The sequence below is a fragment of the Alligator mississippiensis genome, chromosome 10 (genome assembly GCF_030867095.1).
Source record: "Alligator mississippiensis isolate rAllMis1 chromosome 10, rAllMis1, whole genome shotgun sequence".
Lineage (NCBI taxonomy): Eukaryota > Metazoa > Chordata > Crocodylia > Alligatoridae > Alligator > Alligator mississippiensis.
In genome coordinates this window covers 44,691,350-44,752,297 of record NC_081833.1, presented here as the reverse complement: position 1 = coordinate 44,752,297, position 60,948 = coordinate 44,691,350, and the positions used below count along the sequence as shown (strand labels likewise).

At 42.6% G+C, this 60,948-nt stretch overlaps 1 protein-coding gene and 1 long non-coding RNA gene across 2 annotated transcripts; one reads left to right on the top strand and one right to left on the bottom strand.

Annotated features, from left to right (window-relative positions):
- Positions 1-7,751: 7,751 nt before the first annotated feature.
- LOC109285684 (uncharacterized) lies at positions 7,752-9,035 on the bottom strand. The gene is made up of 2 exons (XR_002093499.2): positions 8,994-9,035; positions 7,752-7,928 (listed from the first exon to the last, which is right to left on the bottom strand). It is a non-coding gene; the product is annotated as an uncharacterized LOC109285684 (long non-coding RNA).
- A 7,396-nt stretch (positions 9,036-16,431) lies between these two features.
- Positions 16,432-53,150, top strand: PLA2G15 (phospholipase A2 group XV). The gene is made up of 6 exons (XM_006269311.4): positions 16,432-16,625; positions 30,262-30,418; positions 36,829-36,947; positions 39,452-39,550; positions 42,101-42,325; positions 48,751-53,150. Exons 1-6 carry the CDS (start codon positions 16,517-16,519, stop codon positions 49,260-49,262), a joined length of 1,221 nt encoding a protein of 406 aa, XP_006269373.1. The 5' UTR covers positions 16,432-16,516; the 3' UTR covers positions 49,263-53,150.
- Positions 53,151-60,948: the final 7,798 nt, after the last annotated feature.

Here is a 60,948-nt window from a genome sequence, read left to right as displayed (position 1 = left end):
AAACACAGGCCTATTACTTCTTGAGTGTACTTGACCCACTGCAAGAACTTGGGGTGCTTCCCTCAGACTGAAGCACAAATAATGGTCTCCCTTAGTCAGTTGAACCAAGGGGACCCCAAGGCATAATCTAGACCTTCCCTCAATAAGTCTCCCATGCTAGGTACAAAGGAGAACTTTATTGGTTACAAGGAGTAGGTTTGGAATAGGGTACAGGGTGGAGCAATAACAGAGAAATACCTTAGAGCAAATAGTGGCATGGTAGCCTTTGATCACGCATCTGACTTAATGTAAGCTTTATATCTAGTTAGATCTCAGGTAGTTTACTCATGAGTATCATCTAGAGGCAGGTGGAGATTCCCTCTGGAGGAAAACAGCTCAGAGAGAGAGAGAGTTTCAGACGGTAAAGCTTCTCTCTGAGTTCTCATCATGGCTACTACCTCTCCTCCTGGGCAGTCCTTCGCTTATAGCCCTTATGACCTCATTTACCTGATCCAGTGAAGGCCAGCAACTGTTGGCTGCCAGCCAACCAATTTGAAATGCATCACTGGTTGCTGGGTAGACTGGCAGGGTCTTTAGTCCCTTTCCAGTTATGTTGGCACTGCTTAGAACAATAGGGAGTTTAAGCCCCCCACCCAGGTATGTGATGCCAGTCACGTAGGCAGAAGGAGCTGGTTTCCCCCCTCCCTCAGGAATGTATCCAGCTTAGGTTACAACTCAGAGTCATCTGAAGAGACGGGGCAGAGGTGTCTGCCCTTTGCAGTGATCATGGTAAACAAATTGTCAGCTAGCAGAGTTTGGGGAGAGACAGAGATGGTATTCTGCCACATTGGCAATTAGCTCTTTTTGACTGATATGGCTGATGTCACTGATAAATGCCCCGTGCATGCGTGCAGCCACAGTGCAGCACACAGGCAGACAGGAGCACAGCCCAGGAGCATGGAGAGCTGATAAGTCTGTCGGGGAGAGTGGGTCCAGCGAGTAAGCCTTTTGGAGGGAAGAGGCATGGGTAGGGGGAGGTAGATCGAGGCTCCTGTGGTAAGGGAGAGAGTGGGGCTGAGGCTGGGGCTGGGGCAGGTGGTGCACAGTCAGGGTAGGGTGTGGGACAGAGCAACAAGCAACTCATCCAGGGAGGCATGGTAGGGGTGTGCCCCTAGATCTGCATGTGGGACAAGGACAGGCTGCCACTACAGCCTGGGGCCATGGTTGTATCAGACTATTTCCAGTGGAAGAGTCTGGGTGGGATCTGCACTTGGGGTGGGAGAGAAGGTTGGGGTGCTATGGTGAATTTCAGGGTGGCTGCAGCCCCCTCTGTAGCCCCCCTCCCAGCACCAGTGCCACCCACCCCAAGCACAGCCCAGCTGAACCCCTGCTGGGAAGAGCCTAGCACTGCCCCTGGCCTCAGCCTGCAGCAGCAGCCCACCCTCACCCTGTGTGAAGATCTGGGGACACATGCCACCATGTCCTAAGGCACGTGCAGTGGCAGGACCCCCCCCCCACCCCGTGCCCTTCAGATAAGCCACTTGTGGCTCCATCCCATGTCCTGCCCTGGCTGTGCAGTGCCTGCCCCTCCCCCCACTCCAGCCCCACTCCCTCCCTCACCACAAGGGCCTCAATCTACCACCCATTTCCCTACCTTCCCTCCTTCCCTCACAGCAGATTTACTAGCCAGATGCTGTTCTCCAAGTTGCCTGACTACATATCTGCAATTAGATCAGAATTGGCCGATATGGCTCATTAAAAATTGGCCATCGGTATCAGCCCAGAAAATCTCTATTGATGCACCCCTAGTTAATAGACAAAAATTGACCATCAGCTCCTTAGACTCAATTTACAGCCTCTGTGTGTGGGCTGATGTGCTTAATACTTGCAGTTGGAAGTAATTGGAAGGCAAAAATAAGTCTGTTTAAGCACTGCTACATAATGGCAAACCTACTGACAGTTATCTAAAATGTTGTTCCAGAAGCTGTAATGGGTACAATTGACCTGAATGTTGATGGCCACCTCAGCCAATTTGTTGGGGGAGAGGGGGAAGGGGGTTTGCCCCCTTCTGTACAGACAAGTAGTCGGTGATCTTGGACAGGGCTGGGGGACTTAGTCATGGTGAGGTGTTGCTGGCACATTTGATTTTGTAAAGGTGTTACTTTGTGCCTGATAGCCTCTATTGTGTTGCAAAAACCCGATTGAGTTTCCTTTGCTGTGACTGATATTTGCAATGTTGATCTGTTGAGTTCATAAAGACTGTTTTTCCTAAAAGCAACACTGTATATATATGTTAATTAATACAGGTTAAATTGCTTAGTTCAGACTGCCCTGGTCTGCATTAATTTTAATCCTCATTCACTGAGAATTAGTTCATTCAGACTGGAGCCAACTTTAATTCAGACTACTAATGTCCACGTGTATACAATGATAGCTGTAGTCTGGATTAAACCTAGAAAATGTAACATCCATAAACAGCCTGTGCACATTAACCTGCATTTCTGTTATAGCTGCATTTTCATTGTTGCTGACAAAATCTTGTGAAGTGCTGAGTTTTTAGTCAGAGATGCGTCTTGTAACAGCAAGTTTCAGCACATTCACATTAGGTTTATTGCTTAATATTGCTATAAGGGTAAACCTGTCTTCTCACCCACATGCAATATGTAGTAACCAATATGACACATCCAGTGATGAAATGCTGTTGTTCTTTCTCATGAGTTGCTCTACTGCTTATTGAGCCCATTCCCAATGATAACATCATTTTTCTTAATTTCTGTATTTCTTCATCCTAGGGCACTGTTCTTCCTTAAGCCTGTGACCAACACCCAAACTGTTTTACCATTCTCAAGGAAAACAGATGGTAGCATGCCTTAAATATGCCCAGAGTTTAGTAAATCAGACACATGTGTAAAGCATAATATTCATGGGAAAGTCAAATCAATCTTATGCTGTTTTTCTAGTTTTGTAGCACACCATCAGCTCAAATTAAAACCTGGAGGTTCCTTTTATGCTGCTTCTAGTCTGCTCCTTTTTATTTCATCTTTAGTAGTAGAGAGACAAAAATTCTTGTAGATGATATCTTTTATTGGATCAACTGTATGGTTGGTGTAGACATAGGCAAGCTTTTGGGAATCACAATACCCTTCCTCAGGCCTGACCAACCTGGACCATCACAGCAACATCACCTTAATAGGTCCTTAGGAGTAGTAATCTTTCTGTATCAGCTCCAGATTTTAATGTTTTTTGCTTGGATTAAAAACATCCTGGACAGATATTGCCGGGTTTTTGGGTGTAGCTAAGTTGTTGGTTGTAGCTATGTTGAACACACACTGAAACTCTAAAGACAAGAATACCCAACTACCTGTGGGGGCACACTTCCCACAAGACAATCACTCCCTCTCCAATCTCTCAATTCTAATCCTCAAAGAGAACTTACAAAACACCTTTCATAGACAAGCCTATGAACTTCACTTAATAAATCTACTGGATACAAAAAATCATGTACTTAATATAGCATTGGATTTATGATACATTACAACCTGCCTGACACATAATTCACCAGGTACCTGCCAGACCTGACCTCTTACATTTTTCTTTTCCCCCTCCCCTCCCCTACTTTTCTGCCCTTCGTCTTCCTAATTTCCAGCCATTTCTTTTTTCACAGACAGCCTCTTTTATAACTTGAATTACTACCACTGTAATGTCTCCCTTACTCACCTTTCGCCCTTTCCCCCACTGCTTCCCCTCCCCCCGCCTTCCCTGCTTTACCTTTTGTTTTTTACTTTCTACGTATTTACATTCTCCCTGCCATCCTGCCACACTTTTAGCTTCTCTCATTCCTTGAAGTCTCAGAATAGCAGAGACTCCCTATGCCTGAAGAAGGGTGATTGTGCCTGAAAGCTTGCTAAGAATTTTTTTCAAACTACTCAGTTGGTCTAATAAAAGATATCACATCTATTCAAAGAAGCGAAGTGGTGCTGGCTCCTACCCTGGGGGTCTTTAAGAGGAGGTTAGACAAACACCTTGCTGGGGTCGTTTGACCCCAGTATTTTTTCCTGCCATGGCAGGGGGTCAGACTTGATGATCTGTTCAGGTCCCTTCTGACCCTACGAACTATGAAACCTTGCTTGCCTGGACAAATATTTGCATTATCACAGATGTATGCATCAGAAAGTGAGATATGTAGTACATATTTGGATAAACATAATTCCACCCACACCTCAGTCAGATATCACAGTTAAAAATATCCTCTTATTTCAATCTACCTTTTTATTTATCCATTCCTAACCACTTAAGATGATCCCAGAAATTATCTTCCACAGGCTGAAATCAAAAGTGTTTCAACAAGATGAATGTTATTAGAGTTGGGTTATTAGTGTCATAGTATCAGTCATTCCTCAGCCTTCTGCACTGGAAAAACAACCTAAAAAAAAGAGGAAATGGAACATTAATGACACCTAATGGAATTAGCTGAACCTCAAAGTTGGATAAAATTTGAAATGACTCATTAATGCCATTGTTTGCTCTTCTAAATGTACTCATATTTCAGAACCTAAATGACTAGTTCTAGCATGTTTTTACAAAGAAGTAGATACTTTTTAGAACAGCTAGATCTTTTATGGTTTATGGGCTCTCTTTCCTCACCCCAAACCAAAAAAACTACTTTGCTGGACATTCTTGGTATTGGTTAGACCTATCTATATGTCACAATGATTTTTCTGATTCCCAGACCAGCTCGGACACAGAATGGGGTGCAACAGAGGAGGATGCTTGTTATTTAGCTACCAGAAAGTAAGCATAATGCTCTACTCCTCTTTTCACTGTACGTAGACTACAAGTCTGAAATGAATTTCCTAATCCTTGTCAAATTCCATGAAGTTAATATGTCCTACTGTTTGCAGGATATATTACTGTGCTCCTGTTACTCTAGTCTGTAACTTAAAACCTTTCAACAAATGATTCCATGTATGTTCAGAGAGCTCTGAACTTCTGCTTTCGCCTTTCTACCAAATTATACCTACCAGTCCTGGAGAAGGAAAATCCATTCCCCCTTTCTAATAAATTCATAGGGATTTCAATTAAAATGGAAAAATTGACTCTGAGAACTCTGTGTCCTATTCTAAAATAGAGAAGAGGAAGTAGCTTCCACTCTACCAACAGAGAAAAATAATGTCATGCTCTAACATGCAGGCATCCTATGATAGGCAGGTGATTATAGTTGTGGGAAGCTGTGCAAGTTATGATCTGTCCCTGAGGGTTTAACCAACTCACTTTACATGAAAGTAGAGCTTGAACTTGCAGCCCTTATTTAATATATTCCCATAGCACATAGGAGCATGGAGAAGTAGAACTATTACTCTTTTTTTCTGCTTACTCCATATTTCTGTCTGATTTAAAAACTAATCTCTGGGGAAACAGTTTAGAAGTTTAAGGTGATGACCTCCAGTCAATCAACCTATAACATTAGGGATACAAAGACTAAAAAGGTTAATGTAACTCGTGACCTTATTTGAAGACTAACTCTAAATATGGCATTGTGTGGTTCCAGAATTGCCACCTCTTAGTAACCACAAAGCCCTAAAAAATCAGCTTGGAGTTTGAGCAGCAAGATAGCTTATTTCTCAGATACCATGACTAGTAGTTAAAGCTGCAATATTCAGTTGGGCCTTTGCTGATCCTTGGGGGTTTGTGGTGATATAAGAGATTAATTTCTTTTGTAACTGATATGTATTAAAGAATTCTGTTGATTATGATGCTAAAGAATAAACACACACCTGCTGATACTATGGCTATGATTAATTTACATGCTAAAATATAGTAATTCATTTTGTCACTGAAGCAAACGTATATTGCACAGCTTTCAATACACATGGGAAACAGGTCTGTTGAGTGAGAAGGTTCTACTTTTACTTAGTCATTATTTAGAATAGAATTCTTGCATATAGCCAGTTGGCTAATTTGGGTCAAATATTAGGATCAGATCAGAAAATTAAATGCAACCAATGCAATTATTGAAGTGGAAGGTTGCCTAATGCTTTCCATATCAAACCCTGTTTATGATGGTTTATAAAACTTTGTCAAACTTTAACTATTTGGGCTGAAATTTCCCATGGTGGGCATTTGCCTAGCCTAACTTGTTGGTTTTTATTTTTCTTTTGATCCAGCCAAAATGGTTCAGCTGTTCCTGAGACTTAGAAAAAATAATTGGCCATTATAAAAAAAAAAAAAAAAAATCTTATGACCTTTTATATAAAATTCTTCATTTACCACAATGGGTAGGAACAGAGACTTGAGATGAGTCTGGCATGCTATTCTTTGAGTGAAAGGTATAACTTGCTCTGAAAATCTGCCCAAATTTGACCAAACTTTAAAAAAAAGGCAGTTTGTGCATGCTCTGTAGAGACTGGATAGAACCTAACAGCTAAAGCACTGATTCTCAATCACAGTGCCACAGAACCCTGGGGAGCCATGAGATCCTTTCAAGGGTGCTGAAGGAAGTGTTTGAGCGTAGAATGGACACAAGCCAGACCATCATGAAAGAGAAGGTATAAACTGATATAAGGAGTCTGGCAAGACTGAGATTGGGGGTATCCAAGAGAAAAAAGAGAAATTATAGCAATTAAAGTAGAGAAGACTGGGATTGATTAGGCAAGGAGACTAGGAGCTAGTCAAGGAGATTGGGGAAACTGAGGAAATGAACTGAGGGTCAGTGAGGGGAATTAGGGACTGACTAAAATCTTGTGTTGCCATGGGTAGAGGAGGCTAGGAATATGAACAGAGGATGAAACTGAGGGAGAAGAGGAGACACAGAAGAACTTAAGTTGGCTGGGAAAGTGATGGCAACAAAGAGCTGCAAAAATGTTGCAGGGACACTGGATGAGGAGTCAGGGAAGGCAAACAGTGGGTACAGGATAAAGGGGGAGATAGAGTACATGAAGACTAAACTGGGAAAACTGGGATTGACTTGACAGGAAGACAGGGCCAAGGAGTAGGCAGGAAGAGACACTAAGAACTGAAGGGAGACTGGGATATTGGCTTATGAGGGAAAGCTTAGGATCCACTGAGCAAAAAAGAACGGAAGGAGTGTAGCCTGAGGAGTGGAGACTGCACTATGCCAGGTTAGGGAATGGAACTTGGAAAAGAAATGGGAATGGAGAAGAGATGGGTCAGGGAAGAAGGGTTCAGTCTGAGGGAGGTCCAAAAGCATCTGTGATTCCTTGAGCACACTGTGCTCTTGAGACTGGAAGGAGAACCCACGATTTTTAAGTCTGACTGTTCTGTTGCTGCTGTTAGCAAATAACTGTGAAACTCACTGGCAAATTGTCTTATCTTTCTTTAGTTCATAAAGGATGAGAGTTCTCTATTGCTATGAGTTAGTCTGTTAGCTCACATGGCAACGGTCTGTGTGGTGGTTCTAAAGGTTCTGACCCTGTTGATAACCCTGCTGGTGATGACCCATGTGGGTGCTGATATATCACATGATGTAATTTCTGGGGGGGGGGGGGGGGCATGTTTCAGTGCTTTGTTTGTTTTTTTTTTAAAGACATAGTTCTTTGCATGTAAATTCCTACGTTAGAAGAGCATGTTAAGATTGAGAGGGAAAGCTCTTAAAAGTTAAGACATCCATGCACCTTAGTTCAGCTCACATGTTTATATGTATTCTTATAAAATCATTATAACATGATCCATAGTATTTCTTCCATAAAAGCCTTTGCCTTCTGTGTCCAAAATGAGTTTGTGTTTTTTCAATATAGTCTTATCTTCACAGTTCAGTGTATGTTCCTTAGCCTTATTCAAACCCTGCTATGAGGATGGAATTATTGATTTCATTACAGTATGCTCCGTAGCACTCACTTCAATTACATGGGTACTTTACAAATGTTTATTAATTTTTGCAAAACTCCAGTCAGGTATAGGGATGATATGCTCTTCCTTACACAGATGATAACCTGTGGAGAGATTAAGATCAAAAGTATTCACTAATTGTGAATACTTACGATCTCTTAACAGAGTCGCGTGTGTGACAATTGATTCTTTACTAGTTGCAAACAGAATGTTCCTCTCAAGTTTCCGTCAGCACTAGTGAGAAAAATTAGAACAAAAACCTATCTTTCTGTGTGACTCAAAGAAAACAGGCAGTGGCTTGCCCTGAAAATCAGGTGGAGTTACATTTCAATATCTAATAATCCAAAGAAAGAAAAACTCATTTAAAGTACTTAAGATGAACTAGTAAATGACTGTGTGTAACAGGGGGCCTGCTCAGGGCCAATCTAACCATGGCCCACCCACCTGTTCCTGGGCTAACCGTCCATGTTCTCACCCACAATGCCTTGTTGTTATAATTAGTTAACAAGTAGGAGGCTGCCCATTTACTGCCCCGATGCCAGGGGGCGCTATCTGCAGCTCCTTTCCTCCCCTACACTGCAGCCCAAGCCTTGCAGATGGCATCTAGATGTTCTCATCATCACCAGCCCCCACACTGGGCCCCAGAACCCTCCTGATTGAACCCCACCTGGAATCCTTTCATCAGGCAGTCTCATTTGCCTTCATATTAGGCAACATAGCTCCCTGAACCACTTCCCCTTCTGGGTGTGGTCCCCCCGGGACCTGTGGCTCGCTAGCCCTGGCCCACCTCCAGGCCAGCCAGAACCCCAGGCCCTCAGCTCTTGGGCATTCCTTGCAGTGGGCCCCTGGCCCTTCAACCCATCCGGTCCTGGCCCCAGCATGGACCAGTCAGGGGAAGTCAAGACAGGCGTTAAGTCTATGGCCCTTTTTCTCTCTGAGGGTCCACCCTCTGGGCCCTCCAAACAAAGGGGTAACCCACCCAGTCATGGGGGCTAGGGGTTAAGGCACCCTGACGCACCTTTCACCAAGGTGGTAACTGGCCTGGCATTTCCTGGAGGCTCCTGTACCACTGAGAGCCCCACCAGGCCACCCACTCCTAGCAGGGTGCAGTTTTAGGTTGTATCCAGGACCAGGAGCCTCCTTACCATCCCCTACAGCTCCTCCCTTACCTCCAGATAACACCAGCAACTCTGCAGCCAGGCAGTGTTATTGCCTGACCTCTAGCATTAGAGCTGCCCTGTTTATATGAGCAGCCCCAGATCCAAAATGGCTGCCCTCATCAGGCACCTGCTGGCTGCTGCCTTCTGGCCCTTAAAGTGGCAGGCACAAACAGTGCCCTGCCACACTGTGTTAAATATTACTTTTTAATTCAGACTGCATCCTGGGTATTTTCAGTCAAAGCTGGTAACAAAACCAAATGTTTATCAGTTTGTTACTCCTGCTGGCTCAGTTACAACAGGTTTCAATTTTTTCCTGCATTATCAACAGAATTTGTAATTACATTCTAATTACACGCGTACTAAATTACACTTATGCAGACCAGGAAGCCAGTCAGTTGTGTTGATGTCATTGAAGGCTTCATTGGACCTTCAGAACCATTATTGCTGATAGGTTGAAGGTAAGGCAGGGTGATTAAGAACAGTATACGATAGAAAGAACCTGACTCAATTTTCAAGTGCCAAGTTGAATTTTCAGGGTTGGTAATTGGAAAGAAAAATTTGATCTACAGACAATGAGAAACATCAAAGCCTGTATCGAATGCTGCCCTATAAACTACATTTTTTCAAGTGTAGAAATTCATTTGAATCTTTAAATTGTCTGAGTGGGACTTCTAACACAGTATGACCATTGAGGAAGCATAAAAATTTCCATGGTGCCTCTTTTATAAGAGGGGCTGGCTGCAGATGTGAAAAAAAAAGAAAGCTGTGAAGTCTCCTTTAAAGGAAAAATATATTCAGTGGTAATGCCAGCAAACTTTCTCTGAATGTGAGTTGTGACTTCTCATAATATACAAAGAAGTGCTGCAAAAATTGGCAGTCCCACGCGGGATTGCAGTGGCTGCAGTGCGGGGCGCCAGCCATGGGGTGGGTGGGGAGCCGCTCTTCCCCTCCATGTTCAGCACCAGCTTGTAACCCACCCCTGCTGCCAGCCTGGCCCTGCACCGGCTCCAGTGCAGCTGCAGCCCCCCCGCTTGCCGCACCAGTGTTTGCCACCGCCACCCCTATGCTGCCCAGTGCGTGAGCTCAGGGCGGGCAGCAGCAGCAAACACTGCCCAGCGCGGCAAGCGGGGGGGCTGCAGCTGCTGCCACCGTGTGCAGTCCTGACGGGTGAGCCCAGAGCTGGCATGTGGCCCAGGCTAGCAGTGGGGGTGGGTTACAAGCTGGTGATGAGTGTGGGGGGGGAAGCAACCCCTTGCCCTCCCCATGGCTGGTGCCCCATGCTGCAGCCACTCGCTGTCCCCTGGGGCTGCCTGTGCCTGCTCAGGACAGCCCCGCATGGGCTGCGAGTGGCTGCAGCAGGGAGCGCGGGCCATGGGGCAGGTGAGGGGCTGTTTTTCCCTGCGCTCAGCACCAGCTCTTTCCCTGCCAGAGAGCAGGGGGTTGGGGCTGCACGCTGCACCCCACCTTTGCTGCGGGGCTGGGGGGCACTGGGAGCCAGTCATAGCATGGGGCCTGCACCGGTGTGTCCCGGGGCCAGTGGCAGCAGGGCAGCAAGGGTACAGGGTCCCGGCTGGCAGGGGCTCTATGGAGCCGGGCCAACTCCTCCCTCTCTCTGCTGGTGCAACCCAGCCTGGGTCCACAGACCCTTGCCAGCCTGTCCCTCGCTTTGGGCCCCACCGGTGCTGACCCTGGGACATTGGTCCCAAGACATTGGGATGTTGGTCCCAAGATAGTGACCAGAGGGCCCCTGTCAAGGGGCCGGGCTACCCATGTGGCCCTCGACAGTTTGACAAAACTGGGTAAGTGGCCCTCTGCCCAAATCAAATTGCCCGCCCCCGGATTAAAGGGTCCTTTGATTCTATTTGGATTCAGAGATTTGGCCACTGAATCGGGCCACATCTCAGCTGAATCGGATCAGGGACCAAAGCTTCGCACAGCTCTAATGTACATATCTAAAAGGCTTCATTTTGTCTCGCAAGTGTCAGCATGCAATTGAAGAAGTTGCCATCTGTAAGCCAACCAACTTTCAGTATTATTAAGCTTTATTCTAGCATTCATGTTGGCAATATTTATTGAACAGTTTAATATTCAATATTTATTGAATAAGATCGAATAGTTACAGAAAAAGGCTCTCTAAAATTTAAATATAATTGAAATGCAATTTGAGAAAATTGTGCTGTGTTGAGACCAAAATGAAATAGGGCTTCATTTTGGCAGGGTATAGGACTTTTACTAACAGCTTGAATGTATCAACACCAAATCATTAATTTTTTTTTTATTAATTAGCACTTATGATTCATGTTGAACTATACTAAGTTCATTATCTTAAAATCAAACACAACCATGATGGGGAAAAGCCTTCCAATACTCTGAGGCTGCATATACCAGAATTCAGTCTATGGGTGTATTTTAAGTTCTGTAAAAAGCCAGTATACTGACCTTGTACAAATTTCTCCTCAAAACTCATCTCTGCCAGAATGCCTATATAACATTTGACACTGTCTAAATAAGGGACATGATGTGATTGCTGCTTATTATTAAATGTTTCAAGGATTCCTTTTTCTTGTCCTTAGGAAGGTAGAGTAGGCTGGCCCCTTAATGATTATCTGGTTTAGAGACGCATGAGCATTTGTAGGTAACAGCCTACTCTGTCAAATGCTAAGAATGGACTGACAGAAAGAAAAAAAACATTGTTTTTTTGCTAGGTTTTCCTCTCTGTATTTTTTCATTATGAAGTAAGTATATAAATTTTTTACAAGAAAAAATCTTATTTCTAGTATTATGGGGCCTAGCTCATCAAGGGCTATAATTCTCGTGCAATGTTAATACAACTACCACCAATAATGAACTAAGCCAAACAAATTCTAATCAACTAAAATATAAAATCAGGCAAGTGTTAGGTTTGTGAATATGATTTTTTTTGAGTGACCAGTGTGAAAACTCCTATCTACCCTAGATGTACCTTTTGCATTCCTAGCAAGTTGCAAATAAAACCCTTAAGTTCTCTAATATGAATGGACAATTCTGACGCTCTAGTTTCTTATGTTTACTATCACTTATTTAGGGTTGGAGTATTGTCCTGGCTGATAGTCTGGAAAAATTGTGAGGAAAATGTTGCTTCTCACAACGTATTTAGATTGCTAGTTTGTTTGGACATAACTAAGGAATATCTCTGAAAAAAAAGAATGGTTAGATGCACAGATTGTTTTGAGGAGGTCCTTTATAGTGATAATAGTTTGGGCTCCATCCAGAGTGCAGGCTGTTGTTCTTCTTCCTTGCATATAGGAGTGAAGAAGAGTAAGCCACCAGTACTTATTTCTTCAAAGGCTGCTGGGTTTTGATGCAAGATCATCTCTGAAAGAAGCACTCTAGCACGTGACTTAAGCAATGTTAGATTTGTTGCTTTGTGGTTAACTGGCAACCCAGACTTCCTGGATTCAGTTCTGGTATTTTCTAAAGTGTCACATTTGCAGGGTGATTAATTAGTCTGTCACACGACTATACACTGTATTGGTCACTATACTTGCTCTTAGTTAATCTGGTGAAGCTACTCTTTTGTCAGGAGTAAAAGCTAAACAGCTCCCTTTACCTGGTTAGTCATGAAACACCTGACATTCTTCTTTATAAAGAACCATCAGTATGGGAAAGACTGAGGCCAAAGTCAAACAGAGACTGGAACTGGCGCACGTGCTGCCTGTCAATGATGGGGCAGGGGGCGTACATGGCAGTCATGAGGGCAGTGTTGCCACCAGTGCTTCTGTATACCATACTGGTCTTCCTCCCCTTGGAGCAAACCATCCATAGAATTCAAAGAGTCATTCACATCTCCTTTTAGAACTCTAGATAGGAAAAGGTTGCAAGGACCAAGCTGTATAAGACTAAATGGACTGGGGGCTGAGGAATGCCTGATGTTTTTCTGTTCCTCTGAGCCAAGTATCTGCAGATTGGCAACTGGGGCAGAATCCAAAACAGCCTGCTTCATAAGATAATTTGCAGGGCACCTGCTGCGATATTGGGAGGTCTACAAACCCCCCAACTCATGCCCAGACCTTGGAGCTGCCGTGGTTCTACAGAGTCCTGGGGTGCTTCTGGAGCAAATGCAAACTGTGCAATGAGGCCCCAGTGACCCTAATGAAGCACCATACAATCCAGGAGGTGGTAAGGGCATGGAACAGGCTATCGCCCATGGACACAATACTCAGCAACATCTGCCAAACTGTATGGGAATGAATCTTCCACAAGGACCTGCAGAAAGAACAGAGGGACTTGAACTGGCAGGTAGCCCACTGGGCACTCCTTATGCAGGCACTAAGACTAAGAGAGGGGTAGAGAGGCTCTTTAACTTGCCCCAAGCAAACCTGCTGGTGGAAAGAGGAGACAATTGACCATCTCCTCTGGTACTGCCAGGGAGGTGTGGAGGAGAGTAATTATACTCCTCATGATGATGACAGCGGTCAAGATCCTGACCAGAGTGGCAATGCTGTTTGGACACATAACCCAGCAGAAAGGGGCCCCAACAAACCACTTGAACCAGTTCATGTCCTGCTTCAGAAACAACATGTGGAAGGGCAGGAACCTGCTCATGTAGAGGAACACAGACCTCTCAGTTGAGGACTGCATCATAATGGGACTGAGTGAGATGCAAGGCTGCTTACAGGAAGACAGTAAAAGATGACAGGGAGGAGACAGGAGGGATCATATGGAAGAGAAGAAACTGGAACAGACTGTTCAGGAACAAGGCCCGCAGAGAGACAATGACTACAACAAGAAGAAAGAAGATGATAGTGATGAAGTGGGGGAGAGTGGAAAGAGCAACAAAGAAGAGGCAAATAAAGATGATGGAGATTAAAGACTGGGAAAGAAACAGAGGGGTTGTGGTGGTGGGGACTAGGATGGGAAGGGTAAGGAGGAGGGAGCAGTGTGGCATTATTATGATGGCTAAAGAAGACAGTGATGGGCACGTGGGTATGTGGTTGTGGCATAGAAACAGGAAGTTGATGGTTATCCATTTATGTGTGTTATAGACTATCAAGTGAACTGGATCTGTCAGAAGACAGAGCTGTTAAGGTATAGGGGGAGTGTGTGTATGTGCAAAATATCTGGTATTAATTGAGGAGCTTCAGAGAATCTTTCAGATCTCCTTGGTGGACAACTAGTAGACTGGAGATAGCAGCAACAATCTTTGTATTGGTGGCCATTATTTACATAAAGCCCAAAGAGTGCTTTGCACATAAGAGAAAACAAAGTTTGTTGGGTTGCCACTGGTTTGCAGAGTGGACAAGTTGTAAATGAACTATGAGCTGTTTACAGCCCTAATATTAAAAAATAGGGCAGTGATGATTGTTTGGAATTGCAAATGTGTCCCAGCCAGAGGAGGGAGTGACTCTTCCTTGTTGAGGAGGAAAAATTCCTGATGTATCCTGAGGCATTCAGTTTTGGGAAGGATGGGCTGACAGCAGGCCTCCTTAGATAGGCAAACATTTAAATAACAGCATTTGGGCTGCAGATGGATCCGTTAGTTTGAGGAAGAAACACAAGCTGTTTTCTGGGCTGAGAGGACCTATGTCTACAGGGTGTAGGGCTGTATAGCATAGAGAGCAGAAATACTCTATACGTGGTACGTTTTGAACAGAGGACTGTTGTTGTACCATCTCATGGAGAAGAATGAGTGGGGTTGTGAAGTATTGTTGATATACCCTATTCTCAGACTTCCAGTGTCTAGGTGAAGTTTCTGTGTAAAGTGATGATTATGAAACTTGCAAACCGAGTAGGACATGATACTGTCACTTGTCTGTCCACAGGACAGTGGGAGGGAAGCCATATATAACCTGGAAAATTCAGAATGTCAACCTTACCTGCTTGGGGATTTGCCAAGTATCTCCTTCTGGCTCTATGGTCTGTCAATATTTGGTGAACCAGGGTTTACATTGAATCCTGTTCTACTGCTAAAGTAAGGACTGAGAGGGGAGCAAAAATACCCTTTAACTTTCCATGCCAGCCCCAAACTCTCCCCCATTGCTCTTTTCTGACTCCTTAGCCACATCTTTCCTGTATTTATCACCTCACCATTCAGTACTGACTGCTCTGTCTTGTCTCTGTGTGTGAATTCCAAACTGCTGAATCCTGATAATTGATAAATAGCCACAGCAATGAGTCATTTGAGTTTTAGAGTTCACAGTGTAAATGGGCTGTTGAGACTATAATGGCCATTGAGGGGCGGTTCCTCTATCCCTAATCATTCCCCACCCCCTCGCTATTCATGATACAATCTGCCCTAGAGTGTGACCTGCCAGGGGAAGGAATTTGTCTGGGAAAAACCCCATGCTCTATAAATTATGCTGACTGAGGGCCCACAAAAGCTTGTGCTATATATTATTTAGTCTATAGAGGTGCATATGTATCCTGCCTTCTGACTGACTGTGCTGGAAGTTGTATACAGGGATTGCCATGCAGGTTCAACTACCCCATTTGTGACTCTACTCTTGTATCTCGCTTAGAATAATAGTCAGAACCAGATATTTAGGTTAAAGGGGTCGGTGCACACACAAACCACCACCGTACAACTTGGAGTGGTCTGTAGGATAATGTGCCAATAGGCAGGATTTCTCCTACTTAGTTGTTTTATGCATTGAAACCTGATGGGTTCTGCTACTTGCATTTTTTAAAATCCTATGCCATAACTTTGGTGGAGTTCATTGCTTGTATAAAGGCCAAATCATCTCTCTTCCCCACAGCCTCCAACCCTCCCCTTCCAAACATGCCAAACAGTAGGTCTCCATGATACAATATGGCAAACTGCTCACCGACTCATCAGGGCTAGAGTCAAAGTTCAATGTGCTGCCCTCAAAAGTTACTGGCTGGCCTTGTCCCTTTGCAGCTGGGAGGGGAGTTAGCTCCAGCATCCTGTATGTATGCCCCTCTTGTTCCTGCAAACTGACAGCTCCTATTATTCAGTGCACTGAACACCCCCCCAAATGCAACCCCACAGATAACCACAAGGTTATCTGTGCCCCCCACTCCTGCACCCACGCTGACACCCTCCCACACAGACACGCATACCCCCTACAATGACACCCCTCCCACACACACTGACACCCCCACACATACATACACCCACGTTGACACTGATCCGGACACCAACACCCCTCCCCACACCCCTGCACAGTCCCACTGACACCCCCCACACACCACCCCCTACACACACAAACGTGCCCAGTGACACCCCCCGCACGCACGCACAATGATCGCAGCACAACCCGCCCCTCCCCCTCACACACTCTTCCCCCCCCCCGGCGGGGTGTCGGTGTCCCGGCGGGGCGGGGCGGATCGGGCGCTGTGCGCTGGTTGGTCAGGCCTGGCGGAGGCCGGGGCGCCAGTTCCGCGCTGATTGGGTGGGCGGGAGAGGCGGCGCCGCGCATTGGCTGTGGGCCCCGCTCTTCTGCAGGTGCCGGGCGGACGCTGCGCCTGTGGGCTCGGGCCGCCGGAGCCGTCGCTCTGCGCTGTCGGGGCCGCCGCGGTTATGCGCGGCCGAGATGGTGCCGCCGTCCGGCGCTAAGCTCCGCCTCCTCGCCTCGCTGCTGTTGCTCGCCGCCCCCGGCGCCTGCCCGCTGAGCCGCCCCCCGGGGCCGCCCGTCGTGCTGGGTAAGGGCCGAGGCTCCGCAGGCGCGGGACCCTCTCCAGGGGCCTCGGCCTCCAGCTCCCTGGAGCGGGCGGCCGGCACTGGGACGCGCCCGAGGGCTGGGACTCGGGTCGGGGGCTGAGGGGGGAGTTTGCATAGCTCTAGCACAGGGGCCGGAGGCGAGCGAGGAGCTCTGCCTGGTCCCTGCCGGCGGATGGAGGTAGCGTGGGGCTTTTCCACTGGTGCTTTCTAGGCAGGTCACTGACTCTCTAGACATCGGGATTAAGCTATAATTCTCACATGCAAAAATATGAGAAAAGGAATTTTATTGATCTACACCTATAAATGAATTCTCCCATATGTTCCCCTGTGTGTTCCCCCAGTGTCCTTTGCCTTCTTGGATGCTGGGGGCAGTCCCAGGGAAATGCTTGCGCTCTCTCCACCCTCATCTTCACAAGCTGGCTGAAATCCACCCCCTGTGCTGACTGTGTTTTGGTGGCCTGCAGTGTGTAAAGTGCCCCAGGGGCAGCAACATGTTAGCGTAACGGCTCCTTTCTAGGAAAATACCTGCGAGTCCAATGAATACAGTTCAAGGCTTAGGCTTCTGGCTCCAGCAGTTATTCATGTTGATTAAAATAGTTGCTGGTCCTACTCCAAAGCATGTGGAACGCTTGGGGTAAGCTAATGGAGCTGATAAATGTACATGAAACGATGGAGTGTTTTGACTATTCCAGATTTGCTTCTGGAGAACATTTCATGGAGAAAAGAAGTGCTGATCTGGAGGCTGGAACTTCTTGTGCAAATACAAAGTGTTTGCTTATAAAGCTTTCAAAACATAGTAATGCTTTATTTTGTTTTGCCTTTTGTTTAAAAAAAAAAAAATATGCCAGCCTTGCTTGCTTGCTCCCAACCCTTACTTAGGCACATGCCTGTTTACAGACACCTTGGTCTTCAGGGGAATAGTAATGGCAAAATGTACCCCAAGGAGCTTAAGTAGAGATGCATTTGCTCATGGTACCAACGTAAATCTTTGTTAGCGCTACTATGAATGTCTTGGGCGCATCTTGCATTCTTGCTATGCCAACGTGATCTTAGAAGAGAGTGGAGAAGAATCTCCTGGTATATCACAGGGGTCAAGGTCTGTTTGATTTACAGATGATGCTTGACAAGTCTTTACAGAAAATACTATTGAAAAACATAAATGCTTTAAATTGTAACTAGCTGTAATCCAATATACTACTGTGCAGAGACTCTTGCAACCTTCAAGTGGATTCTGGGCCAATTTGCTGGATGACATGATGAATTAAGGCAGGGGGAAGGAAAGGACACCAGTCTGGTGTTAAACTCCAGGACTGAAGAGCAATCTGCTTTCAGTCCTGTTTTTGCTCATTAGAAGCAAGTTTCCTTCCTTATGTTGGCAATAAACTTTGGCATGTATTCTAAAGAAGCTTGCACTGGAATAAAACTGGAAGGGGAATAGTCCTCCCTGATCCAGTATCGGATATCAGCCACATGATGGGTGAATGAAATTTGAAAGCAGTCGTGTGATAAGCAGATGATTGGGAGTGACCAGAGTGGCTGAAGCTCTTCTCTAAATTTCAGCTAAAGCCTTTAGAACTTCTCCACCTTCATATTCTGACTTGTTCCTATGCTGTCATATGCTTCCTTTTCTCCTTTTTCTTCTGACTCCTTGCTTTGATCAGTCCTAACTTGATGGATAATGGGAACAATCCTCAGGAAATAAGCTCTTTCGAACTTAATGTTTAAAAGATAGAATTTAAGCAATCTATTATGACCACGTACAGTTGTTTTGTTTGTCTGTGTTTTTGAAAGGGTGCAAAGTTTTCAGGTCAGGGACCTGTTAATAACAGCTCATTTTTGAGTATCAAAATATGATGTTTTCTTGGCCGGTTTTGTTGGGGTTTATAATTTTTTTTTTTTTTTATTTTATTTATTTTATTTTTTTTGGAAGGCCTTAGTTTAAATTTGCTCTTATGTAGCTGATGAAAGACAAAAGGCCAAAAGCCAAGGGAAATAAGAGGCTAACTGTGGATCATTTGTGTCAGTTCTGCAAGGCTTGCACACCTTTGTGGGTCCCATTCATTGTTCATTTGTTTTTCATCTCCCTTGTTTTGGGTGCAAACAAGGGAGAAGAACATGGGGCAAAAATGAACGTTTAGGGGTCACTCCAGTGAGACAGGCAGTGGCTGGCAGCATGGTTTGGAGAGGGCCTCCCAAATGAGAGGTCAACCTGGAAAAATGCATGGAAATGTTTGATGGTAAATTGGACTGATGCTAGAACTGTGCATGAAAAAGGAAATGTAAGCAGCGGCTGTGTGAAGTAGAGCTATGTAAGCTCTTGACTCTGAAAACCCAGTTTATACAAAGAAACAAGTGATTTGCTTGTTTTCTCAGCCTTCCCTCCACACTCTCATTTTCATCATAAATACCCTCTTAAAAAGAATATGTTACTGTTTTACGCTTGCAGCAGATATGATCACATGAATTCAGTGCTCCTTGGTTCTTGGAGGTCGCCCCTTCCTGTGAGCTTTGCAGGACTTGGGGCAGAAGATCATGGATCATGCGGAGCTGGAGACTGAGGACAAAAACCTTTATAAGAGGTCTTAATTTTTAGCAACAGGAAGGAAAATGAACAGCTAAATTACTTGCCTACATTCTACACAAACCTTCCATCCTCAGCTTTTATTTCTGAAAATTATTAACTTCAGATAAAGAATTGTGAAACTGGCTATAGTTATTTTAAACTAATGTCACATTATTAAGTTTCTTTCTGAATAATTATTTTTTCTTCTGACTGACATGTTACAAAGTATGTCTTCACTGGAGAGAAGACAACACTGTGCTTGCATTTTATAATCCTTTTGTGGTTTATATTTTTAAAGATTGTTAGTTGAGGTTAAACCTGAAGTTTTAAACTAGGGTCTGCACATGATGGTAAGAAGTGTTTTACATGTTAGATGCTTGGTTTTTTAAAAATGCTTTTTTTTTTTTTTTTTTTTTTTTTTTAATCGCTTAGGTAAATCCTAGTTTCATTGTCTGTGCCTAACTCATTAGGCTAGGAGTGTTGGCCCCTAGGTGGGAGGCGTCACAGGTTCTGGAAAACCCATGGGCTGTAGCAGCCCTGCAGCTGTCAGAGTTGCTGTTTCAGTATCCAGGGAGCCCAGGAGTTAATGCTGCTGCCACTCTCTGCCACTCCTGCCCCCTGCCAGGAGCAATCTTAATTGCCAGATGACCCACCTCAGTGGGTTGGATCCATCTTACTGGCTGCATGTTTGACACCTCTGTGTTAGACAATAGGGCTTTCTAGGCAGGTCATTGACTTGGTTTAATCCCAGTGTCTAAAACCATACTTCTCCTATGTAAAAATATGAGAAGATGAAGAATTTTTACTGAGCTACACTTATAAATTGGATGAAAATTAACATTACAAAAAATATTTCAATCTCTGTAAAGAAATCACTTTCTCCATAATGAAACATCAGTTAACTCTGATCAGGTTCCTTAGTCTTCTAGTTCTTAAAACATCTCTTTTGTTTAAATTAAATCGGACAAAGGACCTTTTCTCGGTTTATGCTGCAAACAGAAAATAGAAGGCAGGAAATACATACACAGTGAAGTTAGCTAATCTTGGACTGTTATCTGAAGCAGAATAAAATCCACCAAACTAGAACTGGAACAAAAACTGCCCATGCCAAGAATAGTTAATTCAGGGTTTCTGTTTTCCAGATTAGTGTTTTTAGCAAGGTAGTAATAAATTAGTTTGAGGTAGTGAAAAACAAATCTTAAGTAAATCACATTCTCATAGCCTGTCACCTAAGTCACTTGATAGAGATTCTATCATATTGCATTGCAAAAACAAGTGTAGCACTTGAACAAACATTTTCAAAGCAAAAAGCTGTCTCTTTAAACAGTCTGTTTGCTCCTTGCAGGTTTGACTGTCTATATTTGTGCATAATTTACTTGTGTGCAAAAAGTTAATATTAACTCGTAAGAAACTTGCAAGTTAACTTTAGGTCACTTTGCTAACTTAATCTTTTGTTAGGTTTTAAGTTAAGTGTCAGGTATTGTTGAGTGCTATAGCTGTCAGTCTGTAACTCCAAAATTAACTCTAGTAATAGGTACAAGCCCTGCCCTGCAGTAACTAGGAGAAATAGCTCAAATACTTTGATTCTTGTGCAATGTGAGTTTTTTGTTTGTCCTTTTGTACTTGATGGTCAGAATTAGGCTTTATGCTGTCAGTTGTTGGGCTGTGTGCATCCCCTTTTAGGAAGCCTCAGGCCTTGAGCCTTAATGGGTCTTTGAGTGGAATTAACATGAATCTCTGTCTGACTAAGCCATTTTTTTGCAGCTCCCACATGCTAACCATGATTAGATTAGCCCAGGCTGATGCTTATGTTCAGAATCTCCAGTTTTCTTTCCTCTTATTACCAAAAAGTCTTTGTAAAAGCAAAGACTTGTTTTTGTTTTGGTTTTTTTCTCTTAGATTTAAAGCATTTTAGAGAACAAACACTTTCTATATGTGTTGAGTTCCCCTTACGGCTGACATTCCTTTGGATGTTTTGGCAGGTCTTATTCTTACTCAGATCAGACACAGAAACAGATCTTTGGAAGCAACTCCCATCTTCCCCTCTTCAGAGAGGCCTTTTAACTGTCCAGTGTCGTTTTGATCCATGTCCGCAGCCTCTGGTAACCAGCTCTGTGTGACTTTGGGCCTGGAATTAGACCAGGCGTGGGCAAAACGCAGCCTGCTGGCTGGATGCAGCCCGCCAAGCCATTCTATCCAGCCCGTGGGGCCCCTAAAAAATTTAGAAAATTAATATTAATCTGCCCTGGGCTGCCTGCCATGTGGCCCTTGATGGCTTGCCAAAATTCAGTAAGTGGCCCTCCGCCCAAAATAATTGCCTACCTCTGCATTAGACCTTTGCCTTGGAGTGATTTTAATGATTTCTGGGTCTTGGTTTATCTGTCGGCGGCGTTATTTTTCTGTTGGTGTTCCAACAGCATTTTCTCAAGTTGAATAGATTCTCCTAATGCAGTTAGTTTACTATTACCTCATTTTACCCCACTAAGCAGGTTGCATACAGCATCTGTAAAACTTATTACACAGAAGCTTCACATTACAACATCACTCTTAATGTATGTGTGTGTTTTTTCTTCTTTGTTACACTGCTATTGTGCATCTTATGTTTGAAATTCTCAGATCAATCAGTGAGCAAGTTCATACACTGTTTATCCTTGACAGTATTTTACTGTTTTCGCTTGTATCCCATTTGGAGTCACTTGTTACATACTGGCTTACCAAGTTTGAAACTGATAGCCTGCACTGAACTCTGCCTTTTAAAGCTAACTCAATACAATTACTGTAGCAATGTTCTCGAACCTTCTGCAAACAACTTGTTAGGTTTTGGGCTAAAGATTTCTAGAAAGACTCCTAAATAAGACTTGGTAAGTGATCTACATGTAAAAGAGGCTTGTCTGTGAATTCCTGCTGACTGCTAGCCAAGGTCTGTGTTTGTGCAGTTATCTTACTGTTGACATCTAGCCAGCTAACTCCTTGTGCATCATGTGACTTCAGATATCTTGTGTGTCATGTGAGTTCTTGTGCCTTGCTTTTAATTATAAAGAGAAGCATTTTCTGTGGCACATTCTCTTTAGGCATATAAACGAACTTTTTGAGCCATCCTCCCCCAACAGCTTTGATAAGTGATTCAAATGAGGCTTTTTTGGAAAACGATGTACAGTATGATAAAAGAAACCTTGAGCTCCTATACACATGCAGGGAGGCTGCTTCGATGCACTGTAATTACTTGATTGATCGAGGCTGCTGGAGTGTGATAATTGCCGCACTCCAGCAGACTCCAGTATCATGTGTATTGGTGTTCCCATGCTGAAAAATGATGGTGGGGCGCTTTGAACTAAAGCTCATCGAACAAGCTTGAGTTTTAAGGTGCCCTGCCTCCATTTTTCAATGCAGGGATGCTGACACATGTGATGCTCTGGGTGCTTTCAATTAGCCCTACCCCCAGCTATTTAACTGATTTGGTGCTGAAGTTCCCCCAGTGAGAAGATTTTGAAGAGTTATTTCATTCATCAAGGAATGTGCATTTAAAATGTAGAAATATAACCTAATATGGATTAGCTCCTTTTTGCTGTCTCAGACAGCCGGAGCTGACTTGAGGAGGATCGTAAATTACTCGGCCATCAGGCGGGCTGGTGGATGGAGAGGTGGGACACGGCGTATTGGTTGCAAAATAACTTTTACTTTAACTTTACTTACGCCGCTGGTGGCTGCGACGCAGGTGGTAAGGTTGCTTACGTAGTTACAGGTAACGAGTTGCTTGCATAGTTACAGGTAACTGGCGAGAACCGGCGAGTTTGTAGACAGAAACGAGCATGCAGGATGAAGGATACGTCGGGAACAGACGGTGACGGGGAGATGTTGGAGGGTGATCAGTCCGCCAGCTTTTCTCTGCCATGTGGCAAAGTTCTCCGTACTCTACCACGTGCTCGGAGCTCTCCGACTTGGGCGGAAGCTGCACGGATTTTTATACATTTAGAGTAGCCAATAACAGACTGCCAGGTGGGAATAGCTAATGAGGCAGAACGTACCAAACTTGAAAGTAACTGCGGTTATTCAGGGCAGTTCTGTTGTGACGGGGGCACTCAGCTCATTTGGTTATGACATTTGCAACACCAATCTCTGTTCCAAGCTAGCATTAACATGGATCAACAGGTGTAACAAGTCCTGTAGGTGCTTTAGGGGAAAGTGTATAAGAGCAGCTGATGCTTTCAGTTACTTTGTATCTATTGTGAAATCTCAGTGGTCTCTTCTCCAGACTTACCTGTTACTGTCTTGTCTTGAAAAGTCTTCCTATACTTCTAGTTACAAGCACTGAAAATAAGAATATGGTGAAATTTGATTATTTAATCTGATAAATTAAATAACCTTTGAAAATGATCTTTGAGGTATGGGGAGCTTTGTTCTGTTCACAGAAATCTCAGTGGTTTAAGCACTGACCTAGTCACAAAACTAGCAAAGCCTTTGATACCCAAGCAAAGATTTCAGACTTTAGTAAAGGATACTTAGGTACATTAATTTAATTGCTTGTACCTGCAGACTTGAAAATAGAACTGTGCTTAATATTCTGTAACTTTTCCAGTGAAAAGGACATGTACTGGAAAATGGAATTGGGTAGATGTAAGCAGACAAGGTTCCTTGGGTGAATTTGATATCTTTTATTAGACCAACCCAAATGGTTGGAGAATAGTTATTAAGCAAGCGTTCGGGTTCAAAAACCCTTCGTCAGGCTAAAGAAGCTTCAGCAGTTGGTGTATGCTCTTCCTGGATGGAATGAAAAGTAAAGAAGCCAGGGGCTGGGCTGGGGAGTCAGTTGTCAGGCAGATTGTAACGTATCAAAAATCCAATGTCTATATTTAGTCCCTGATCTCTAGTATCCAGGAGGTTGATGAAATGGAGCTCATAGGCTCGTCTCTGGGAAGTGTTGTGTAAGTTTCCCTTGAGGATCAGGACTGAGAGATTGGAGAGAGAGTGGTTTTCTTGTGAGAAATGTGCCCCCACAGGTAGTTGGGTATTTCTGTCTTTGATGGATTTCCGGTGTGCATTCATTCTGGTGCGCAGTTGTTGTCTGGTCTCTCCTACGTATCTTCCATCAGGGCATTTGGTGCATTGGATGAGGTATATTACATTTCTGGAGGTGCAGCTGTAAGATCCTGGGATGCTGATGGCTCTGTTATAAGCATTTCAACAGAGAATAAATGGGCACAAAATGCACCTTTACTTGGAAGCATTTGTGTTTTCCACAAATGATCCAGAACTTAAAGGGAATGCTTTTCAGATCCCCACGTGAAGGAAAGAAAAGGATGGGGGGCATTGGAAAGCTACTCTGTGCATGCATATGTTTTACATTACTTTCCTTCATGTGTGTTCTGCTGAAGCCTTTTACTTGATAGTTTGCTATTCAAAAACCCACTGATTTGCCCTCCACCCCAAACTGTAATGCTCTTAAATTTTGAGTAAAGTTTGTAAATAATGGGTCTCTTGGATATAGTGGGGAAAAAATCTGAATTTGCATTGCTGACTCTATTATTTCCCCACAAGTTTTTCTTGAATTTTATTTTGCAGCTTGCAACCTACATCTTTATAAAATTTTAGTTGAGTATATAGGGATGAAACCCCATCAGTGGCAATATGTAAATCAGAAAAAAATATCTCCAACTAATCTTTGACTTACCTAATCACTTCTTAGGATGTTTACAAACAAAGCTGGCAGCCTTTCACCGATTCACTGTAGGTGTGAACTCCTTTTTTTGTTTGTTTTTAAATGAAAAATTATTAATTGATATTGCATACAATTTTATCACTTCCACCTTTTTTTTATTCCCTGTTTATCCATTGGTATAGAGGGGGAAAATTAAAAATAAATATACATTAACATATAGCTTTTAATATCTTCTGCTTTGAGTCCAGCACAGTGGAATGTAACTTCTGTCCTCAAGAACATTTCATTTCTAAATGTTATAACCTAGTTTGGCTTGTGGTAAATGTAAATTTGTTCCTGTAATCCCAAGTGAAAATTCTCTAATTACTAGCTTCATTATACTTTATGTTAATTGTAAATGCTTTTTAACATTTATGTTCCCACTTCTGACTTGTGAGCCTTCTAATCTGAGCAAAAGTCCTGAGTTTGTCTTCTCCTCCTGACAATCTATTTGTCTTGTGTTCTTAGCAAATCTGCCACTAAAACTTGACTGGTGTTGACCTAAATATTAACTATGGGCACATACAGGTGTTTGTTTCAACCAGGAGAATTGCTGCTCTCCTGGTAGAAACTGAATGTTAAGTATTTATGCAGTTTCTTCAGGAGAAACCATGCCCCTTCTGGGAGAAAGATCTTCCAGGTTCAAGAGGGGGCTGGAATAGTGGGGTAGAGCCCCCTACTGGTATAAGGTAAACCTGGATGGTTGTAGTATCAAACTCAATTGATTTTTAGGTTAAACTGGTGTATTAAACTTATCCCAGATCCCCTCTGGATTCAAATTTTAAATTGCAATCCCCAGTCTGAGGAGTGGGCTGGTTGTTTGCCATATTGCTTGCTCTGCTTGGCTCCCAGTCACCAGGAGCTGAGCAGAGAGCAGCTGCTTCTGTCTTCCTGCCTACTCCTCAGGCTGGGGTTCCCAGGGGCTGGGGGGGAGTGGAACAGCCACTGCCCCATGCACCTTCTTCCCCTCCCCTTCCCCCCCCCCCCCCCCCCAACTAGGATCACTCCAGTTGCAGACTGGGATCACTGAGGGGTAGCTGAATTGAACACTTGTCCGTGGCCTATGTTTTGTTATGCTTCTAGTTAGGAATTTGGCCTAGAAGCCAAAATGGGCATGGCATTTTGGAAATAACATGTTGGCTTATAGTTATATAAGCAGAGAATTAAGCAGCATGTTATGATATTCTGAGACCTGAACTTGAATAAACTTTTTCAGTGGTATGATGCAATATTACAATGCCCTATTGCTAGAAATATGACAGCTTCTTCATCTGTTAGGGCCTTTACTGTGACCTAAGATGAATTGTAACCTACTAAGTGTACACAGTCGACAGTCAAGGCTGAGTCTATTCAATTTTTACAGGTTAGTCTAAGCTGTGTAGATTGAACAGACATTCACTTCTAACTGGAAATGCAGCCACAGGCCTACAGTGGCCCAGGCCAGAAGCTGGGGAATGCTAGAGCATGCCTTCCTGCTTGGCTGGAGCAGACAGTTTAGGCCAAGGCTAGCCCACCTACCCTGCGGGGGGGGGGGGGGGGTGGTTTGTAGGGGAGATGTAAAGCATTCTGCGAGTGAGTTAATTTGAATCTGGAGGGGATCTGGGATAGAAGTTTAACCAATTTAACCTAAATCAGTTAACCTGGATGTAGCATCAGACTCATCTTAAAATGGTTCCAGCCATTTTGAAAGTGGTTTATGTGCACTGAACTTCTGTTATATTACAGATTTGAACTGGTTTTCAATCACTTATACTGGTTTATGTGTTATTTCTGTATTTTAAGTGAACTTGTTTAAGTACACTAGGGCTAAGGACAGAGATCAAAGTACCAGAGATCTAATGGTGCTGGTACTGTTCCCCCCTTCTACTCCCCAACCTCCACCTCTAAGGCTGTGTGTGATGTGAGCGCAGCTTCCAGGGGCTGGATAGAGGAGGGATGGAGGTGGGGAGAAGTAGGGGCTGTGTGTAAGAAGCTTCCTGCTCCCTGACCCCAGCACAGCTCCCCTCCTATTGGAAGCTGTGATTGTACCACAGCCAGGGAGCTGGGGGGCTGGAAGATACTGTGGTAGTGCTGGTGCAGCTCCCAGCTGTGTGGCTGCACTGGGGTGAAGAGAAGGCCCTTGAAAAAAGGTGCCAGCCCTTGGAATAAACATAAAAATATATGAACTCTGAAGCAGACTTGTTTTAATTCTTTCAACTCCTTTTCCCTTTAAAGAATACACTGGAAGAACATACTCCTTAACACTCTTGGGTCATCAGTTGATGTCTTTTACTGCTAAAATAACTTTCAGAGATCTCCCAGGAGTTTGGTTTTAAGCCAGGCATGTGCCTTAAGATTTTCACAGAAAACAGCTGTGGGAAAGGAATGTCTTAAATTTCAATTTCGGAAATATTTTTCTATTTCTACAGTTTAGCATCTGATTGCTGGGGATGTTCTGCTGCTGATAAATCAGTATAGAATAAAATGTTGTTTAAACAAAAATTTATTTAACGTGCTATTTGCCCACTACTGGGGAAATCTGAGCACTTTATTCAGCCCACTTGTTTTCTTTGCTGGACTTGGGCAGCATTTTATAAGGATAATGCTTACATTGAAAGAGTATTCTAGTGAGTTCATGTGATAATTCTGCTATAAATTAACACACCCAACAATTCAGCTGGAAAGTGCAGCACCATGCATACTTTTCCCATTTCACACCTCTCTCCTTGGAACTTCCAATCCAGAGGAGCAGGAGACAAGAAATTTTATTTATATATAAATAATGTGTGTGTGTGTGTGTGTGTGTGACTACTTAGCCCATAAGCACAGTGCCAAAAGACACATTTTCACTTGCGTGTAACTGAAGTTTGGCTCTGCCTGTTTCCTACCAGCTGTTTATCCTTCTATAACTTGTTTTCCTGCTCTTCATAGAAACATTCATTCTGAGACAGATTTAAGGAGCCCCCAGGCCAGTTATGCCAATCTGTTGCAGTAAGGCTTTGTGTGACTGTTTTTGTTTATGTAAGACAGACTTTCAAGTTGTCCTCAGTTGGCATAGGGTACCCTGTGAGACTGTAGTGGGGGAAAGGGGTGGTATCTGAAACCATGCTGTAAAGTGGGAGAGATTAAACATGATTAATTCTGGGTATTATATTAGAGGCCCAGGGGGGTGTTATGTGGAAGGATGTTGGAGGTGTGATATATAAAAATTGCGTAAGTTGGGGTACTAAACTGATCACATAAATACTGACCTTTTCTCCTTGGATAAAATGTTGCTTTGAATGGCAAAGTCCTAAGCCTTCATGGCATGCTTTAAAAAGAAAAACATACTTAGCGTGTTACTGTTTTGTTATTGAAATGTGGACAGACCAATCAAATATCTGACAAACACATATGAGGGTGGAAATAGATGTTACCTGATGTCCCATTTGTGCCACCATAACATTCTTTATGGTGGCACAAATTGTGAGCCACCAGTAGACATTACTACCCTTTGTTGCACCACATCAAAGAAGATCAGTGTTGTGACAAAAAGTAGCTGTAGATGCTGCTGCTTTATTGTGACAGATGCTCATTACCTCTGGCAGGAGAGTACTGACAGCCTGAGATACCTGCACACTAGCCACTGGCAGGTGCTCTGGGAGCTTAAAGGCCCCTGAAGCAGCTGCCTGCTCTCTGTGCTTAGAGGGGCACCTGGGGAATCTTGGGGTGCCTCTCCATAAGCAAGAAAGCCCTACTTTCATGCTCAGTCAGCCCAAATCCCCTCAGTTGGGGGAGGGAGGGGCAGGTCTGGCTGAGTGGAGAACGTAGGGAATTCGCATTACCATCGCATTGCTTGATGTTATGAGACAAGAAGGCTCATCCACTAAACTCGGTGACAGCTATTTCTATCTAGCCTGACCAAAAGACAACTGTTTCCTGTCCGTACTTCTTCCATTGTATAATTGTATGAAATTATATGCTACATATAGTAGTAAACTTCTGAATTGTAAGTTCTTCAAGGTTGAGATTTTTTTTTTTTGAGTCTATACTCTTATTTATACATCTGTGCAGTTCTGTAAAATCTACAAACAAGTTACAAAATTGGCTACAAAAAGTAACACTGCAGAGAAACCCTATGTTATTGTAGTGCTTGCACCAGTTTTGTAGCACTGTGGGGGGGGGGGTATGTTTATTGTACCCTCAACTTCTGTAATGCAACAAAAGTATTGCCTGTTCATGGCCTTAGCTGAAGCTGAGACCTAATCTGGCCTATATAGTATTAGAAAGTGGCATTAGGAGATGAAATGGAAATACATTTTTGCAGTCTGATTGTTTATAGCAGGTTTTACTGTAAGGTGCTACAGGATCTAATTCAGTGGTTCCCAAACTGTGGATTGCAACCCCAAATGGGGAAGCACTGGTCTTATTTCTGGCACTTAAGTTGTATTTAACCAGATACTCCCACTATCAAATGTAATAATATCAAAATGAGTTCAGTCTGAGAGCACATTGTAGGCTAACTTTAATTTTTGTCATAACTTCAGAGGAATTTTCCAGTTATAGGACCTTCTAGCTTGCTGTCATCTTTCTTTGTAAGAAGTGGCTAAAATTGTAGCAGAACTTGAGGAATTCCATTTGCTATTTGCTGCTGTACTGGAAGTTTTTGATGCGTGCTTGACTTCAATTTGGAATTTGGTGTTTCTGTCACTTAATTTGTAGAATGAATGAATAAGAAATGGTATTCCAGTGAAATAGTTTGACAGCACAGATGCATATTGAGTTGCTATAGATCCTGTTAGTCATGACATCCGTGTTTAAACAGTTCCAAAATCTGGATGTAAAGGAAAGTGCATAGATCATTAAAATACAACCTGTTTAACCAGTATATAAAAGAATAAAAATAAAACTCCTGAAATAAAATAAGTTTGCAGATATTGGTAAAAACTGAAGGATTTGTATATTGATTAGAGTTGCAATACTCTGTAGGAAAAGCTTTCCCCCCCCCCCCCCCCCCCCCCACCAAAACCTTGCAGATGACTCTTTGGGGGACACATTCTCTTGAAAAGTCTTTGAGAGAAACTGCTTCTGATTGTCATATCCTAAGACATCCTGTCCCAATTTGGTTGTCAAGATAATTCATAAATGCCTATGGGGAATATTTTTGAAGCTGGGAGTTTCTGAAAATGCAAATGATCACTTGTGACCAGTACTTTTAAGCTTGTGTAATGCCCTCTTTCCATTTACTTATCATTATCAAGTATCTTGGTTGACGTGGAAACACAATTACATTCGTACAGAATACAAAGGTGAAAGTACCGTGGGGAACAGTGTATATATATTCATAGTGAACAGGGTTTTTAACTGTCTGATTTTTAATATATTTCTTCTTTTCTTATAGTCCCAGGGGATTTGGGTAACCAATTGGAAGCAAAACTTGACAAACCCACAGTGGTACACTACCTCTGCTCCAAGAAGACAGAAAGTTACTTTACTCTCTGGCTGAATTTAGAATTGCTGCTGCCTGTCATCATTGACTGCTGGATCGACAATATCAGGTAGGATCAGAGCCCTGTAAAACAAAATATTAGGTCAGTGTATAGCATGAAACTGAGGAAGATAACTTTTTCCACTACCAGGCCTATTTTATTCTCAGTTACTTGGCATGTATTTTTTGTGATATTTCTTGAAGAAGAGGCCTAGATTCCACCATAGAAATACAAAATCTGCTTCATGACCAAATAACTTCAATTCAAAAGTTCTACAAACTTCTTAGCAAATCAAAGCCAATGTACAAATATTAATGTCTGTATTGTAGTACTGTATATGCCTGCCATGTATTTGCTGAGCTTGTTGCATGGAGAGGTGTGTGTATCTGGCTAAATCATAAACCTTAACAGCATTAAAGACTGTTCCCTTTCTAGGCAACCTACCTAACCAAGTAGGTTTTTGTTCCATTGCAGATTTTTGTCCAGTCCAGCACCTTACTTGTGCACAAGGACTGACCTGAGAGACAGGCAAGCTATATTCTCTCAGGTCTGTTTGTTGTGTACAAGTAAGGTGCTGAATTGGATAAAAATCTGTAACGGAACAAAAACCTACTTGGTTAGGTACATTGCCTAGAAAAGGATCAAACTTTAACAGCATTAAAGGCTATGATTTACCCAATTTGTCTGTTTTTACACCAATAAAATTTAACCTGCTCTAAAATTTTACTGTGTACTTCATACCAGTTGGGTGTTCTTCACAATCTTGCTCTTTAACGCAGTTGAAAGCTGCTCTAAATTATGAACTTTGGATCACCTGAGGGAAGTGAATTTTTTATGAAGGTTTTTCCACAAGTAAAATGCTAAAACATTTAGGAATTGTTAAAACCCCTCACCTGTCTCCAATGTGCTAGGTATTAGATGGGCCTTGTAGCCAAGACTCCAAATACTTTAGTTTGTGTCAGCATCTGACTGCATTTGGAAACAGATAAGGAAATACTATGTTCTTTTGAATATCATCTGTCTTGTAACAGTTAATGCCACCAACTAACAGGTAAAACAAACAAACAAAAATAAACCACAGTAGTCACAGGTAGTGTGCAGTGTCATACTCCGGTATAGGGATGTTTCCCTTCATAATAGTTTCACTGGACAACTCTGGATTCTGCTGTATACCCCCAAAACCCCTATTCCATTCCCTTGGCCCCAGCCAAGGTAGGCTTGATGGCCTCGCTCAATTTAAGATAGTTTAACTCCAATCATTTCCCCTTTGAATGTAATATAGATAGAGCTTTTGAAGCTATGAATTATAATTAATTCCTCTGGATTAAAAATAGCCTCCACTGCAGTTTAACTGTAGGGACCAACTCAAATTACAATTTCAGGATTTTCATGGAAACTTCAAAACAAAGAGCAGCTTCTTTGTTGATCAGTGGCAAGGGGCTGCCAGGGCCTCTTAGACAATCAGTGGTGGGGGGAGAGGGGGATTGTCAGGAAAAGACAATGAAAATGGTGCTAGGTGCCTGGAGCAGCCCATGACTCTTCCTTCACTTTGGCATGCTTTAAGTAGATTCCTGCTTATCTCTTCTTTTAATTGATGGCTCCAATATGTGGGGAACATTCACTGTAGCCTTAACAAATGTATTAAGTTCCTCAGAGGGGGGGGAAAAAAAAAGTGGTCTAGTGTAGAGATGCCCAGAAGACATGTCTTCAAAGTAGTTTTTTGTTTCTTTACTACACTGTGCATGACTTCCTGTGATTAGAGACATGACAAAGAACTTGCATTTGAGAACTCATCTAACTTTGGACCAACTACCTAGTTGGTCCAATAAAAGAGATCACCCTAAGAAATTGAAATTGGAATTAATTCTGCTCTTACTTGACTGTTCCTAACTCTGTCTTCACATGCCTATTGTTGATTTCAGGTGCGTTTTAAACCAGAGGTGGGCAAAATTATAGCCTGCAGGCCAGATTCAGCCCACCAACTGATTTGTATCCGGTGTGTGGGTGGGCACCCACCAATTGGTTGTATCCAGCCAGCTGCCCCATAGGGTGAAGCCCACCTGCTCCTGCCTGGGGCAGCCAGCACCAGATTCCTGCCCCTCCCTCTCACCCTGCCAGACTGCATTGTCCCAACCCTGGCCAGTGCGCACAACTTTCCAGTGGGGATGCTGCCCAGATACTGTTCAACAACCCCCCACCCCCCGCCTCCAGCAGCTTCCTCCTGCCTCTGCTGCATTACTCTGGGCAGCAGGTAAGAAACATGGGGAAGCTGTGAAAACATGCTGGGTGGCAAATGCCCAGCCAGGCAGGGAAGCTGCAGCTGGGTGACTTCTGCCCAGTGCATGGCACTCCAGTTCCAACTCCCAGCTGTCTTCTGTCCACTCTGCCTGCTCGACATGATGAGCAGCCACGTGAGGGTGGCCAAGTGGGTGGAAGGCAGCCTGGCGCTGGAGTCCCATGTGCTGTAGGAGGAGCCACTTGACTGCAGCTTACCCCTGGCCTGGTTGGGCATCTGCAGCCCAGTATGAATCCCCACAGATTACCTGCTGCCTGGAGCAGCGTAGGAGTCATCAGTGGAGGCAGGGGAAGCTAAGCAGTACTTGGTGGTTGCAGCTGTGCTGGCAGTGGCCTCATCAGGAAACTCTGTATGCTGGCTGGGGCTGGGGTGATGCTGTCTGGAGGACATAAGATGGGGGTGGGTGCAGATGGGAGCAGGTGGAATTCAGCCCCATGTGGGCAGCTGCATGCACAAATGCACCAGCATCCTGCCTGGGTGAGCTCTACTGCATGTGCACCTGTCTTCCTCCTCCATCCCTGGTCAGCTCCTGGGACCTAGCACAGCCCCCCACTCCCCTTACACAACATACAAGAGAGTAAGACTTTATTCAATAGTCTCAATACACCCCTCCAAAAAAAAATAAAAATTAATCACTTTTTGTATTTCAAAAAAAAAAAATTAACATTTAAAATTTAACCATATGTTATACTAAGAATTAGATGGTTTACTATATGATTTATTTAAAATGATATCTTCTGAAAGATGTGTGAAATTTAAGTGGCCCTCCAGCTGAAATAATTTCCCACGCCTGGTTTAAATGCACCCAGCTGGCTCGGCTTGGGGTATAGGTGAGAACTTGGCTGCTGTTTTTTCTTCAGGTTAGTAATCTTGGTCTTTGCTTCTGGAAGCAGGGAAAGTACTGCTTAGAGAGAGAACTGTTAACTTCCTGTGTTTTTTCCTTGGTGCCTGGATTTAAAATAATCTGAAGGGGGCTGGAGTAATGTATTGAGCATTCTGTCCTATTGACTGCTCAAGTTTTTAAAACATGGGCATCTTGAAAGTCAGGGTAGGCATGGGTGGTGGGTGTCCATTCCCCAGAGGATTCAGGGCTGAAATAATTGCAGTATTACAAAAAAGCCCAGTGTGGTAGCTGATCATTTAACATTTAAAGAGTACAAGGTGTCTTATTATGTCTCTGTCTCTAAGTGTGGTGGAGGGTATAGACAAGAGTAACAATTGTGGCTGTAGCAAATTACACTGGTAAAAGCTGTTCTGGTAAAACTGTTAAGTTTTCAGGATCCTGTAGTGATACAAGTTAGCGAAATCACCCTGACTTGAACTTTGCTTCATTCAGGGTCAAAATTGGGGTGGTTTTGTTGCATGTCTATCCCTACAGAATCAAGTAGTCATAAGTTACTCTGTGTAACACCTAATGTATGCTTCTGAGCTGCCGCTGTTCTACTTCTATTTTTAAAGAAGCTAAAATGTAAGTTTATCCTGGGTTCCAGTCTGGATTTGTGCTAACACCTATGCTTAATAAACCCATCCATAACTTGGTACTTAATCATTTGACCTCAAAATTGAAAGACAGTTGTTCATGTGTGCATGTATATCACTCTGTGTGACGTTGGTTACTGAAACTGCTGAGTCATAACCATGCTAATACTATTATAAGAAATGGGGGAGGGGGTCTGTTGTCTTTTGAAGTGTAAAATGGTCTAAAAATCTTTTAACTCCTCATGCCTCTTTTTCTTCAACTTTTTTTTTTTTTATTGTCTGTAAACTTTTGAAAGGTTTACAGGTGGTGTATTGCTTCAAGTCATGGGTCCTGTGCTTGTATGAAAATGTTAGCAGATTTTGTGTGAGTGCAAAAAATAGTACATGGAACTTTTTGATTCTTTTCAAATCTGGTTAAAATATTAACTTTGATCTTGCCTTACATAATGGCTTTTTAAAACATTAAGGTATCGCATATAAAATACAGACTTCTATTTTCAGACCTGAAGATTTAAAAAAAAAAAGTGTGTACAGTCTCTGTATTTATAAAGTCCTTGTGCAACTTTAAAGTTTAATAACTTTGGATATACACACGATAGAAGCAAACTCTAAACAGCAATTGAAAGTGTAATTCATAATTTTTTTTTTTTTTTAGCATAGTGTAAGCTATTGGGGCTTTGCAAAATGGCACTGTACCATCTTGACTTGAGTTTCGAGGTTTCGATGGAACAGTGTTTCATTTCAAATTTCATTTCTATTTGAAACTTGTTCCATTTTGTCCAACCAGTAACGCTGTTTCATCGTTTCACCCATACGCTAATGGGGAAACTCGAAACGGCCTCTCATCTGGCAGGCAGATTAGGAGCCTGCAACCCTGGGAGGCCTGTTGGGGCTGTGTCAGTCTACCTGGTGTTGCGGGCCCCCAATCTGCCTGCCAGATGAAGGAGGGAAGCTGGGTGCTGCCACCTGGAACCAGGGAGCTAGGGAAGGGAGTGGGAGCTGAACCTGATCACTCGGTTCCCTTCCCCAGTGCTAGGATCAGGCTGGGGAAGGCTAGCTGGGCTGAGTTGCCTTCCCCAGCCCGATTTTTGTAGGGCTGGGGAGGGGAACTGAGCCTGGGCTAAGTTCCCTTCCCCTGCGCTGTGATTGGCTTCCTGCAGCCTGGCTGCGGGAGGCAGGGAGAGCCAGGACTGCAATCCCCACCCGGCTGAGCCACATGGGGCTACAGAGCTGCTGGGAGTACAGCCCTGGTTCTCCCCCATCTCCCACCACCTGGCTGCTGGCTGCTTTGAAACATGTTAACTAGGCTCATTTTGTTTCGGGGCTGTTTTGAAGCACTTCATTTCGATTCTATTTTGCTGTTTCCAGTTTGAAATGAGTTGAAACTGTTGAATCAAAACAGCCGGCGAAATTTCATACAGCCCTATAAGCTATGCGTAGGGCAAGGATCACAAATGCAGTTCATGAAATTGCTCAGCTGCAAATAGAAAATATTTTCTACAAGTTGGAAAATCAAACTGAATGATGTATCATGAAAGATGGTTGGTTTGTTTGTTTGTTTGTTTGATACATTTTATTTATATGGTGGCACAAATCTTTTGTAGTTGATAGCTTTTTTGGGCAAAGGCTTTTCATACTGATTCTCTAAGACAACCATAGAACCATACAAACAGTATTCTTTACAGTGTTAAAAAACGCAATCTGTATTATAAATGGGTTTCCCAGCTTTGGTATGTGTGGTGTAAATATAGTCTTGAGTGGCTTATTTATAACTGTTACTTTTCTGCTGAACGACCAGCCAAATGTCCTATTAAGTAAAGCAACCTGAGAGAAGCAAGCATGTACTTGCTGTATTTCCTGCTTTGTGGACCAATAGAGAAATACAGTTGGAATATATGTTTGCATTGCCTTAGCGATTTGGTTTTGCAGTTGTTTTCCCTCAGTGGTTGTTTCCTTTTCACTTTTTTTTTTTTCCTTAAGTTATCACGTTTTATCTGGGACTTGACAAAATATTTGGTTAACAATTTTCAGGTATCAATCAATTTTTTTAGAGCTGATGCTGTGGGGTAAAAAGTCTGGATTCCAGAGCTGTTGATCTGGTGAAAAGACATTCACGGTTCTATGAGTCTCAAGTGGATTTGAATGGTACCTACCAAATACTTAATATCTCTGTGTACATTTCCATAGATGTCTCTTTTTTTTTTTTTTTTTTCTTTTTGTTTTATTGGTTACAGCAATTCCAAATACTTTCAGCTGGAAAGGTATTCTTAAACCCCACTTCTTTGTAGAGGAGCTATACTGACTTTTTCTCCTTTTTAGCAACAGTATTCTGATACTGCAGTATCTAAGTTCAAGCACGTGTCAACCTGTCACAAATTCATAACACGGTTCCCTCCAAGAACTATGAGAGGCAGCTCACATTCTCTCCATAAGGTTCAAGTCTACCCTTTGACAACATATTCCATTTCTACACACTGAAAATAGGCTTTATTTGTTTTCCTAAATCAGGTAGAATAGTATAAGAAAGCTGTTTGCACTGCATGTAGGCACTTTAGCATGAAAGTGCCCTTGTAAGTGTCTGACAAACGTTATTTTCTTGTATGTAATAGCTCTTAAAATCATTTAACAAACAAAGCCCCATTTTATTTGAGAGCTGCCATGTAGTAAGACAGCATGTTTTATATTTGTCTTTCTTTCCTTCCAGGCTGATATACAATCGGACAAATAAGATCACAGAGCCACCAGATGGAGTGGATGTCAGAGTTCCAGGGTTTGGGCAGACATTTGCCTTGGAGTTCCTTGATCCTAGTAAAAGAAATGTTGGTATGTAGTTCACTGTTACAGATGTACAACACATTTCTATAATGCAATTTCAGTTTAAAATTCCTTACTGAAATCTGAGATGGGTGACAGTAACTGGTTGAAGCAGGATAGTTCATGCTTAGTTATGGCTTTGTTTTGTATGACACGAGTTTACCAGCAGTCAGTCATGTTTCATGTGCATTTGGTATGTGGCATGTTGAATTTAAGTGCTTTCTGTTCAACTTTGTAAATTAGGCGAGTAGAGTTGGGCACTACTTATTTTTACTTGGAATTAACATTCTCTGAGGCTTGAATAGTCATTCCAAAGACTGCTGTAGGACAGTGGTTCTCAACCAGGTGGTGCTGCAGGTGGATAGGTGAGGCTCCACGCTGCTGCTGCTGTTCAGGTGAGTGGAGCTCCAGGACTCCCTGTTACTGAGCCCCACTTGCTGCACCCAGGGCTGTGTGGGTGGGGCTGGGGCAGAGACAACCTGTGCAGGGCCCAGGGCAAATCGGTCTGTGCAGGGACCTGCCCCGGACACAAGGAAGCTGGTGGCAGATCTGGTGGCGGGGAGGAAGGGGTGCTGAGCGGCCGGACGTGAAGCCGGCAGCAGTGCAGAGTCACTGCAGCTGCTCCACCTGGCTCTGTGGGGCCCCTCAAGTGCAAGGCCTGGGGCAGTTGCCCCAATTCACAGCTGCCCCTTCCCCAAGCAGCAGTCCTGGGCTGGGGAGCCAGGCCAGTCCTCGGGAACAAAAAGGTTGAGCACCCCTGCTGTAGGAGATGGTCTGAGATGAGCAGGAAGTTCACAGTTAGGACTTGACAAATAAAGAAGATTCCTTCTTCTGGCTTTGGCTGAGCTCTGGGCTAGGTAGCCCTTGGATTTCAGTAATAACTACTCAGTGAATTTGGGAGATTGATACTACTGCTTTTAGTTCCTTTTCCTTGTTAAAAGGAGAGAATATTGAGGCTTTTTCCTTGCAGTGTTACAGAAAATCTCTCATAGAAAACACACTGGACTTTTCATGATAGAATGTATGTACTTCATGGCAGATAATTTGAACGTGTAATATACTTGATCCTAAATGGGGTATATTTAGAGTTCTAGGCCAGAATTTATTGTGTACTTTCAGACAAACTGACTAGGTGAGAGGAGCCTCTCTGGGTGATTGGCAACTATGGGTTGCAGGTTGCACCATCAAACACAATCGGGTGCTAAATCATTTATAGTGCATTTGGTTTTTTTTGCTGGATGGTTCGTTTTCCTCTAAATGAGCTGTTTCTCTTGAATGGACGTAATATACTATGAATAATTCATTCTCTCTCTCTTTGGCAAAGGACATATTTAAATAGGTATTCTAGTTACTTTAGTAGTTGGCAATTAATATATAATAGTAAGGAAATGAACTTTATATACTGATTTTTAAATTAATATTAATCCCATTTTGACTACAGTGACTCCTGAGGCTTGAAGCAACAAAGCTTATCTGAAGTCTTTTAATTGCTCTAACAGTTGGCCATGTAGCTCAAGGTTGCTACTTTTGTTGCAATATTTGCTTAGGCTATAACTTCACTAATCAGTTGAAGTAAAATGCCACTTGCCTTTATCATGTGATACCAGTCTGCAAATACTGTCCATTTTTTGTTATTATAAAGCATTGTGTGAATGCAAAGTGCTGAAGTAGATTAAAGTTCCTGATCCTCTGACAGAAATAAATCTAGTTTCACAACAGTTCCTAGAATTTTGCCATGGGGCAAAGCACACAAACAGGTGAACTGGAGCAGGAAACGCCTTAATTGTCAGTTACCTCAAGTTTTGTCTTAGGTTAACGGCCAGTTAAAACTCTAGTGTATACAGTCATTAGAGATGTTTCCTTATTCAGGTAAATCTGGGAGAAGAGGGCAGTATGTACAAAATGAAGGAAGATGTGGAGTGGGGTGGGGGGAGGGAGAATGTGGTAATATTTCTTGCAATAATTCTTTGCTAAAATTAGCTAAATTAAGTTTCCTTGTATTTCTGCTGGGTGCCTAACATGAATCTTTCATTTTGCCTAATACAGATGACCCTTTATTGTGTTTAAAGGATTATTACAATTAATTAAACTCTATGTATGTTGGCAGAGTAACCTACTATAGGATTAAATTTCAGCCTCACTGGGCGTGTCTGTATGAGGTGTTGACTGCATAGTAGCTGAATAATACTGCACAGTAGCATGTCATAGCACCAATAGTGCTAATACACTAGTGCATGGTATTTATTAGGCTACTGTGCAATAGCATCACATAAAAGGGGTTTGCTAGCACTACCGCACACTAACTCTGGTTACTGTGCATTTATTCAGTACTTGATTATACAAGTACTAAGTAAGTGCAGTAACCACTGTGCAGTAGTGTCTCCTGTAGATGTGCCTACTGATTTTTTTAAACCTGTATGGTGGCCACTTTGTTAATAAGTTTTATTTTTTGTTTTTCTCACTATTTTTTTTTTTTCTCTCCTGTGGTGTTTTGTTTTTTGTTTTGTCTGCAGGTACTTACTTTTACACACTGGTGCAGAGTCTGGTAGATTGGGGCTACCAGAGAGACGAAGATGTAAGAGGAGCTCCTTATGACTGGCGGAAGGCACCAAGTAAGTGAGACTTCACTGTCTAAATAAAATATCTTTTGTCCTTGGCAGACTCGTTTGGTTTTTTTTTTTTGTTTGTTTGTTTGTTTTTTTTGTTCAGGACTCCTTTTCCCCTTCAGATTCCATGTCAGACCTTGGTCGTGATCAGAACTGTTCTTAGGGTCCCAGTACAAGGAAAATCTCCATGTGTAATTTCACACGAATTCCTAACTCCAGCAAAGCCCCCAAATTTCAGTGAAGTTTCAGACTTTCTGTTGCTATTAATTAATTTGGACAATCTTAAAGCCTAGTCCTCAAAATCCTAGTGCCACCCCAAGTGGAACTTATACCATAGAATTGCTTTGGATTGGGTCCTGAAAAATAGACTTTTATGTAGTGTCCTTAATTCAGGGCTGAGGGGCAATGTCCAAACCTATACATTTCTCATTATCTGTGCAAGAATGTCAGACCCTTGTACTCTTAATTACACTGTAGTCTCACTTTTTCCATCTCTTGTCTATAGCATGGATAAAGGATATTCTCTTCATCGGGGTGGGCAAAATATGGCCCGTGGGGCCCCTAAAAAATTTAGAAAATGAATATTTATTTGTTCTTGGGTCCTGTCAAAAATGGCAGGAGACGGGGGGCAGTAGGACCCAAGGGAATCCCTGGCAGGCTCCTGCAGCAGCAGGGCCCGCATGGCCCTGGACCATGTGGTTGCACCGTGCCAGAAACTCGGGGAAGGGGGGGAAGGGCAGGGGAGGACCGCGGGGGGGAAAAGCAGCCCCTTGCCTGCCCTGTGGCTGGTGCTGCCTGCTGCAGCCACTCGCAGCCCGTGCAGGGCTGTCCTGAGCAGGCACAGGCAGCCCCACGTGAGCTCGGAATGGCTGCAGCATGGAGCGAGCGAGGGGCCACTCCCCCCCCCCCCCCCCCCCCGCTTCCTTGTGCTCAGCACCAGCTTGTAACCTGCCCCCGCTGCCAGCCTGTGCTATGCACCAGCTCTGGGCTTGGCCATTGGGGCTACACATGGGGGTGGCAGCTGCAGTCCCCCCGCTTGCTGCACTGGGCAGTGTTTGCCACCACTGCCCCTGTGCTGCCCAGCGCACAAGCTCCGGGCAGGCAGCAGCAGCAGCAGCAAACGCCAAACATTGCCCAGCGTGGCAAGCAGAGGGGACTGACTTCAGGGTCTACTTTAAAGTTTCCCTGAAGCTTCTAACATGCTCGGTTTTTTGAAGAACAACACTGATCTTTTGAAAGTATTCAGCATTGGTCTAATTAAAGTTGATGGGAATCTTGCCATTTGGGGGGGGTGGGGAAATCAGTTTTATCAGTCAGGTGCTTTGAGAAACTCCTACCCTTTAATATATATTGTAGTAGTACATATTTATTAGTGTCTTTCATCTGAGCTTGTGACCGAACCACAGAGTTCAAGTCCTTCATAGGCAAACACCCTGACATCTGATGATAACACGGCATTTTTTTTTTAGATGTGCCCCATACATCGGTCCGATATCAGATCGGTACCGATATGAAGAGAATTGTTTATATTGGCCTAATGGGGCCAATAATTTGGCTGATTAAATGCCTTTGCTGTGCGCAGCCGCAGTGCAGCATGGAGCAAAGCTGACAGTGTGGAGAGCTGCCTCCAGCTGGCAAGTTGAAAGTGGGGGGAGCAGATCAACATGTCCTGTGGTGAGAGAGGGGGCAGGTGCTGCCCTGCTGGGGTGGGGGGGAAGTCTCAGGACGCAGGCACAGCTTGTGGAGCAGGAGCGGCTCCTGCTGGTTCTTGCCAGATCTGCACGGTGCAGGCCGGGATGCAGCTGCGGGGTGGAGCTGGAGTCAGTGCTGTGTGGGGCTCTTCTCTCTGGGGCCAGGCTCAGAGTGGGCTCCAGCAGCACTGGAAGGAGGCTGCAGCCACCCTAAATTTTGTCACAGCTCTGGTCCCAGACCCACACCGCTGCTCACTGCCAACTGTAGCCCTGGCTTCTCCTGGTACCTGGGTGGAGTTAGGGTGTTCAGCTGGGGCTGCAATAGGTGGTGGTGTGGGGTTTGGAGCAGAGCAGTGGTGAAACTTGGGGTGGCTGCAACCTCCTTCCAGTGCTGTCAGAGCCTGCATCAAGCCCAGCCCCTGGCAAGAAAAGCACCCCCCACCTCCACCATCCCAGGGTACAAGCAGAGGTGGGAACCACCCCCACCCCATGAGCTGCGCCTCTGGTCCATGTCCCAACCCACCCCCCTGGCTGGGCAGTGCCTGCCCGTGCCCCCTCCCTCACCACAAGACATGTTGATCTGCCTCGCTGTGCTCCCCCACCCTTCCACCACAGCAGATTTAACAGCTGTTGGCAGCTGTATCAGATACCAGATCGGTATGGGCTGATATACCTCCTTAAATATTGACTGTTGGTATCGGTCCCCAAAATCTCTATTGGTGCACCCGTACTTTTTTTTATATGAACCTGCTTATTTGACTTCTAGCATTAAAAAAAACCCAACAAGTATATGGAAAGCTAGCATTTTGTAAATCCACTTAATTTGACTATTCTACATAAACTGCCTGTCTATTGCTGTTTCTAGATGAGAATGGAGACTATTTTGTTGCACTTCGGAAGATGATAGAGTCTATGTATGAACAGTATGGAAGTCCTGTGGTGTTAATTGCTCACAGTATGGGTAATATGTACACGCTGTACTTCCTCAATCACCAGACTCAAGAATGGAAAGACAAGCACATAAAGGATTATGTGTCGCTAGGTGCCCCATGGGGAGGTGTGGCTAAAACCCTCCGAGTGCTGGCTTCAGGTATGTATGCTGAATTTAAACTGAAGAGCCATAAGATATTAAAGGTGCTATTGTTAACAATAACCTTAGAGGCGGTAGATTGACATGTCCTGAACTTTGAAATAAAAAACCGCATTCTGCCCACGTGACAGCCATATCGATTTCAAGCTCCATCTTTCTTGTGTGTGGATTTTTTCCATTAAAAACTACAACTGTTTTGTGTCTTGATGAGGAGTTTCTCATCCTTTCACTTAATTTTTTTTCTTTCTGAAGTGCAGCTGCTCTGAGTTTACTTCATGTTGAACCAATAGTAAATTTCCAGCATATCCCTTTCCTTTTTCCTTACATCTGTCTGATTTACTCTCTAATTTTAGAAAAGCAAAACTGACTCTGAATCCAGAGAATTCAGAAGCTTCCTCACGCAAACGTCATGATAGCTGGCTTGGGGGTTAAAGTTCAACATCTTCAGACATGAGAGTTCTTAACATCTGAGAAACCTAAGTGGTGGCAGAAACAAAGCTATTGGCAAATAGTTGAGCAAGACACACCAAGTTAGAGAGAGATTCTCTAAAACTTATGACTGGTAGTAATGAGATAATGTAGAGGAGCTAAGGTGGACATCAAAGCATTTTTGGATGGTATACCAAGTAGCAGGAAATGAACAGAGTTAGTATTGGCATAGGATCTTCCCAATATGTATTGTTTCTTGAAACAATATGTATTGTTTCTTGCCTGTTGCAATAATTACTTACAGCACCTCCTATCCCAGAGTGGCTGACTGCATGTACAAGCAGCTGCATTTTTTTTTTCCTTGCATAGGCATACTTTCAACTTCTTCTAAAATATAGCCATCTCTGAAATTTAAAATACAGTTACTAGAACAATGTATAGCAGTCGAGGGTTTTTGCCTGCTCAGTTAGTTTTGGGACCTGTGTTCTCCCAGGTTCATTGTATGGAACCATGTACTTGCCTGGCCAGAGCACAGCCTATTGTGCAGCACAATGGCCATGTGGACACCTTGTATATGGAATAGGATTGCAAACTAAGTGCTAAAACAGGCAGCTAAGCAGGTTTGAAACTGATATTTGGGTGCATAATATGCAACAGGATTCTGACCTTTCTTTTATCCTCATTCTTCAGTCTGTGGTCTCATGGCTATTCATACTACACATTTAAAAAAAAAAATAAAATTATTTTCTACTCATCTTTTCAGTGTTGCTCAGTTTTAGTTGGTGTTGAATGGGTACAAATTAATTTACTAGTCCAACTCCCAGATGAAAGTATTTTTATCACCATTTTGCAGATAGACAACTGAGGCATAAAGTTAAAGGCTAGAAGTAGCCATCAGTTTTTGAATGCCAAGTTGGTATGATTAGGAACTGTTTTTATAGATCTTGGCATTTTATAGCACTTCCATAAGTACAAAGCAAAGCTCCTAGTGACTCCTGTTCTGCACATGTATTTCTGTAGAGTACATGTAGATTCAGGTTCCAAGATAAGGCAGCCACAAAATGAGGAACAAAATCTGTGACCATGTGTGGCTTAAGTTATTTCAAAAGCATTATACAGCAACTCTTCTTGTGCAGGTGAAAATAGAATTTAGTTGCTAAGGGCTGAAGTTACTTTGTGTTTTGTGGGTTTTTTGTTTTTGTTTTTTTTGTTTTTGCATCTGTTTCATTCACTTTTTTCGCCTTCCAGCTTTCGCAGGAGGTGAGGTCTGGTATGACATGCCAGACTCCTTCACTACAGATGCAAACTTTTCCTTGCTTGCTCAAGCCCTGTTGTTCACCCTTCATGCTGCTTATCTCTGCTTCAGGTTGTGTCCAGCCAGTCCTAGGGTCAGTGTGTAACATTTCCTGTTCCAGGTGTTCCCCATCTGCATTTTCTTTCCCAGTTCCCCTGCAGCCCAATTCTCCTCCTCCTCCTCCTCCTTTCCCCATTCTTGTCTTTTAGTTGTGATCTCTCGCCCACCTCCTGGCTAGTTTTTCTAGTTCCAATACACTACCATAGATTATTTGTGTAATGTCTTTCCTCTACCCAAGCTCCCTGTTACAGCCTCTTGGGTGGACAGTTGTGGTTTTCTTCTGACACTACATTTCCTCAGATCCATCTCAGCAACAACTAAAGGAATGCAGCCTTTAAGTCTTAGCTCCATATCTAGGCTTTCTTCCTCACTAACTTCTGATCTTTCCTTGCTAGACAGTGCCAATCTCCTCCCCTTTGCCCATTACCTCTTTACACCTCTCAATCCTCGGACCTGCAGGGAGCAAACCAGGGCAAAGGAGAAGAGATTGATGTCATAGATCTTGACTTTAAAAAAGCCTTTGATCTGGTCTCCCATGATCACCTCTTAGCAAAACTGGCCAACTGCAGCTTCGGCTTCACCATGATCCGCTGGCTGGGGAATTAGCTCTGTGGTCAAACCTAGAGGGTGGTGGTTGATGGAAGTCCATCATCATGTTCTGTGACCAGTGGGGTCCCTCAAGGCTCTGTCCTTGGGCCTATACTATTCAACATCATCTTCATTAATGATGTGGACATTGATATTAGAAGCAGACTGGCCAGGTTTGCCAACAACACTAAACTTTGGGATAAAGCGTACACACCTGAGGACAGGAGGGCGATCCAGGCAGACCTTGACAGGCTCAAGAAATGGGTGGATGAGAACCTGATGGTGTTCAACACTGAAAAATGCAAGGTTCTCCCACCTTGGGAAGAAAAACCCTCAGCATACTTATAGGCTCGGCACTGCTACACTGGCTAGCATTACAGACTAGATGGACTTGGGGGTCATGATTGACCACAAGATGAACATGAGTCTTCAATGTGATGCTGCAGCTAGTAAAATGACCAAAATGCTGGCTTGCATCCACAGATGCTTCTCAAGCAAATCCCAGGATGTCATTCTCCCATTGTATTCGGGCTTGGTGAGGCCGCAGCTGGAGTACTGAGTCCAATTTTGGGCTCCACAATTCAAAAAGGATGTGGAGAAGCTTGAGAGTGCAGAGGAGAGCCACGCACGTGATCAGAGGTCAGGAAAACAGACCTTATGATGAGAGGCTGAGAGCTATGGGGCTCTTCAGCCTGGAAAAGCACAGGCTCAGGGGTGATCTGGTGGCCACCTATAAATTTTGTGTTTTTGTTTTTTTTTTTTTTTTATAAGGGGCGCTCACCAGAATCTGGGGGAACATCTGTTCACCAGAGCGCCCCAAGGGATGACAAGATCGAATGGTCACAAACTCCTCCATGACTGTTTCAGGCTGGACATAAGGAAGAACTTTACTATCAGAGTCCCGAAGGTCTGGAATAGACTGCTGCCAGAGGTGGTTCAAGCACCTACTTTAAACATCTAAATGTCTCTTGAAGGCATTTATCTTGCTGGGATCCTATGGCCCCTGCTGACTTCCTGCCCCTGGGGCAGGGGGCTGGACTCAAAGCTCTTCCGAGGTCCCTTCCATCCCTAATGTCTATGATATCTATGAAATCCCTCTAGCTCATGTTGTTTCTTCATTTTGAACCAGGCCACTTCCATGATGGCTTAGTCTAATGACAGAGCACCAAGTAGTTACTAACAGCGCAGGAAGGACAGGCCCCTAGTTTTTTTTTTTACTTTTTCTTTTGAAGTTTGAGGTAGGCAAACTTGGGAGGATTTTCTCTCAGGATGGGCTGGGGGGGGTAATAGAGCCTTGATGCATAAAAGCAGGCCCCTACTAAATTTCAAGTTCTCTTTTCCAAAACACAAGAGTTTAATAGTTGCTTAAAGAAAAGATTGCAATCACCTTTTTAACATCAAGGAAGCCTGTTTTTTTTCCCCCTACTCTTTACCCAAATGGTCAAAACTTTTTTTTTTTTTTTTTTTTTTTTTGTTGAATGTTTCTCACAGAGACCTCTCAGTCTGTGTTGAACGTGGTTTAAGTTTGCCAAAGATAACTTCGGACAATTTTTAATAATAGTTGGTACAAGCTCTTCCTAGAGTGAACAAACTAATGACATTTCACAGAATATGGATCCCAGTATCTGAAACAATTCCATACACAACCTTTCACAGTTGGATTCTGCAGCTCAGGTTTGTTTCAGCACCTTGTGGTTAGTGCTTAATATGACTTAAGCTGGGTTAGACATTTTATATTAGACCATAAGTTAAAAGGAAGAAAAGGCTCAACTGCAGGTGCTACCTTTTTAAAACAGTAAAACAAGGAACTGCTTTGATTTTAGGGTCATACATGAACCATCTCCTCCCCCGGGAGATCAATAAAAAATATCCAGTACCATAGGAAGACCAGTGCCAGTGGTGCACTTATTGAGCACTCTTACATGGAGGATGCCAGATCAAATGGAAGTAATATTATATGCACATGACCTGCACTGGGTGCCAAAATGCCTGGATAGGGCTCTGAGGTTATCTTCAGGACTCTCATAAATAGAGAGAGAGAGTCAGATGTGCTAGTTTGAAGCAAGGCATCTGATAGGGCAGGGTGGTGACTCTTTTTTTTAGAGGTGAACTGGTTCAGAGATGCAAAGGCTCTCCTAGGTGACAGTCTGCTTTGTCAGATGCTAACTGGTAGAGGCCTCTCTGAACCTTAGTTTCAGGTGCCAACCTGCCCTCTCTTCTGCCTTTTAGGACTTGGTGCTTACTGTTTTTTCACTCCCTCTTCAAGCTTCCTTTGTTAATCAGATTTGGGCAGTATGACCACTAGCTGCAGTTGCATGAAAATGTTAACGTTTTGAAGAAAGGTATTGGAGATAGTGTGCTATGGCTCTGCCTCTGTTTTAACAGTGCCACCTCCTGGATTAAAAATGCAGCTACTTCTATATTAATTAAATATTGCTATGGCTGCATCTCAAGAACTGGATAAACTTTTCAGTCTATTGGGATGATATTTTGTTCCCTACTTGAAGTGATCACCTAGTAGTCCAGATCTGGTTGTCCACATGGCATTTTTTTTGATGGTCTGTCTGCCAAAATAGCACTTGGGTACAAGTTGGTATTCTTTACCTGGGCACATACCCCTGTACAAGTGGATGATTCTCTGTGGCCGTGGAGTCATGCAGAGTGGATGTGCATAGTAGTGGCTGGGTACACTCACCTCTCAGGAACAGAAAAGGGAGGGAGGCCCTCTTGCCCTCATGACTTTTTAATTAGCATACACTGGGATTCTGGATGTTCGGGATTCTAGTCATCCCTCCCCCAAGGGGACTTTGAACCATGGTTTCTCTTCATTTTCCAGTTCAGCACTAACGCACCATGCCACAGGCTTGCCATTATCCAGTTCCTTCTTTGGTGCTCCTTCTGAAGTTGCTAACATTGTCCTTGGAAAAAGTGAAGTGCAAGGGATGCACCTCTTTCACTAGGAACAAAGGCCCCAGCTGGAATCCAGGGCTCCTGCCTTTCCAGATCTCACAGCCAGCTCACTGAAGTGCATACTCTAGCCTGTAGCCTTGTTTTAGGCAAAATGTCTCCCACAGACATAGCTGGTGGTAACGAAGGCTAATAGTTGCCCTTCATTAATATTCATCATCAATATGATGTTCTCCTATTGTACTGGAGATATCATCAGACTTTACTGACAAGATCTAATTTTATCTATCTGGGTCGTGTGTGTGTGTGTGTTTGATCAATATTTTTTTTTGTGTAATATACATGGAAAATACCACTATCATAAGTGGGCTTTCCTTACTACTCTATCAGGTTTCAGACTTTTTGTGAGAGCTGTTTGTAGGATTTCTTCCAATAACTATTCTTACGCAGGCAGGAAAACAAGTAATGAAGCTACATCTTACTTTACCCTAAAGGATACAAAAACCACATTGTAATCTGTTCTGTTTTTTCCAAGCAAAGTGCTGTCTCTTAAATGGTTTTTAGTGGAAATTGTAAAATACCTTATTGAACTAGGAAAGTCAAACATTATTAATTCTGTAACTTATCTCTCATATTCTACACACACAAACAGGGAGGCTGATGTTAATTTACTCTGCCTCAAAGATTGAGAGGGTATGTCCCTGTGAGTCGCTGCAAATACACACAAGATTTTTCAAGATGGCATTTCAAGCTGTTTGCATTTGGTTAGGAGAGTGCCTAATGAATGCTGTCTTGCAAACATTTAACTTCCGAATTTTGTGAAGTAGGAGATGGGGCCCTTTTAAAAAGGGCTATCAGAGGGGTGATCTTAAAACAAAATATCTGACTGAGATGTTCTATCTGTCATTTGTCCAACTTGTTCCTTTTTTATTTAGTATCAGTGGTTATTGGAATTTGTATGGTTTATTTCTCAAAACATTAAAAGGCTGTTTCTCACTAATGATGCACCTTCATCAAACTTTTATCTTTTGAGCAAGGAAGGCAAGTTCTTCATTCATTCCATATGTCTGAGTGGTAATAAAAAATAATGCTCAGTAACACAGATAAAACACAATCTGTAACAAGACAAGCTTTACCTTTTTTACAGGTGACAACAACAGGATACCTGTCATCAGTCCACTTAAGATCAGAGACCAGCAAAGATCTGCAGTTTCAACCAATTGGATGCTCCCTTACAACTACACATGGCCTCCAGACAAGATCTTTGTAAGCACACCCACTGCTAACTACACTATCCAGGACTACCAAAAATTCTATAAGGACATCAACTTTGAAGATGGCTGGCTTATGAGACGAGACACTGAGCCCTTGGTCTACCAGATGATACCACCTGGTGTGCGCATCCACTGTCTTTATGGCACTGGTGTAGAAACCCCCGACTCATTCTATTATGATATGTTTCCTGACAAAGAGCCCAAGATTGTGTACAGTGATGGGGATGGTACAGTGAACTTGCAGAGTGCCATACAATGTCAAAAGTGGGTGGGCATGCAAGAGGAGGAGGTGCTGTTGTTCGAGCTGTCTGGAAATGAGCATATTGAGATGCTGTCAAATGTTACAACTATTTCTTATGTGAAAAGGCTGCTTTTTGGTTTGTGACACTGTATGTTGGCTCTTTTCCATGATGCCTTCCCTTAAATAAGGGAAAATGCCTTTTGATCCCCTGGTTTTTAGGCATTTGGGTTATTTATTTGTTGTTTTTGGGATACTTCTCCCCAAAGCCATTTTCAGAAAGCTGTTTTGGTGTCCTTAATGCTCACTTGTCTCTTGAATGAGTGTTCAAAATGCATCATGGTGTTTCACAGTTTGAAGGCTGTCATGTGCATTTGATTTGGTGCCTTTAGTGGAAGTGTCCCGTGTTCATACAGACATTCATTTGAATGTGAAATCCTTTTGTGCAGAATGTACAGCCTATGCTGTTTCCTATGTGTAATCTTTGTTGGGGGGGAGAAATATTGCTTACTGTTCAGTGTCAGTTGTGCAGTAAAAAGAAAGATGTCAAGAATTGGGAAGGCAGCAGTGTTCCTCCAAGATCTGATATCTTAATAGTTCAGCTTGCAAATGGGATCTAGCAGCAGGTATTACAGACTTGGAGTTAAATGCTGCTTTTTTTTTTTCCTTTGTTGCTTTTGTTACATCTAGCCTTTCTGTAACATTCATATTTTTCCTGGAAAAGAGATGTGTGTTTAATGCTTATGATTCTTTATTGGGTATATTTGCAAAAGTCAGGAGAGACCTAGTTGTCCTTTACACTGAGACCTGGATGACTTGGCATCTAGATCCCTAGGACTGCTAGCAATCTTTTACTTTTTTCCTTTTTTAGTGCTAAGAAAAACCTAAAACTTGGGGATCCCTGTAGCCATTCACATATGCAGCAAACATCAACATCTACAACAGTGAATACTGGCAAATGCAGAAGATGCACAATTTGTGTCAGTGTGAAAAATTACCACTGTTTCTCAAAAGGTGGGAGATAAACAGGCAACTATTTAAAACAAAGCAAAGCTCTAAATTTCCTAGAGCTGGGATAAACTTGAGTGCAATACAGTGTAAAGTATGTAACTTGCTTCCAACCAAATAGTTTTGTTTAGATCCAGATTCCAGTTCATTGACAATCTTTTAATATGAATCAAAATCATATTTCAGTGGTAAGAAGTTTAGTGTAGATATACTTCCTGTAGTGGCACCAAGTTGGCCCTAATTAGGGTTGAGAAATTAACTTTTAGTGTGAAAATAATTTCACATTTACACTTCCCAATCAAGTCTGTGAACCTTACACAATAGTCCATTTAAAGTCTTTGTATAACTGGGGAAGTGTTACTGGGAGATTCTTCTGCACAAGCGTTAGAACAAGTCACCAGTTTGATCACATTTCTTTGCTTTTGATAAGAATTCTGAGTGCTTTCAGTACCTGGCTCTTCAGGAAAAGATACCTTCAGAGTTCTTGACTGAAATTCTTCAGGGGAAACCAAACAAAAAATTTGCTTTATATTTTTAGGAGATTCCAATAGTCTAAAAAGTAAACTTTAACTACTTTCAGTCAGGCATGGATGGAGGTTGCTACCATTGAGAGATGCAAGTAAGATTTCTTTAAACGACAGTAGTTTCAAGTGCTTATTATTGCAGAAAGTTAAGCTTGAGATGGGTAGATGTGCTGGATTGGTTAATCACTTTTAAACTTCTTAACTGAGGTCATGGGTAGGTTTTAAAATCTTTCTGGATTCACTGACTTTTTAATACAATCTTACTCTTCCTTCTGTGCCCTCTAGACTTCTTATAACTGAAGTAGGACAAGTATTCCCAGCAGAACTTAATGTCTGTCATTTGTAACTGGCAATCCAGGAGCTAGAGCTCAGCAATTCAATGGCACAAGCTCTTCTGCTTCTGTCTCCTTTATGCTAGTGGACAGTGGCTTACTTTATTTAAATCCATGTGGCACAGAGAAGTCCTTTAAAGCTGAAGCCTGTATTTGGAATAGGGCTCTGTAGTGTAGGTTTTCCCAGATACGTGTGCTAAGAACCACAGTTCTATTCAAAGGCTGTTTGTGATCAACTCCATTCTGAATTATTGCAGACCAATCATACATTAAATATCTGTAACTGTCTGGGTGTACCCAATAGGGATATCAGAGGAATGTGGAAAGAATCTAGATTAATAACTTTACCTGGTCTGAAGAATGTTTCCTTTTCTATGGATCTGTTTGGTTGCTCATGCATTTTAGTTTTATGAAGTTCTAACAATTTTATAGGAAGAGCTTAGCTTTGGTCCTTTTTAGACTTGGAAAAGAAACTGATGGTTCCAAAAGAGCTGCCTGCATTATTTTTGTTAGAATTTGGTCACTCCAACACTTTCTTCCTTTTGGGGATAAAAATCAATCCTGTATTTTTCAGTTGATTAATTATCTTATACCTAGGGACCTATTCAAATCAAGATTTGCATGGATTTTGCAGAAACTGTGAAGTCAGGCAATCTGTGAAACCCATGTTAGGGGACAGGGCAGGCTTCCCAAAAAAACTAGCTAAGTTTTGCCTGGAGTCCTCCAGGCCATGCAGCTCAGTCTGAAAGGGACTGCCAGTACGAAGGCAAGATGGCTGCCACCCCTGCTCCTTGCTGCTGATTTGATGAGGGATAAGGCTACACAATGGATAGCCCTCTCCACCAATCAGCAGTGGAGGGTGGAGTCACTGGGGCCCCATGACCAATCAAAGACGTGAGGGGACACCAGGATAAGCTGATGAAAATGGCAGCCAGCCCTGTGATCTGTCCATGAAATTGGCCATCTGTCTTCTTGAGCTGGGTAGACCCCTACTTGCACCTTGCTCTTAATGCAAGCAACTTAGTCCATGCTTACTCTTAGTTTTCCATTAGCTGATGGGCCTTCTAGAGTCACCTCCTTTTCCAAGTAAGTCTGCTTAGCTGCTTTTTAACTCATTGCAAGGTGGAATTGACAACTCTCCACACCTAGTAGACTTGTAATCTGTCAGGTTGAATCTGGGCTTTCCTGAGCAGAATTGCTCTGCTTAGATTTCATTGAGTTCTCATCACTAACATGCTAAGATATGCACAGGCCTGCTAATTAACTGATTGGGAAGGTTACAGGTTGGAGGATATAAGATGGAATGACTTCTTCTTTTTCCATCAAACCTTTTTAAGACTTCTTTTCTGCCTATCCTGCATCTTGAGAGAGAAATGTCATCAGTCTAAACTTTAAAATACCTGGTGTATATGCTTCAAAATGTAGAGCAAGTTGAATGGTGTGCACAGAAGGAAATTTTCATTATCATTTATCTCTCTACATTACAGGGCAAAACTAAGTATTTTAGTATCACCGTAATAGTCTAAAGTTACACAACCATTGTAGGATCTTGCAGAGAAGGTCAGAGGAAATGTTAAATATTGCTGGGAAGGGGTTCATATGACACTAGAAGAGAAAAGGAGTACCTTGGGTACTTTGCCACACCCTGTATTTGAAGTGTATCATTTTGCACAAATTCCTTCCATTTTATATCCATTTACTTACAACTTGTCAACATGTCCCTTTTTGCCTAGTTTTTAGGATGCATTTAGAAACCAAAAATAATTTTGAGGACCAAATATATTACTTATTTTTGAAAAATATATAGAGAGAAATTGCTGGAGGGACTTCAGCTATTGTAATACTTCTGCAAGGGTTCAGGGTCACCATGTGATTCTGCTAGGAGCAGAAGATTTCAATATCAAGCAATAATTGCAAAGGATTTGCAGGCCAAAGGGAAGAAGTTTGGTATTAAGACAGTTCTTGAAGCACTGTGTGTTCAAGGCCCGTTTTGAATTCAGGGAATGTTCGGCAATTACTTTGCTGCTCTACACTTAACAGTATTTTGTATGGATCATAATCTGGTGATACCCAGCATTTTATATGCCTCTTGGTGTATGAATGAGTTGAATAGATTTTGCATATTTTATTGTCATACTTTGATAATGTAATAAAGTTGATCTAATACTGAATGTTTGTTGTGATTCTTTGTCATACAGGTTGTGAACTACAAACTTTGTTGCTGCTTTTTTAAAAAGTTGCATTCTAACCAAAGAATGGAGTATAACCTCCTTCCCATGTAGCTAGAGATCACCTCTTTCACTAAGGAGGCATAAGGAATTTTTTAAAACTTAGTGTAAATGTTCAGGCTCACTATAAACATGCAGAGAGTTCTCGTACTGTAGGGGACAGCATTTTTTCAATTGGTGGGTCATGATCCAAAAGTGGCTCACAAGAATATATAAAAGGGTCACAGACAAACTTTTTAAAAATGAATCGACAAACTCTTTAAAAATTCATTTGTCTTTAAAGGAAAAAAACGTGGGACATGCAGGCTGGAACTATCAACCTACAAGGGAAAGCCACCAAGGGGCTGCTTGGGGGCCCTACACGCTGGGGGGCTGGACTTGGTGTTAGGGGCCAGTGGGTCAGGAGTGTAAGGCACTGGGTCAGGACTGGCCATTTTACAAATGGGTCCTGGTACAAAAAAGGTTGTGGACCACTGCTGTAGGAGATGCCCTGTGCAGTCATTCAAGTGCAGCTGGACAATGGAATTGATTAAAATGGCCTCAAGAATTTTAAAGTTGTGCACTGGCTTTAACGAACAATTGTTTTCTATATATTGGGAGTAATCTGTCAACTGTTCTGCCAACTAATTAGGAGACCTGCCCAGACATGGTGAACTGTCCATTCCTTTTAGAAGTTTAAGATGACAGTTGCTCTGCAGCAAACTACCACATACTACTGTATCAAAGTTGACCAAGTGTTTTAAAGCAGCAGCTCAAAAATGGATCCTCAAATTAAAGGCAGTTGGGACAGAAGTTGGGGTCAGGGAAAGAAGCGTTGGGGTTCTTAATGACTGGTGACTAGATGGATTTGTTGCAACCTGTGTGGTGCTCCAACATGTATTATAGAGGCACCTAGAGATCAGCACCTAATAGGCTAGAGATTTTGTATCGCTCTTTTAGAAAACTGTCAAGTTCTTATGGGTTCAATTGAGCTTGTTTGTAACTGCCAATAAGAGAAAAAATCTTCTTCTATATTTTTGCACTAGTCTAAGGGTGTTCTTACACAAGCTTTGGGAGTTGGGGGTGGGTGCTTGAATTAGAGTGGCTCTCTGAGCATCTTCTGTATCAGCATCCCAACATTTCAAAATGGCGGTGGGGGCACTTTAACCAAAGCTCATCAAACAAGCTCCCATCACCATTTTGAAGTGTGGGGAGGCTGGCTGATGCATGTTAATTGAGTCTGCTGTAGTATGCCAATTAATCAAGCCTGCTCTGAAGCACTGTAATTACAGTGTCAAAGCAGCTTCCCAGCACATCTACAGGCACTCTTTTATATTTATTTACAAAAATTAAAAAGTTTAAAGTTCTATCCTATGTAGCTGTACATTGCATTGATTTAAATGTTAACTATGCAATAGCTGAAAGAGATGAGAAACACTCCTGTTCATCCAGTCTCCAACACCTATTGGAGCTCTCCCAGCTTAAATGCTCACTAGGCTGCTGTTTTTGGGTCCCATCAACCAAGTCCTCTGTGCTTCTAGGCTTCTCTTGGTCTGAGTAGGCTGCAACACTGCCTCTTCTGGGTGCACACTTGGTTTTTCTTAACTCCCTTTTTGGAAATGGGATCTTATGATCCAGCTACTTTAGGTCTCTGGGACTTGAGTTAACCCCTCTATGCATAGCCTACAGTTTCTTAAGGTCACCTTGTAGGCTTTCATGTTTTCCAGGACAAGGTCTCACTGAAAGGAAAACTCACCATTTTATTTTATTTTTTTTTATTTTTGCAAGAGTTTCCAAACACACCTATTCGATTTTTACTGTATCTGCCACAAGAAATACACTACTACCACTTGCTTGCACAGTTTCCTTAAGCATAATTGGGTTTAGGTAATTCTGTTTGGGAGAAATTTCACTACTTCAGATCCTATTCTTGCAGACAAACTTTACCGGACATTACAGCAGGCCCTAAGATTTTAACTAAGTCCTAATGACAGCTTAAGCATTGTTGACTTATTTCACTGCTTATTGACATGCACAAGAAAGATGAAAGATGTTATGCAAAATCTGTACATTGTGAGAAGCATTTTATTTTGATGTTATGACTGGCTGAAGTATGGGAGCATAATCTGATTTTTCCTTAGTAGTTTTGTTTGTGATGTGGTAATACTATATTCTGTGTCCCCACTGTGATGGGGACAGAAAAAACTAAGGGCACATTATTCATTATTAATTTCGACCCTTTGCTTTGTTTCCATGCTTTTTTCATCATCACTCAGAATTTTAACAAAGATGAAGTTTGAACTGGTAACACTCCAGTTAACCAGGTTTTGGGGTAGATGCTGCAGACATTATTCCTGCAAGCATTCTCACTTTTATTTTAATTTTAAAAACCCTGCCAAATATTGAATGGTCTTAATTGTAATAAGGGCTCAGTCTGTTCTACAAGCTGGCAGTTGAGGTCTGGTTACAGGGCTAAAAGCAGTTTTAAGAAAATGAACTGCATATTGGATAAGAAGTATATTTTGAAACATTTTTGGCAGCTGCTGCTTTCAATCACACAAGAACAACACGGCAGAATGCATATTCAATTCTCCATCTGTCAGTCATGGGAACCTGTCCACTGCCAGCAATAAGAGAATTTAATTGTTCACTCATTCATTCACCTTTCTGCTTCTGTTTTGAAGTAAACTGTTTTAATAATAGTACATTTACAGACCTGTAACAGGCTTTGCTTTTTCCAGTGTTTTGCAGAGGCTTGTTTGAAAGATTATCATTTTTAATAGGGAAGGCCACATAACATTTGTTTTGCAAGGTTTAGGAATGTGTGATGGTTTGGAAAACTCTTTTTGTTGTGGAAAAGCATACAGTTTGCCACATCAGCTGATATCCCAAAGAGTCTTCACAGTTAATTCTTCTTACAAAATGGTGTTCCAACATCTCCAACAGCAGTATGGATTCGAACCTGGTTCTCCTTAAGCTCCAGGCTGGGTTAGCTATTTTGGGGAGTATCATCTTTTCCTCCTTCCACTGAAAGTCCATCCTGCTTCAGAAAAACCTTCTCTATAGTTCGGTATATTCTGACAAAAAAGTTAAGTAAAAGAAATCCCAACCAGCCTTGTTATTTAGGAACAGAATGTGCAATCAAAATCTGATACACAGCAGTACAGAAAATTCTTAGCTGGGTGCAGCTGTGTTCTCAGTCTTTCCAGGAAGGCAGGTCATGTGCAGTCTCTCAAGTCACCTGAGCCCTGGGCTGATGTTTTTCTATTGTGATTCAGCTGTCCTTCCAGCTGACTCACTATACTTCGCGGTAAATGTGACCACTCATTTGTTCTGAATGAACAATTGGACATGCATTAATATCACATTTTTGGTGCCCTTTACTGCATGTGCGTCTGTGGCTGGAATGGCAGTCTATTCCAGAGCAAGTTTGAAATAGATGCAGTAACAGATAGTTACTGCAGTCCTCCTGCAACAAAATTAGCTAAATCTCCTGTACTGTTTGTATTATAGTAGCTTTGAGGACTTGGTTATATTGGCCATTGTGTTAGGCACTGTATAAACTGTACAACCTTTAGGTGTTTTCAGAACTGTGTCCTAGTGCTGTAACTTCTCCTCAAATCTGGGTTTTGGTCAGAGGCTTTATAGACAGAGATAATAGGGGTTATGTAGATTTATTGCTGAAAGGCAACAATAGAACAGGTCAGACTGATGGCTGATTACTGTTTCAGGCAATGTACAATGACATCCTGCAAGATAATCCTGGGACCTTGTGTTGCCAGAGAAGGCCAAGAAGTGCATTAGCATTAAAAGGAATCCTCTTCTTTGCGTTTAGTCTTGGGTACACACAGAACAGGTTTCGCAGCAGCATTATTTAATTTTTTTTTTTTTTTATTTTATATAACTGAATTGGAAGGAATTTTGTGGCAATGAGAAGAGAGCTCTCTTGGAGAGAGAGGATACTCGTTTTCTTTTACTTCAGCTTCAGTACTCAAGGAAAGTAAGAATTAAGTAGCATTTCCAAGACAAAAACCTGATAATTTGCCAACCTGTGGAATTTACTTGTATTAGTTTTTCTTGAAGCCAAGATGTTAGCAGGATTTGAAGAGGCTTGGACATTTACAGGGATAGAGAGAACACGTGTAGAAACCTGAGTAAAAGTATATAATGGATATACATTCTAATGCTTTAGGACTTCAGATGGTGGGGGCTGGGGGTTGGAAGAAACTTCCCCACTAAGCAGGTCATTATGGTAGTGGTGTTTGTATTACTCTTTGACTTTTGGGGCCCATTTATTTTGTCAAGATGTTATCTAGCAAAGGTAAGAAGTAGGGCAGGACTTCTATTACTCTGGACAAACTAGTAAGGGCCTCTGCAAAACCCTGAATGAAAAGAGAAGGTTGCGCTTTCCTCTCGTACAGACTGTCAGACTATGGTTGCCTCTTTAGGAAAAAAGAAGAAAAATGTTAGGACAAAATTTAGCAGGTTTTGAGTGAATGCTTTTTGACTGGCGTTTGCATGAATGACAGAACAAGAGTTCAGTAGGGCACCATCATTGAGAAAGAAGCACCAAGTGGAACTGGCAAAGAGGTCTAGCAATAGGCAACATTTGACTGGAGAAGGAAGCTATCCCCGGGTGTCTGTACATGAGCTGGGATGCTGCTCCAATGTATTGTAATTACAGCGCGTCAAAGCAGACTTGATTAACTGAGTCTGCTGGACCACGGTAAGTACCATGCTTCAGTTAGCCTCCACATCTCATATATCAGCGTCCCTGTGATTCAAAATGGTGGCAGGGGCACTTTAACTAAAGCTCATTCAGAGCCGCTCTAATTAACGCCCCCCTTCCCAGCATGTGTAAAAATGCCCTCTGATGCAAAGTAAAGCAACAATTGCACCTCCAGCTTAAGATGTCCAACAGCTTTCCAGAGCAGTAGTAAAACTACACCAACTTCTATTATCAGCCAGAGACTGCAACTGAGATTTGCACCTGAGCAGATATGGCCAGGGGAAGCAGCAGTTATCTTATTGCAGAGCACCAGCCTTTTAGCAAAGCCACTGTCTCACTTCTCAGAGCCTTGTAAGTTTTCACAGAAAGCCCTCTAGTTGCTTGAGTGTTGGGTAGGTCTAGGAAAATTTAGGGCTCAAATTTTCCTGATACCCTGAGCTTTTATTCAGTGCTTTTCACATAGACTGAGGTCAAAATCTGGGATCCTTGGGGTGAGAACTCTCCAAAGCCCAGCACTTGCTTTTTTGTTGTAGCTTGACAGCTGCTGTGAAAAGTCCTTCACCTGTCATGCCCCTGGGGATAGGAGTTGTGTATCCAAACAGCTTGTTTGATTACAGCCTGGAAACCTGTGTATACTTTAAAGGGTCTTTATGTAACAGTTCCTAGTCATGGCTAGTTCTTTTAAAACCAGGAGGAGGCTTGGTTTGTTTTTCCACTGCTAAATAGCATTTTTTTAAACCCTGGGATAACTAACATATGTCCTGTGTGAAAACACAGTGAAGAAAACCCCCTGTGAGATAAACCTTATCCCTCACCTACTTAGGGCTTGGTGAGTTAACCTTGCTGTAAGACTAAAAAATACAATGAAGAGAAGTGTAACTGATGTGCATTAACTGCCTTGCCTGAACCAAGACTTATTTTTAATGCTTCTGCTTTTCCCACTCACCTTACTTTAGGAATATTTTAAAGGCCAATCATCCATTGTTTGTACAGTACTTTGAAGATAGTATTATCAACACCACACACACACACACAAAAAAAATGATTTTTGAAAGTCTTGGGACTTTTTAAAGAAACATTGGAATTTTTTAAATTGGCCTATTGGTTTCTGTTGGGTTTATTCTTTCAAAGTTTTCTCTGAAACCACAAGTACTCAACTGGGGAAGGGGGGAATCTCAAATAACAACATGACTCCAAAACTGAGGCTCTAAGATAACCAAATAGTAAGAGACTTGTTACAAAATGGAGGGATGCACAGTGCATTTTCTGTATGGTGGGGTACAAGATTTAGTATCAGACTAGCATGGAGGAATTGGAATCCAGGACATTCCTAACTTGTGTAGAACAGGCTGGGTAGGTTGGAGGTGTAGCTAGAATTCACTGTCCTTATTGCAGTTTTCTTGTTTTAATAGTGCATGTGTTAAGGACTCCAGGATTCTGATGTAAAGTCAGAGCCATGTCATTTGAGAAACCCTCATACACCTTAAAATGCAAAAATTTCAACATAAACAGAAAGCTATTTTTTACCTTCAAACTTCAAGCTCTTGAAATGGCTGAGGTACCAACTCACCACAGCCACTAGAGGGAGGGCACTCCCAGCAAATGCAGTCAACTGCATTCTGGCACTAAGAAAGCCTTGTGTTACTGCAGCAGTGGGAGAAATAGTTATAAGACTTTAATATAGAATATGTGAATAATGTTTGGCCTTTCTAACAGGGAGCAGGAAGACTGTTGTGAGAAGTGACATAAAGGGTTTCCTGCTGATGTTTTGTAAACATCAGAGGCTCATGGTAATGCTAAGGGATTCTGCTGTCCTGCAGAAATTCCTTTATGCTGGTGTTTCTCATTTGAGAGAACACCTATTCTCATTTGAGGAACTGCTTTGTGAAGCAACTGGATTACCCTGAAAGGGCTGGTAAATGAGGTCTAAAGCCTTTCATCCTAAATTTATTATTTAATGTAAACTAGATTTAATAGCAACAAGAGCTAATTGATGTCTGCTGGTTCTGTGGTGGCTTCTGAAATTTAAATGTGTGGTTGTCAGTCTGGTTGCTCATACACGGGTGTCTTATGAACCAATGTGTATGCAGTTACTTGTCTGCACAGGCTTCTCTCTCTTGGATGAAGGGATATTGCCTTTCAGCTGTCAGTGACATTAGAGATTCATAGGCTCCATAGGTCAGTAATGAATGTATATGCTCCCCTCCCTATAATTAAGCAAGGTTTGCATTAGGGCAGCCACAGATGAATGACATTCTATTTACAGTGAATCTATATTTAAATAGAGTTGACAGCTATACAGAAGACAGACTTGTAACTTGAGTTATGTACATTTTTTGGTACTTCTGGCTTTCAGATTTCAGTTCTGAGTGAGGGTTTTGTCTAAGACTTGGAAGAATCTTTTTTGTTACTGTCTGAAGCCTTGTTTGCCGAGGGACTGGCTATGCCAAGTTTAGGATCATGTTTAATTTTGTGATTTGCTTGATTTTTGGTGTGACCCATGGAAGCTGTGTTCAATGAAAATAAGGCATCACCTTACATTAAGTGACTCATTGATACCTGAAATTAAGCTTAGTCAGGATGCATTTACAAGTGACCTCAGCATAGAATTTTTCACTTGATGGGAATTGGGTCAAATGTTCCGTTCCCCCAAATGTGTTAACATTTGTTAAGGGTCTAGTCAAAGTTCTCTCATCTGTAAAGAATCCAATCCTGTTGTGGAACCTTGTCCTAGACTTCCCAGTTCTCATGGGTCTTCAGTTTGAAAAGGTATCATGCTGTCTACTACATCAATATAATCAAGACTTTCAATAGCTATTCTTTCTAAGTTACAATACCTACAGATAACTGACCTTTCTTACAGTTTTCCACCAGGACAAGGAATTGTTAAAGAAGACTGTTAGAGTTCATATGAACCAAGAGTTTCACCTTTGTAAAAATCACAAGTAGCCTTAGTAGAAATATATCAATGTCTTGGACATCAGTAAGGTGCCAGAGCACATCTAACAAAGCCCAAACCATTTAGGCCACCTC

Excerpts from the sequence above, each read along its gene's own strand:
- PLA2G15 (XM_006269311.4), top strand. The coding sequence starts at position 16,517 with ATGGTGCCGCCGTCCGGCGCTAAGCTCCGCCTCCTCGCCTCGCTGCTG. Across the intron at positions 30,419-36,828 it reads TGCTGGATCGACAATATCAG|GCTGATATACAATCGGACAA; the intron begins GTAGGATCAGAG and ends CTTTCCTTCCAG. Across the intron at positions 42,326-48,750 it reads CCTCCGAGTGCTGGCTTCAG|GTGACAACAACAGGATACCT; the intron begins GTATGTATGCTG and ends CCTTTTTTACAG.